This window comes from Leucopleurus acutus (assembly GCF_964270905.1).
Source record: "Leucopleurus acutus genome assembly, chromosome: 1".
Lineage (NCBI taxonomy): Eukaryota > Metazoa > Chordata > Mammalia > Artiodactyla > Delphinidae > Leucopleurus > Leucopleurus acutus.
In genome coordinates, this window is record NC_139142.1 from 3,989,280 (window position 1) to 4,060,173 (window position 70,894).

The window sequence follows — 70,894 nt, forward strand, 5'->3', positions numbered from 1 at the left end:
CTCACAAAGCGGGAGTGGGAAATCCCACCAGAGAATGTCCCTCCAAAAAGCAGGAGGAGGACAGAGTGAGTGATGGGGAAACTAAAGCCCCGAGGGAGAGTCAGAGACCAACAGTGGCCGGGCCTGGCTCCCTAGACTCCCGGACGGGGGTCCTCCTGTGCCATCCCCCCCACCCCCCAACCCCGAGCATCCTCACTCCCTCTGGCCTGGTCTTCCAGGATGGCGCTGGGGCTGGGCTCTTGGAGAACGGGTACACAGTCACTCCGGCGCCAAGCCTTCCTACTTCTCTCGATGGGTGTCTGTGGGCAATCCACTCAGCCTTCTGGGCTCTTCCTGAATCTCAGTACAATCAGAGGCTGCCTGGGGTAGGGAACGTTGACCTCCAGAGAGGTCTGGTCTTAATGGACATCGAGTAACCCATCTTTCTCTCAGCCTCAGTGTTCTCATCTGTAAAGTGGGCGCTGACTGGGAGACCACGACGGCCGGCCATCCAGCCCTGCGCCAAGGGCGGCCCTCTACCCTGAGACCACAGCAGCAGTAGCACCTGGAATCTGGTCTTTCGCACTTGGAGGGCAGGGGCTGAGTCAAATTCATCTCTTCCTCCAGAGGCTCCGCACAATACCTAGCGCACTCCAGAAAATCTTAAGAGTTCGGCAACCTTCCTGGGAGGGGCTATGTCATAATCTCTGACCTACGTTAAGTCAGGAGATCCGGAAGTTCCATCTGTCCTTATTTCCACTACTGTGGTTCTGCTTTGAGCCTCGCCCCCTGAAGCTGGTGATGTCATGGCGTGGTTTCACATTTTCTTCACAAACATGACAAGCCCGCTGGCTCACCCATTTTTCATTTGGCTTCAGAATTTGTTGTGGAAACTTCTAGGAAATCAGCAACGGGTGATTCTAATAATTGCTTGTTCTTGGAAATCTCCTAAAATAACTTGGCCAAATGAGAGTGGGGGGGGGAGGGGGGAGGGGGGCAGGGCAGTCCTCTAAGAGGACATTTCTCCTCCATTCCATCCCAGGTCTCGAGTTCCAGTTACTCATAAAAGAAGTTTTTGTGTGCATGGTTTCAAATTCGAAAGAATTTCCAGGAAATCTCACCAAAATGATGTTGGCATCGTTAGGATGTGTTTCCAAGAACGCTTGCTGGCAGCTCCCTTTTCCTGCAGACTCCAACTGCAGAAAATAAGTCCGTTTCTGGGATATATTATTGTAGCTATGTCTGAATGGCATAAATGATGATATCAGATTCTCAGAACCTCCCAGTCTAAAGATTTCAAAGTCAGCACATCCAGACTCACACTCAGCATTCTCTCCTCCCAATGTTGACACTTTTCATCACTTCAACTGTGTCAACCCATGACGTTCTTACGGTTTCTGAACAAGGCGATGTTTTCAGCCTTATTTCATTCGTTGCCATCTCTCTCCAGTTTAGTGGACAGTCTGGTGTCAACCCAACGTCTGAAGGGCCACAGTGACCTTCAAGGTGCTCGGGGCAGGGTCCCAGCCCAGAATGCAGCTGCATCTGGGAAGCTACCATCGTGTCCCTGTGTACTGGGGGGCCTCCTTTGCCGTCCATGCCATCTGCACCACCCATCGCGATGGCCTGGCCCCGTCTCAGTCCCAACCTCAGCAAACTTCCGTTGCTGGAAAGAGGCAACCAGATCTGACCAGCCCCGAGGCCGTGGCTTCGTGCCGGGCTGGCGAGTGGGTGTTCAGCACCTTCCCCTGGGAGAGGAGCTAAGCCGCAGAAACGAGCTTGGGTTACATTCCAGGGTCCAGCCAACTTGGCAGCCCCGTGGGTCAAGTCTGGTGTGCAGCCAGCCATGAGTCCGGCACAACTAAAAGGCATAAAACGGCATTTTGCTGCCGAGATACACACTCACGGGCAGGCTCCGTCAGCAGGGCCCCGCCCGCAATCCATGACTTCTGCTGCCAGGCTCTTCCTAACACGCTTCCTCCGGCCAGCAGCCCCTGCTCCACGTCTCTCCTTATGCATCTGGAACCCAGCTTCCTGCGGGCTCCAGTACCTCCAGTGTCGCTAGTGAAGAGAGCTGCAGGCCATGCGTGGAGAGCAGAGTCTCCTCTGCCACCTCCCGTCAAGTCAAACCTTGGCCACACCCAGTCGTGCCCAGGCAAGCCCATGGCCTGGAGGCTTTCTCAGCAGTTCTGCACGTCTGAGCTTCGTCAGAGGCTGCAGCTAGGGTCTCAGTTCTGAAATATCAAGGGGGCCCTCCTTCGGGAGGCTCAAGGTTCACTGGAGGCCAGAGCTGGAGTCTCAGTTCTGGAACAACAATGGGGCCCCTCATCACGGGCATCTGAGCTTCAGCAGAGGCTGGAGCTGGGCTCTCCGCTCCGGAACGTCACGGTGGCCCTCCCTCCGGCTGCCCGAGGTTCACTGGAGGCTGGAGCTGGGGTCTCCGCTCCGGAACATCAAGGGGACTTTCGTGTGGACGCGCAAGCTTCACCAGAGGCTGGGGGCCCACCGCGCGCAGGACTCTCTCTCCTGGACTCTCGGCTGCCCCTGGCTGGCCGCGGTCTCGTCCAGGCGAGCACAGCTGGAGGCTGTCTTCTTCTCACCTCGGCGCTGCCTGGACCCTCACTCAGCACCATCCGTGTCTCCGTCTTGCTCAGGGACTGGGCTCAGGTCTCCTCGGCTGAGATGTGCCCACGATCCCCCGAGGCGAGGAGCCACGCTCGGCCCCGTGCAGTCCTGGCTGGACTTGCCTGTAGTTCCCTTGAGGCACCTCCCTGTGGGGAGGGGAGGGGAGGAGGGAGGAAGGGGGGAGGGAGAAGGAGGAAGGTGGAAAGAGAAAGAGGAGGAGGTGGCCGTAGTGGTGGTGGTTGTCACAGCTTTGGCGTTGACAATGGCATTGACGGTGGCAGTGGCAGCGGTCAGCCTCTCTCTCCCACTGGTTGCGTGTCCAGCTCATCTGCTCCGGCAAAGCCAGGTGCGCGGACCCCAGGACTCCTCATGGACTCGAGTCCGAAGCACCCTTGCCCTTGCTCCCCTCTGTCCCCCTTCGGCCCCAGCCACACACTGCTGGCCGACGGCCTGAGCTTCCTTGAGCTGGGCGGTGCCCCGCCAGCGGGGCAGGGGCCGCATCTGGGCTCTACCTCTGCGGTCCCTCAGGGCCTGCTCAGTCGCCAACGTGTGGAACGAGTGTTGGCCCCGGGTCGCAGCCAGGCTGGAGCGGAGCAGCTCGGCCGTCCGCTCCCCGTTAGTTTAAGCAGGATGACTGCTCTACCAGGCCCCCACCAGGGCCCTGGGAATATGTGAGGAGCGGGGCGGGGGCGGGAAGAGTCGCGGCTCTGGGGGCGGCCCCTCCGGGGCTCCAGGGACCAGCACAGACTTCCTCCACCTCCTGTCTCTATTCCTTTCTGGAAAGAAGCCTGGCTTCCTAAAACCATTAGAAGAAGGGGGACCTGCCCGGGTTAGTTCATCCGAACGTGCAAGCACTTCAGGATCCCCCCAGGCCAGCTCTGCTTCTGGGCATCCCATCACCCTCGAGTATCCAGTGGGCGGGGGACAGGTGGCTTCCTGGGACCGGAGCTGGCTCCCCTGCCCCTCCCATCAGACGGGCCCGAGCCAGAGAGCATCCCGACGTTCACCCCTCCTCAGATTAGTAGCACATCCATCAGTTTTTGTTAAGGCAAGAAACACATTTATTGAGACACGACAGGGTGTGCCAAGCCCCCGGGAGGGCACTTTGCGACCGCGTCACATGCCCCTCACAACAGCCCTGTGAGGTAGGCGTCCGATCCCATTTCACAGATGCAGACAGCGAGGCTCGGCGCTCCCCCAAGTCTCAGGGTTCAGGGGGGGTGGGGAGGGGTCCAGCCCGCGTGTCTGACACTCAGATCAGTGAAGTCCATCAGTCAGAGGGCGGGGAGGCGGGGTGGACGCGCCCCTCCATGCAGGGGAGTGGCCCGGGTCCAGAGTCTTTGGGTCCGGCCTGTCCCACGGGAACGCGTGCAGGTATCCCCGTGGCTGTGGAGGCTGAGAGAGACACAGGTGCTGATGAAGGCCACCCGCTCCTGGGCTCACTGGAGGACACGAGTTCTCATGCACACAGGCACGTTGGAGGCAAGGAGCAGAGAGAGGGTTAGGAGACGGGTCGCTCGGGGGCCTGGACCACACAGGGAGAGGGCCCTGGCCCCCAGCAGCCATGGGGGCGAGGTGAGCACCCAGCCACTAGGCCCTGCCCTCTACTTGCTGCCCCTCAACTCTGGCACCCCACACCTGGTCTCCTCCTCCCGGAGAGAGTTCCAGAAGCACCACACCCCCTGCACCAGGAACCTCTGATGGTCCTCCACTCACTAACCCAAATCTAGAACGCTTGGCCTTGCTAAAACCCACCCCAGCTCTCCTGTCCAACCCACTGCCAATTAAACGTGGGCGTTTTCTAAACTATCAGCTTCCTCCTCTTTCTAAAACTTCTCCCTGATCCTGCCCACTTGGACCTCAATCCCGTCCCCTCTGAAGCCGCTACATCTCTGTACTGAAAAGCAAACCCTTCCTTCCCTCGCTGCCCTCCAAAGCTGGCCGGGTGCTCCCCTGACACCCTCCACCCCACCCTGCAGCCCCCCTTTGGCAGTTCCAGAAAGCCCAGGGCTTCCGCGACTGGGGCCCACAGGCTGCAGGGTGCTGTGGCCAGCCCCAGCTGGGAGGCCGGGTAACAAAGCATTTACTTTCACATGAACAATCTCATTGAATCCGACAGTAACCACGCCAGGTAGATGTGCCTATTTCCGGATTACAGGTGAGCAAACTCATCCAGGCCACACACACGTAAAGGTGCTCGGGTGGCTTCGAGCCCCAGGCCTTGATCTCAGAGCCAGTATATATGGAGTGCAGCAAGGCACTGAGCCAGCAACCCCAGAGCGGACACTGTCATCATGTACACATTCTACAGGGGTGAAAACCAAGGCTCGGGGTGGTCCAAGTAACCCTCCCAAGGCCACTCAGCTGGCAAATGGTGATGCCAGAACCAGAACTCAAATGGGTAAGCGTCCCGCCCCTCAGCTTGAGGGGGTGGAGAGGAGGGCGAGAGGAGGAGAAAGGAATCAAGGTCTGGGGTCCGATCCCCCCCTCATTCGCTGGCCGACCAGGGCTGCATCCCAGACTGGGCATGTGCCTTACAGGTTAATGCTGATCGTCACCAATGGTGAGGACAGACAAAGACTTTTCAGGTAAAAGACCTCCCCTCCCCGAGGCGAGGGCTCCCGAGGCCCAGAGAGGGCATGGGCGGGGCCAGGACACCTCCCACTTGGGAATCGCCAAGTGCCACGTCATCAACATCACTTGGACCACCCACTGTGCAGCACAGGGAACTACAGTCAATATGCTGTGACACACCATAATGGAAAAGAAGACGAAAAAGAATGTATATGTATAAGCGAGTCACTTTGCTGTACAGAAGAAAGTAACACAATATTGTAAATCGACTATACTTAATAAAAAAACAATCACTTGGACCACTACACACAGGAGTACATTTTAGCCCAAATAAAGTTTTATTCTAGACAGAAATATTTCCAACAACGTTCAGAAGACAGCTACTTCCGTCAGGAGGGTCTGTCCGGCGGCCACCCCCTGGGGTGAGCCCCCAGCGCAGACAAAGTCCCTCAGGCTTTGCCCCGAAGAGTCTTTGCCGAGAAAACACACCTTTTTCTCTTACAGAAACGCATGCAGATTCAACGCGTACATCAGCCAACGGTCAATTCAGCTTTGCACATCCACTAAACCCTGCCTTGTCAGTCAGCGGGGGCCTGTTAGGCACCTACGAGTGTAGACAGCAGGGCTGTTAGGTGGGGTCAGAGAAGCATAGGTCTCAGAGTCAGGGAGGGGGTCCAAGAGCTGCTTAGGCACGACCTCACTGAGCTTCGACTTTCTACCTGCCCTCCAGAGGCAGGACCCAGGCCTGCCCCCCTCAGGAGGACGAGGCCCTGAAAACACCAGGCACCTGAGAAAGTCCCTCCCCCTGGGTCACACAGGACCGAGGTCCATCGGGGAGCGGACGCCTACCCACAGACCCACAGTCTACCGGGAGGAGGACCCTACCAGCCTGTCCCTACAGTGGGGCCCGCCCCTCGGGAGCTTCGGACAAGTTCTCAAGGACATGGGGTGGCCGTGGTGCAGACACGGCCCACCGAGGCTGTGAGAGGCAGAGGCCAAACCAGGAGGGTGGTGAGGCTTCCACAGAGGGAGGGGCCGGGAGGGAGGGGCTCAACAAGGTCCCCAGCTCAAGCCCACCTGGGATGGAATCTGGGATGTTCTAGCAGAACTGATGTCCCACACGCGTGAGACGAGGGCCAGGAAAGGAATTCCGTGGTCACGTGGAGACCCCCGATCCAAAATGACCCCTGCAGGGGTGCCTCCTGGGGCTTCCTCCAGAGCAGGGCAGAGCTCTGGAGGGCGTGACCTCCACGGGAGCACTGCCAGGCATGTGATGGGGACAGAGACACACTGGGGCACATTTGGGCCGACAGAGGCTGGCCACGGTAACCGGGAGGGCTCGTCTGGCCAGGTGGAAAGAGTGCCCCACGGCTTTTCATGGAAGACTGTTCAGTCCCGGCTCTGGCGCTCTGCGGTCCCCGATTCTCAACGTGCTCATCTGTAAAATGGGCCCACACGCCAGTCAAGCAGGGGGCTCGTGGGCGTGGAACAGCCCCAAGTTTGGTTCCAGGCCCCTGGAGGGGGCTGAAGACTCATTTCTTTACCTTACAGTCAGGGAAAGAAGGAAGGGGGTGGAGGAAATTAGGAGCACGGGCCTCTCCCTTAAAAGGCAGAAGAAGGTGTTTTAGTCCCTAAAGGTGTTACCCAGGAACCTGCTCGGGCTCTCTCGAAACTGTCCCCCCGCCTTCCTCCCTGAGAAACCCCCCGGGGCACCCACAGATGTCTGCAGAAGCCCCTCCACGGACCAGGCAGCGACAGGTAGGGCAAATCCAGAGCAGTCACCCTGCACGCGACAAGCAGCAGCTCAGGATGCGGGGGGAGAGGAAGGCAGGCTCCGAGGGAGGGAAAGAGCCATCACTCGTGAACCAAACCAATATTTACCCTGGGCCCACATCGCTACATGCTTGCAAACTGCTGGGCCTCTGCCTTACACATCCCACTGACTGCTGGAAATCCAATCTTAGCATAAGATCAAGGCTGACTTTTTATTCACTTGGAACTAGGAAAGGCTTCCCTGTTCCCTTCCAGACAGCCCCCAACACGCGACCATTCTCAGTGACAGCCAGCATTTCATTAGCAGCCCTGGGCCCTCACAACAACCCTGTGAGGTAATAAGCTTTCTGGTGACCCACGGCTTAGAGAAAAGGAGACCGAGGGTCAGAGAGGAAGGAGGAGTGACTTGCCCAACACCACACAGTTAGTTAAGCGCCCCCCAGATTCTCATTTCTAACACAAAACACTGACTCGTTAATCGGACAGCGAAAGTTCCATCAAGTGACACCAGAGGCAAGAGTCCTGGTTTTCGAACAACACACATCATACAAAAGTCCGTGAGATACAACAACTGTTAACAGGTTAATTAGGAACAAAATACAATCTCTTAGTAAAGGTTATAAACAACCGTCGCTTGCATTGGGTTACAATTTTGTTATTTGACCATCTACCTATCCATCCTTTCAACAGAAATGGAAGGTGACCCCTACCACTGGCCTGGTACTGTGTTAGGCACCCAGGCTGCTGACATGTGAGCCCAAATGTTGTGAATGGGATGAGGGGACATTAGTGGGGAGAGGTATAGTGTCTTTGACAGCTGGTGCCTAATATTTTGGGGGGAGGACACTGCTGGGAGGGGTCTCTCGTGGAGGATAAGTGCCGCCCACAGGCCAGACACAGCGGTAGGCAAGACACAGATGGGGCCTTCCAACCGATTCCGATTCCGGAGACAGGTGTGAACGCGTACCCCAGGGGGTCCAGGGCATTGCCCAAAGGGGTCGTCAGTACCCAGCATGAAGGTTCCTGCCCGAATTACAACCACCTAACCTTCGAACGCCATACAAATTTAGCATTCGTTCCCACAGTACCGACTGCATGTTTGACAAAAAGATTTCCCACTAACCTGCCCAAATCAGGCTGCCCCTCCTGGCCGGTCAACCCACCCCCAACCCACCCCTGGGGGCACGCGCACACCCTTTCAGAATCACAGTTCAAGATCCTAGTCACATCAAGCCTCACAACAGCCCTGCGAGGTGGGTGTGCCATGGTCTCCCCAGGAGACAGACTCAAGCTGTCGCCATCCGTTTAAAACGCACGTTTGTCCAGCTCCAGGGTCCTGGCTTTGTCCACCACCCCCACTGTCCAAGGCGATAAAGCAAATACAGAATTCTCAGTAGAGCCCCTAGATCTACGCCTTGTCCCAAGCAGGTAGCAGTGAGCTAAGTTGGAGTTGGCGGGGGGGAGCGGTGGTGGATGCCGCTGGCCTGGGACCTGCGTGGATGCTGGGGGCTGCATCCAGGGTTCGCCAAGCGCCGTGTGCCTCGGATGCCCTGTTGTGCCAGAAGATTGTTCTGTGCAGACCCCGCGTGGGGCAGGATCCTTGCCATCCAAGCAAGCAATCACCTTCCCCAATTTTCTCTAAATAGAGCCCAGAATTAGCAAATCTCAAAGGGACGGGATGACTCTAAGTTCCCCTTTGTGCAAGATCGGGGTGTTCTAATGACTTGAAGGCCTGCTCACGGGCAGAATCAGCCTTTCGTTTCAGAACCCCCAGCTCTCATTCTGGCCTCTTGAGGCTACGGGATATGATTTCTGAGCGCCAAGAAACACAGTTTGCTAATTACTAATCAACTTAGTTTGGGGAGGAACAAAGTTGGAGAGGGCTACCAAACTGTCAACAGAACTCGGGTCTAGGGGTGGGAGCTAAATCAAGGGTCCCGCCTTGTTACTGACACACAAACATGGCCCCTGGCAGACATGCTCATCTTTTCCTTGGAAAGGGGATGGTTGGAATATGTCCTGTGAGCCAGCTCTAGTATAGCACCGGTGGATCTTTTCAAATGTTTGTGGACTGAGTGAACGAATGAAGGGATGAAAGAATGAAGGGATGAGTTACAACCACTGCCATCTGGTGGGAGGAAGCTGAAAGGCTGAGGGCAAAGCTCATGACAGGGACCATGCACCAGGCAGGGTGGCCTGGGGGGGAGGGGGGCCGCTCTCGGACCCCGGCCCTGGTTCCCTCACGGTGTGTGATGCACGGGAAAGCGCCACGGGGAAGGAAGCCGTGTGGGTGACGGTGGCAGATGACATCCAGCTGGGACGTGCTCAGAGCAGTGACCCCGGAGGGAGAAGCCACAAATAAGGGCGTTCACTTCATAACCACAGCCCATGGCACTACACAGCCTGCCCAAGAGGAAAAGGTTTGCTTTCAGGAAAGGGAAAGGCCGAAGCGCCAGGTCAGGAGACGTAGGCCAAATGCACGGATGGATGGATGGATCGAAGTCATGTTGGGAATCATCATGGCCTCCCGAGCTTCGATGCTGGGGCAAACGTGTGGGTGAGAAATTCCAATACAGGCAGACAGCACTCGGTGCTATAGTAGAGGGTCAGTGGGAAGATGCGGCCCCTGGCTGAGAGCAGAGCGTGTTCTGGGACGCAGGTGCAAGCCCTCCTGGGGTCACGTGCCCTCCCCGAATGGCCACGGTGACCTCTGAGCCCCGGCTAGCCTTGGGGTGGGCCGTGAGGGGAAGCCCGAGGAGAACATGGGGTCCATTCTGCTCCTTGGCTCACAGAATTGAACTGTCCCATTTCTGAAGGAGGATTCACTATCAGACCTGATCCGACATGTCCCCTTAATCAATTAAACCCCAAAGACCAACACGCAGGCCTAGGGGACATTTGCTCACAGGACCCCGGGAACGTAAACGGCAGCTGATCGCCTCAGCTGACTGCGCTGAGAGGTGGTAAATGGAGGTGCAGGGGCCTGTCCTCCTCGAGATGAAATGGGGGAGGGGGCGGGTGGGAAATCCACCACTGAACTCTACAAGATGGTAGCACAGCTCTCTGGACCCTGGAGGGTCAAAGAGATACTCCTGCCCCACAAGAGTTATAGAGGGTGAGGTTAGAGTTTATAAACCACTAATGCACAAGCCCACCAGGGGGATGTGGCCTTAGATACTGCTGGGCTGACAGAGGGAATATGCCCATTTCCCAGGAAGAAGCAAAATCCTAAAGTCAAATGAAGGGTCATCTAGGCCAACCCCACTCCCACTAATTGAATCTCCTTAAAGCCACCCTCATCGAGTATCTGCCTGGCCTGCCCCTTGAATGCCTCCAGTGAGGAAGGGCTCACTACGTCCTGAGGACACTCGTTCCATCCTTGACAGTCTCATCACAAAGCCATGACCCGGTGGACTTGGACAAACAGTTCACAGAAGATAAAATGCAATTTTTTAACAAACACATGTGAAAATGTTCAACCGTCATTAGTAATCAAAGCAATGCAAGTTAAAATGACAGAAAAACACTTTTTAACAGAGATAAACTAGCAATATCATAACAAAATTCTAATACATCGCTGGACATTATAAAATGCTGTAAGCCTTCTGCTATTAGTCAATATTCATACAAAAATTCCTGGCCTTTCATTCAAGAAACTCAACCCTAAGAAGTTCACTTGTTCATTCACCAATCCTTTTATTCACCCATCCTTCCCTCCTCTCCTCTAACAGCCAACCAACCACTCACTCACATCTTCATCCATCTTTCCATCCTCTCATCTAACATTTAGCATCTACAACATTTCAGGCGTTAGAGATACAAAGATCAATTCAACAAGCTTCTTGCCCTTAAGGGGCTCACAGCCTAGCAGGAGAAACTGACATACCATGAAACTGACATACCATGATCATTTCTAGGTGTGGGAAAATAATTGGTAAGAATGAAAAAAAAAAAGTGGGTGTGCTAAGCCATTAGCTGTGGCATAATTTGTAACATTAAAAAAAAAGATGAATTATGCATAGCAATAGTAACAATAGCAGGTTGATGTGGGGAATGATTGACATAGCCTCTCAATGAGACACAAGGCAGCCAGTGACGTGATGAAGTCTATGGAAGAAAGAAAAATGTTGACGATGGAATATTAAGTGGAAAAGGCAAACTGTAAAAAAAAAAGAAGTGTATGTGGTGAAGAATGGCAATTAGGTTTAAAGAATGAACGCTCATTTAAAAAATTAGATGTCCATTAAAAAAAGTGTGCTCATAAACAGGAATTGGAAGGGAAGAAATAAAGATGGGTGACATGTCGAATGATGGGTGATCTCCTGCTCTAGGTCATGTGCTATCCACACCGTTTACATTAGGATCACAGGGGAGCCCTTGGCCCATCTGCCCCAGAGGCCCAGCCTCCGTCCTCCACCCTCTGGAAGGCCAGCCCCGAGGCCAAGCTTCCTGAGGAGGGAGTTGGGAGTTGTACAGAAATCCAAGGAGACTTGTAGCTCCTGGTGTCACCAAGGGAAGGATTTGTGCAAGGGGTGCATGCAAAGGTCAAAGTCAACAGACAAAATTTGTCTTTTTTTCAAAGAGTGAGAAGAAGAAACACACACTTGAGATAAGCCCTGATCAGAGAGGAGAGCTGAGATCCCATCTTGGACCTCATGGATCAAGCGTGGACAGAACCAGATGGGGGCCCATGTGGAAATTCTACCCCCGGCTTCTACGGTCCTCAAGCCCTGTCCTGAAACTCAGCATCTCAGAACTGGAGACCCTTAGAATGCTGGATCCCAAGCTCTTAAGAGCTCTGACCCAATGACCCTCAGGCCCTCAACATTCCTAAACAGACAGAACTCACCCAATCCCAACCCACCCTCCCCACTGGGGCATTCTCCCACCAGCCCATTTCCATCCACCTGGGGAGAAGGCTCCCTGAGAGGTTTGCTCTCCTGTCCCTCCCTATTTCCTCTGTGCACATGGCCGTGGCCCCCAACTTCTCCCCAATACTTTCTAAGTCTTCTCGACCCTCAGCTGACTTTTAAAACCACGCAAGGGTTCTCCAAAAAGACCCTCCCAGGCTCTTCCTGCCCCAAGCCCCTGCCACCCCCACTCTGGTCCCCACGATGACACCTGGGCTGTTCGGGGGGCTCTCTGGAGACCCTCTCTGAACAGGTGTCTTCAGGGTTAATAAGCGCGCAGAGCCCTGAAGGCCCAGCGCCACCTCAGGCCCACGAGGCCCTGCTCACGTGGCCCAGACACGTGGCACCTCCCCCCCACCAGGCAAAACGCTAGCCCCAGCCGCACCCAACCCCCCTGCGCTCCCCGCTCTCCCAGCCACGGATCCTGGGTCCAGCCAAGCTGGCTCCTCCTGTTCAGGGCGCTCGTTAGGAATCCAGTTTTTTTTTTTTAATGTCCCAGATCGGAATCGAGAAGTCCAGAGGGCCTCTGGTGCTCATTTTTAGAGACAAACACAGGCACACAACACACACACAAGTGCACAAATCCTGTCCGGTACAGAGAAAGGAGACTGCACAGAGCCAGGGCGTCCCTGGGGTCGGAGGCGCCGTACAAACAGCCCCCAACCCCGGCGGGGGGGCGGGGGGCGGGGGAAGGCAGGTCAGGAGGGGAGAGGACAAGTTCAACAACACACAGTGCAAACGCGCTTTCCGCCGAAATACAGAGAGTACATCGGAAAACAGTCGAGAAGACAGCAAGGCCTTGAAACCGGCTCTGGGGATGCCAGGGCGAGGGGGCCGGGATCCTAGGACCACTTCTGCAAACCCCGGGCTGAGAGGCACCTGCCCCGGGACCCCCTGACTCGAGAAGGGAAGGCAGCCCACCCCGTAGAAGACCGGGCTGGTGGGCTCCCGGGCACATTTCAGAAAGTTGCGGGAACACGATTTCTGGTGATCTGGCCCCTACTGGCCCCCTTCCCAAGCCACCTGCACAGGCCCTGGATGTGAGTGGCGCCCCTCCCAGGACAGCGCAGCGGGCGGGGCCCACACAGCCCCCAGGGTCTCCTGCTCCCTGACCCTCTGCTGCCCCCTGGCGGGAAAAGCCTCCCTCGCAGGTGACCCACGTCCAGTTCCCACAACCTTCGGCAGGGCCCGGGGCCTGAGCCCTTCGGACGGGGCACTGCCAACACGCAGGACAGCATCTGCCCCACGATCCGTCCAAGCGGGGAGCTGATGCCATTCCGAGTTTACAGATGGGGAAACTGAGAATGAGAGCAATGAAGTGAAATGGCCCCCACAGCCAGGGTGTGACAGTGGCGCTCCAAGGCAAGGGTCCTCCTGAGCCAGCTCCTCCCGCCAAGAAAGTGCAGGTAACAAGCACACAACATGCCAAGAGCCACGCCTCCCTGGTACCCACTCCCTTCGGCTGGCGGGAACCCAGGGACCCCAAACTGGAAGAGTCCTCCCTCCCTCTCTGCCTATTTCTTCCTTCCTTTTTCCTTCTTTCCCTCCTTCCCTCCTTCCTTCCTTCCTTCCTCCCTCACTTCCTTCCAGTCATTCATCCATTTCTTCCAGTCACTCATTCGTTCATTCATTTAGATTTGACGCCTTTATTTACCGACTTCAACAGCACGACTTTCGACTGATCACAGCCCCTCGTTCATGAGGCTCTCCCTTCTCCTATTTATTCGTTTATACATTCTTTTGATTCCTTATTCCTCTCTTTTGTATTTCTCCCTTTCTCTCACTCTTCCTTCCGTTCCTTCATTCTTACAAACTCAGGTGCACAGAAGGATGAATCAGGCTCCCGCGAGCGACATCCTCCTGTCCCTGGTCCAGGCAGCACCACCTCTCATTCATTCATTCATTCATTCATTTATGCACGCATGCATTTGCCCTTCCTTTCTTTCTTATTTTGGGTATTCTTTTACTTACCAGTCTCCTGGGAAATAATTGTATTAGTCAAAACTGCATGTGCAAGATCACCATCGTTGGCCCATGTGTTGATTTGCCTTTGCTATCTTTCTTCCTTGCCTTTAGTCACGTTTTACACTTTGCTATTTATTCTTTTATTTATGGACCTCAATTGCATATATTTTATTACATAAAGATGATAAAAGGCTGGAAGATGCAGCCTTGTCTTTGGGTCGGGTATTTCCTCTATTTTTCATTTATTCTTGGAAAGGTGTGATGTATTTATCTATTTAAGGAGTACGTATGTAAACTAATTATAATCCCTGCTCAGACAACCTCTCTTTTAACTAACCATTTATCACCTTGGTTGTAGGTTTATCATCCTTCCTTTCTCCTTTTTTCACTTCTCTTTTTTTCCATCTCTCCATCCTCCCTTGCCCTAAAAAAGGGGATTGGATGAGCTCATCCATCATTGGGATTGCTGACGACCTCATCCCTAACCCTAACACATCCTCCTCTCAGACACACCCACGTCTTCGTTAGCTTTTTATTAGTCCCTCCCCCACCCCGCCTTTCTCTTTCACTTAGTTTCACTTTGCCTTCCCTCACCTCTTTCTTTGACTCCCTGATGTGTTTTGTTTTTATTTTTTTCTTGCATCTTTTCACTCTTAGGAACCTCAGGTGTCCGGAGTGAGATGAGTGACAATCCCATGGGTGACGCGCTCCTGGCCGTTCCAAGCATTTCCATTTCTAATTCAGTTGTTCATGGGTCCATTCATTCTTTCTGTCACTCTTTTATTTCAATATTTATTCTTTTATTTATGGACCTCAGGTGCACAGAATTGGATTAACCATCATCTGTGGTTCCCGGAGCCTTCTCAGCACTGGTCCATGTGGGGCTCGCTTTTGTTTATTAATTCCTCATACCGGTGATTTGGTTGAGGATTTATTTAACTATCTCAAGAGCCCAGTTTTGAATCAGTCATAATTCCTGGCTCGCGGTGCCGTCTCGTTTTTTTGTTCTAACATGGCCCTCTCTCTCGTAGAATTATGTACGTATTGATTTATTCCTTCAATATGTTTTTATTGCTAATATCCATCCTGTCATAATTGTCTACGCCCCTCCTTCACCGCTCTCTTTTTTGCATTCTTTTATTCCCGTGAGCCTCGGGTGCAGACGTGAATTAATCAAAATCACCCTTCTCATTCATTTGTTCACACAGCCATCCCTCTACTTATTCTTTCTTTATGATGAACCTCAGCTCTTACTAATTATTGTATTTAATGACTAATATTTGTTTATTATATGTAAGTACTCATCCAGGAAGTGCCTCTTCTTCCATAGGTCTATTTTCTTTTCTCTTCTTTCATCTTTCTTTCTCCAGTCCCTCCTATAACTTTCCAGACTTTTTCTCACATTCTCATGGAATGTGTGAATTTATTCCTTCAGGCATTTATTTATGTGATTGTTTTTATTATTTATCAACTTCGGGGCCGGAGATTTGAATTAATGTGCATGGTCTGTGCTAAGCCAGTCCCTTCTCACAGACTTCACTGTATGACTTACTAATTTATTACCTTCTTTACTCCTTTTTTAAATTGTTTTATTTTTTTCCTCCAATCTCAGTTGTTTTTTTCTACCAGTCTCTCAGCCTTTTTTTTTTACCGCCTTTCTTTCTCTTGGAGATCGGGCACCAGGGACTGGATGAATCCTAACACCCTGCAGGACCGGCCTCCTTGGTCACTGCAAATCTTTTTTCTCATTCACTCTTGCATTCATGCATTCATGCATCCATTCGGGTTTTCTTCCTTTTTGGTGATTGTTTTTACACTTCTGGCTGGCAGGGGCACCTAATTGGGTACATGATCATCTACAAGCAGTGGGCCTTCCCCTCCCTGGCCTCACTGAGGTCCTCCCTTATGCATTTCAGCTTTGAACTGCCTCCTGGGTGGGTAGGTGGCGGCCCATCTCAGAAGCCCAGATGTGAATTCATCACTGTGCTTGGTTCAGGCCCCCCTCTCATTCTTACTCCTAGAGCTTCTCTCTCCTATATATGTATTTATCTATCTGTCTGTTAATATATTACCTTTCTCCTTTTTTCCTTTTTCATTTCTAATTTAATCTCTGATTTATCATTTCTCTCCCACTTTCACTGTTTCTCTCTTTCACTCTCTCACTCTTTCTTTCTTGCATTCTTTCATTCTTCAGCGCTCAGGTGCCATGAACTGATGAATCCTAACGTTACCTGCAAACGGCATCCCGGGGCCCTGCCTCTCCGCGTGTCATTCCTTCCTTCCTTCCTTCCTTCATTCATACCATTCTTCCTTCCTGCTGCGTTTTTCTTCTTATTAGGTATATACTCCTCTACTAATGGAATGAGTGCCCAGATTTTGACCCACTGTGATCTACAGTCTGGGCTGGTCCTTTATTATCACTCCCAGCCTAACCCTCTTCCAAGAATATACCCATTTACCACCTCTTAACTCTTTCTTTCTCTCTTTTGTTGCAGCTTTCCAAATCTCCTCCTTTCTCATCTGTCTTCTTTCATCCTCCTGGATCTTTGGTGCCCAGACAGTGGGGGGGATTAATGACAACCTTCCAACAGGCCCCTGAGGAGTGCCTGTGGCCATGGCCCCTCCCCGCCTCACTCCATCATGCCTTTGTTTCTCTAGATACTCATTCACTTCTTTATGGTGACACTTATTATGTTTTGATAGTACTGTGGCTTTTAGAATTGGACCGGCCATAACCCTTGATTCATGACAGTCTATTACTCGGCTCCTAGCACCGCCTTCTTTTATATGTTTGTTTATTCACCCACTAATGTATTCCTGGACTGAACACTTGTTACTTTTTCCTCCGGATTTCCCGATTTTTATTTAGATGTTTTACTGTTCTCTCTCTTTTTTCGTCCTTTCATGGAACAGACCTCAGGTCCCAGGACTGGATGACTCAAAGCCCCTCCTGCCGCGCTCCCATCTGGGTCCATGTATGTCCACTACTTATTCATCCCATCCTTTCCTTTCTCCTTTTTTTTCTTTTTTTTGGCTTTCTTTCATTTCAGTGTTTATTTATTTATGTGTGCCCAGAGTTAGAAACATTTGGTTACAGCTAACTCTCATCTCTGGTCCCCCGGGTCCTTTTTCGGCTTTAACTATCTTTTGAACTCTTCCTCTGTTGTTTCTTTTTTTTCTATGGCTGGAGCATGTATCTGGACTAATCCTAATGCTTGGCTTCTAATAACCTGACATAGTCCTCCTTATATATTTTCTCACCCCCTAATTTTAAAAGTCATCTTCCTGCTTAGCTATTATTTTGCGTCTTTCCGTTTTTCTTCTTCCTTTCAATCATTTGTGCCCTTTCTCTTGCATCTTTCCACTTTGATGGGCCGCATAATCTCACCCTCGCCCCTGGTTTATGCATCTCGACTTCTTATTCATCCTTTCATCTAGGCTTTATTCTTTTATGGATAGACTTTAGGCGCTATATACTTGAATTGCACGTGTTCCCTTAGTCCACGATGACCTGACATCGGTTCCTGCGTGGCCCTATTTATATATTGATTCAATGCTTTATTGACTTATCTATCGAGCTCCTGTGCATCAAACTGGATCTCCTTCAGGGTACGCTTCTTTACCTATTTATTAGTTTCTTCACTCTTTCATGCCTTCATTCATTTATTCATCCATTCACTTATTTGGACCAGGTAACAGAGCCCAGCAAAATGACCTCCCAACCAGAACAACAGAACTTTCACAGTATATTTGACCTTCCAGCTTCTTCCCACCAAGTGAACCACCAAGGTGAGCACAGCCCACAGTCCTTGACACGTATGCATGGCGGATGCAGGCACAGGCAGAGTACATGTTAGTGCAGCCAGCACACCCGCCGCCCCCCCGGGGGTCACATCCTACACAGATGAGGGTCAGAGTCCCCAGGCCCCCTTGGTGGGGCAGGTGCTTCCCCGTGGACCCCTGTGAATGGCCATCCCCATGAGAAACCTGTTTCAAGACCCAAGAGTGCACAGAGACACACACGGTATACATGATCTCCCCGGTGGGAAACGACGGACATAGAGAGTTCATCTGAAAACAGACGGCTTTGTCTGTAGCCATATAAAAATATTTTGGCCTTTCAAGGCAAATACAAAAGGAACTACCCATTACCATTGCTGAGTGTCTCAGTCCCAAACAATAAAGAACTTGAAGAGGTTTAGCCGGAAACTTTGAAGACAGAAAATCTGTCCATTCCGTTTTCCAGACATTTCAAGGGGGGGAAGGTAAGTGAAGGTCATTGCAGCTCGAAGCCTGTTTGAGAGGCTGGTCTCTTGGCCCGCGTTTTCTCCTTGGCCCTTTGAAGGGCCCCCCAGCTAGGCCACTTCCATCCTAGTCTGCCCTGCGGCATAAGAGCCAAAGGGAGACTCAGCAATGAAAGGGCCATTCATTTAGAGGAGTGAAAGAGGAAACATTCTTCGGGGGTCCGGCACTTGAAGCCGCCTATAGAACTCTTTTGCCACAGAGACGACACGAGGAGGCTGGGGGGGTCCTGCCTCCGAACACAAGCCCCCCAGGTCCACGCTCAACTGGGCTCACCGGGCACCCCTCTCCCCGTGAGCGGACCACGGACCAGCGCTCACCAGCCCCTCCCACGAGGCTGCTCTGGGTGGCAGCCGGCCCCCACTGGTGACCAACCACAGAGGTGCTCCCCACGGCCCAGCAACTTACGATTTTGGAGCTGGAGGGTACTGGGGTGGCGTGTCCACGGTCCTGTCCCACGGAGGATTCGAGACGGCTTCAGCTGGAATGAGAAAGCACTGGGTCACTGAAAGAGAATCTCACCCAACGGAAGCAGGGACGCCCCAGCTTCTAGCAAGCGTGGAATTGGTGAAGCCAGGCATTTCGCTTTTCACTGTACTGGCTCACTCTCTCACCCGCCAAGCTCCCCACCACAGCTTCCGGGGGTATTTGAAGCCGATGGGGCAGGTGTGGCGGTGTGGACACGGCTCTCAACCCAAGAGCCCTTGGGTTGGTTGGTGCCACCCATGATGCTAAGTGCCCTTTTATGGAACCCAAAGGCTCAGGGCCATTTCATGAGTGAGAGCTGAGCTGGACACACCCGAAGGCTGGGTAGAAGGCTTCCTGGCAGGACATTCCACCATGAGGGAAGGGCACCGGGGGGCACAGCCAGGCCAGCGTTAGCATGTGCTCAGGCATGATGGGAGTGCGGTCAGCTGGGCGCCTGGCCCTGGATGAGACAAGGGAAGTGGGCTGTGGACCACACCAGGGCTGTGGAGTCTTGAATGGGCAGTGTGTCCTAAAACCATGGGATGGAAGATGAAGGATGATGCTGCCTGGACAGACAGCTTCACTTTAACAATTACATACAAATTTTCATCAGCACCATATAAAAGCCTGACCGGTTACATCAAGTCTTTGACTTCAAGTATTTGCCTTAAAGTTTTTTTAAAAAGCGTTAAATAATGATAGACACATGTCATTATATACCTGTCAAAACCCACAGACTGTAGGACACAAAGAGTGACCCCAAATGATATAAACCATGAACTTCAGTGAATAACTATGTTATCAACGTCGGCTCCTCAGTGATACCAATGTGCCACATTAATGCCAGATGCTAACATCAGGGGATGGGGGGCGGGGAATGGGACTTCTCTGTACTTGCCACTCACTTTTTCTGTAAATCTAAAACTACTCAGAAGAAGAAAAAAAAAAAGAGGCTGTTCATGTTTTAAAAATATTTTGAGGGACTTGATTTTGAACATACATTCCGTAGGCTCTAGTGAAGGTGGGCAGGTGTGGCCGACAGATGGTCTGTGGTGGCTGAGGTTTGAACAGCACTGAAAGGGGAGGGGCTAGAATGATAACAAAACCTAGAGAAAAAGGAGGATGAAAAAGGAGCGCCCCATGGTCCTCCAAGGAACCCCGAGGAAGGAACAGACCCTCTCCAACCCCCCTGCCCTGACTTAAGCCACTTGGGTGCCCGCCCCGGCTGCCATTGCCCCCCTATTCCCAGTGGTTCACTCACTGGGGTGCCCAAGACCTGGTTGGGCACAGAGGGCTCACCTCTTGCTTCCAATCCCTGTAAGAATTCCTTCCCTGGCCCTGAGCTTCCCAAACACCGTTCTCCCCTAATTGGTTGCTTTTATAACCAAGAAACAGAAAGTCTTTTTAAAAAAGCAGTGTCAATCAAGCAGTCATCAGCCCATGGGTGACCGAGGGTAGACTGGTTTTCTAAGGGCTTTCTGGGTGCCCGTGTTGCGCTGGACGCCCCCGGGAGAGTTTCCAGCCCTCCCCAGGAGCCTGTGAGCGCCTGGGGGGGCCAACGCAGCACGACCACAGCCACTGCCTCTTCCCGTGGGACAAAGAAACACGGGAAAGGGCTTTGGTGAGTCGTTCCAGTTTGGTTCTCTTTGGCGTCTTTTAATAGGACCCGGGAAATCAAAAGCAGCTCAGAGCATCTGGGTTTTTTTCTGCTTCTGCCCAGAGGCCCCAGGAACCCTCAGAGTTCCCGATTGTCCGTAATTAACTTTCGTGCAGACCCCAGGCTGCTCCTTGAAGACGCAGCCCCGGCAAAGTCGTGCCTTGGTTTCCGAGCTGCGTGTCCCAGCCCCGGGTCTGCCGTGATGCATAAGCACCGCGGTGCCAGGCTGCAATCGTAACAGATGGAGACACTGCAGAGATGAGTCAGTGTCTGGAACCAAAGGAGAACACAAGGCCTCCTTAGAGGGTCCAGAGGAACAATTGTCGCAAGCGACGGATCGAAGACCTCATCAATGCGTGTGCTGCGTCCGTAATCTACGCAGGAAGCGCTGCTGCGTACACCGAAAACGCCCTCTGCAGCTTGAGAGGATTAGACGATTCTAGCTCCGCCTCTCAAAATTCTTAAAGTTCCTCTTTTCTGGGGGCAAATGGGGCCTCATTGATCTGGCATGTCTTTGGTACAAATCATTTGTGGATGTTGAGAGCAGGGAAAGGTGGAAAAGGATGATTTTTAATAAAACGGTGATTCTCAGAAATAGAGCCTGTAGTTTATACAAACAGCCGTGAGCCTCGCCTCGGATCTCACGCTCCCTACCTGTTGAGTAACGAGCACCCTCTTACAACTTTCCCCAACAAATGCAGGCTCTTGGCGGAGTTAATTTCCTGTACCTTTGTGAAGGCCAGGGCCCTAGACATTATGGGCTCATTTACGAAACTGGGAGAGGTAATTGGGACAGCTTTTGAAACCATGTCCTCCTCGCTCTTGCTGGCCCCCATCAGCCCTCTAATTTCAGTTGGCCGGGCTATGGAGGATGTTTACATATGCCTCTTCCTGGAATTTCACTCTTTGCTTCAGGAGTGGCAATTAGAGAGAATTAAGTCCTATCTGGCGTATGTTTACCGTTAATGGATAGAGTGGCAGAGGAAGCCTTGGGAAAGGCAGTCTGCCATTCTAATTGAAGCGGGCAATTTTTCCATCCCTCATTTCAGCTTGCAGGTATTGTAGCAACCAAGGTCACAAAACAAAGGCTGCGGCCCACCGTGGTAGTCACCGGGCGCAGGCCTGACCGAGGGTTTTGTGAGCGCTTTATGACCACACTCTGAAGCACAAAGAGACAGCGAGAGATGTTTGCAAAACTGAGTCTGCGATGGGCAGCCGGGCGACTGATGGCTTTTCCAGAACTTGCCTCCCTGACGGCTTTTTCAGGAAGTTCTCAGCTGAGCAAAGCCGGAGCACCAAAAGGCCCAGGGCGAGCCACAGGGGATGGTGCGGCCAGGCCCGCCCTCCTGGGACTGCAGCCACGGGGCCAGGCTCATTACACGGCCCAGAAAGGTGTTCCAGGCCTGGCCGGCAGCCCACCTGTGTGGAAGAATGTTCCATAAATGCAATCCCTGCACCGCAGCACGCAGGCAGCCCCCTGGAGCTGCTTGGAGGGTGAGTCCTATTAGATCTGTGTTCACAAAAGGCTGACCATGGAGACAGGCTGAGGACTGCTCCCCCGCTGCCTGGCCATGGGCGGTGGGCTTCACATCCACAGCCCGCCACCCCGGCCCTCTCGGGTCTCTGGTTTCCTCGTCTCTAAAGTAGAGGGGGGTTGTGGGACTTCCTGGGCCTTCCAGTGGTTAAGACTCCGCCTTCCACTGCAGGGGGCCAGGGTTCAATCCCTGGTTGGGGAACTACAATCCCACATGACGCTCAGCGCGGCCAAAAAAAAATAAAAAATTAAAAAGTAATAATAATAAAGTAGGGCTTCCCTGGTGGCGCAGTGGTTGAGAGTCCGCCTGCCGATGCAGGGGACACGGGTTCGTGCCCCGGTCCGGGAAGATCCCACATGCCGCGGAGCGGCTGGGCCCGTGAGCCATGGCCGCTGAGCCTGCACGTCCAGAGCCTGTGCTCCACAAAGGGAGAGGCCACAGCAGTGAGAGGCCCGCGTACCGCAAAAAAAATAATAAAGTAGACGGTGGTTGGAAGGCAAAGGAGCAGAGATCTCCAGCCCTCTGATCCTAAAGACCTAGCAAACAAACCACCCACAGATGACCACCGAGCAACTGGAAGGAATCCCGAGCTCCAAAGACCCTCAGGTGACCTCGAGCCTGCACGGTCCCATTTCACAGATGGGCAAACAGGCCCAGAGGGCTGGAGACAGGGGCCAAGGTCACACCCACAGTGTGAGCTGAACATAGGCTGGAACCAGGTCCCAGAGGGCCAATTCAGGGCCGCTGCCTGACTCTCAGGTGCCCGAAGCACCCGATTTGAACTCTCTCCTCCGACTGACAAGGCCTGAGTAGCAGGGATGTGCCCTGCTCTCAGCCAGGAGGCCAGTGGGGGCCCAATCTGGACACCTGGGGCTCTCCCTCCCCTCTTCTGGGGAAAGGGCCCTTGCCTTTCTAGCGCTGACACCCCATGCTTCTCCTGCCTCATAGAATACAGAGAACTGATAGGCTACTGCCTCATTTTACAGATGGGGAAACTGAGGCCCAGCAGCCAGCAGTAACAAAGATACTGGCCAAGACTGAGACCCGGGACTCCTTCCCCTCGTGGCAGGGACTTTGCCCCTGGTTCCTCCAGAGGGGCCTGAGCCCTCGGGGCAGTTTGGGGCAGTGGTGGTGCAAACTGTTTTCCCTCCAGCTCAGAGGATCCCCTTGCTGAGGGCTGCCCCCAACCCCACAGGCCCTGCTGACTCCCCCTCCCTTAACCCTTCTAACTGCAAACACCAGCCCCGTGATCTCCGAGCCCCAAAACCCCCAATTTCTCAACCCGGTAGGAATGCCTCTATCCCCACCCACAGGACAGCACTGAAAAAGGGCTGGGAAGGCAGAAGGACCGGCACAGCCGTGGTCCCGGATGGCCAGCACAGATGTGCAGTCAGTCTCTGGCCCCCTGACTGGCCTCCTGCCCCAACTTTCCACCCCTGAGTTCCGTCTCCTTGGCTGTCTCTTGGGCATCAGGTCTGGTTTGATCAGCTTCTTGTTTACAGGCACAGCTACCCCGATGCCTCCTCCTGAGAAACTCACAAAAAGAAAGCCCTAGAACGGGGGAGCACGGGCATGTCCAGGGTCCCGCCGACGGGGTGGCTGGTTAGACGTGCATCGTGTCACCTCTCGCCTGCGCGCCTCGGAGCTCCCGGCACACATACAAGGGCACACACACAAGGGCGAGGGGCCCTCAGCAGCGCCCCAGCTCCCCCCACCAAGAGGGAACACACACACACTCTGTTTCAGGGGAAGGTAATTGAGGTTTCCTTCTTTTCATGGGAAGAAAAGGTACCTTCTATTGAGAGAATGTATTCACAGAACCTGGGAAAACTCATCTGCACTCAGCCTCCCAATTACCCCCAGGTGGCTGTTCTCCATGGGGGGCTCCCCACATTCCTTTCTGCTGGGCCTTTGTTTCCATCTGCACCGCCCTGGGAGCTCCCAGGCTAAGTCTCCTCCTTAAGCCCCTGCCAAAGACCCCTATTCACTCCGCAAAGAGACGCCAGGCAAAAGGTGGTGGGCAGCCTTCCTCCCCCGCTACCCCGGCCCCCCGACTCCCAGGAAGGAGGACTTAAGAACTCTCCATCTGGATTTTTTTCTGAAGCCCAAAGAAATTGGAGAGCAATTAAGAGAGTCATGACTACACCCTCCACCACCCTCCTCCCCCATAATTAATTCCTCTCTCACACACCCTTCCCCCAAGTCAGGGCCAACCCCGGCCTCGGCTACCCGGCACCTGCTCCGCTCTGGACAGCCAAAGCCCTCACAATGAAGACTGGGATAAGGGACCGAGTGTCTAAAATCTGGAAAGCACTAGGAATTCCAGGCCGTGCGGGAATCCCAAAGACGGGCCTCTCGGGCCCTTCTCTGTGCTCACCTGGGCACAGGAGCCAAACGAACTAGGGGCCTCTCCCGCTGGCGTTGCAGGGTGTGGGGATGCCCGGTAGGCGATACCGTCGGAGGCCGGCCTCCTCCCAGTGGATTCCCAAGGGCACCCTGGTCCGCTCCTCTCCTGGCTCCAAAACACCGACTCACTCCATACCCAGGACGGGGGGCTACCTCTGCAACACCCCCTCCTGCAGACCCCTCCCCCCGAAAGGGCCTGGCTTCTTGAAGACACACTCAGGCAGCTGGGACTTGGGGCTGCCCATTGGAACTGGGCACCATAGCAAAAAGCCTCCCCTCCTTCCCTACCCAGACTGGCCTCTCCCTTTCAAAATGGGGACCCCACGCTTGAGATGGCCTCATTTGGAAAGATACAACTCTTTTCCAGAATTTTCCATCTGCTCAAACCAGGGAGGGGAGATCAGGCTGGACTCAACTCCCTTAGCTCCTTGAGGACAGGGGACAGGGCTCAAAGACGCAGAAGGAAAAGGGAACCAGTTCTTGGGACTCATTTGCAGCTTGTTAAATGTCAGTCTTCTGAAAAGAAAGTGCTCCCAGTGCCCCAAAGCCTTCCTGGTTCAGCTGACAATGCCAGATTCGACATTGTCCACTGCCCTTTAACCCTTTGGGGCCTTAATTTGTCTCCCTCCACACCCCCTTCTGTGTAAAGCCACCTTCCTCTTTTCAAGGAAAAATTCATTAGCAAGCTCATTAAAGACGGGTGATTTTTTTTTTTCCTTTCTGGAAGTCAGATTGCTCATAAAAAAAACCACATTTAAGTTCCTTCATGTAAATGAATGAATAAGAAACACATGCATCCTGTTGCCCTTAAGTCTTGCCAGTTTTTGACATTATTTGGAGAAATGTACTTGGAAATACATTTGGGGTTTGAGTCACAAGTCAGGAGGCTCTAGGTCAGGGGCCCTGCAGGTGGGAAATTGGAGGGTGAGAGAGGGGGCATTTTCTTTCTTTCCAGGAGCGCAGAGGCTGGGCTACGCTTTCGGCCCCCTTCCTCATCCACCTGGGGGGAAGCAGGTAGGACCCGAGGGCCAGCTTTCGGGCAAGACCACCAATCTCTTCCCCGATACCTGTGCCCACGTGGAAGCATTCAGGTAGAGGTGGCCCCGGGGACCAGCTCAGCACAAAGACAAGTGGCCAGAGAACCCCTCGTGCCAAGAGGACAGGGTCCTCTGCCTGTCTGGCCAGCGAGGGCATCATTCCACCCCTTACTGCTCGGGGACGGGCCAATGCATCACAACAGAATTTTCCTGAAAATGATCATTTCTTTCAACACTTGATAACGGCCTTTCTGCAATTCTTGGGCTGATGGGCTGCGAAGCTGATAGATGATGTTATGTTTCAACTTGTTTAATGGAGAACTTGACCTATTTTTCTCTGTTTTCTGCGTAATAACACACAAAACCCAGAATATGTGTATACCTGAGACTGAGCATTCACAAGTGTCTCTAAAGTACAACACACCCCAAACACAGGCCACCCCAAATGCGGAGGATGAGAGGCGGGAGGCTGGCAAAGTCTGGGGCTGGCTGGGGGCCTGCCTCCACCTTGACTCTGCCCCTCGGCCCAGCCCACCTTGAGGGGGTCCCGAGACATCCCCGAGGGAGAGTCCAGGAGCTGTGGGCATTTAGCTCCATCCAGTGAGCTACACGGATCTTTCTGGTAAGCTCTGGATATGCCACCCCAGAGCCCACATCCTGCCCTTTGAAAAGCTCCCCTCCCGGGCCTCTCCTCCACGTCACTGTGTTTGCAGATGGCAAAGGCCAGCTGCGGAGTAAATGTCACGGGGCAGAGTCTGCCCGGTGCCCCTTCCCTGGAGTTAGACCTGGGCACACCCTCTCCACCTCTCTGCAGCCTGATGGGCTCTCCGGGGAATGAAAACAAGCAGACAAAGGCATCGCCCCCGGGTCTGGATACCTCTACCCCCCTTTACCTGCACTGCCAGGTGTTATTAAAAAATACCATCCCTACCCCATTTCCAATTCAGGGGAGAAGGGCAGGGCTACATAAGAGCTGTCTCCAAAATCTGGTTGACGAAAGAGCCTTATGGAAGCTTTGCTGGAAACCGGAGACCCTCAGGGAGTGCAGGGGGTCCAGCCGCTCTGCCCACTGGGCAGCAGGTCACACACAGGCGGGCGCACCCCGAGGCAGGGCCCCCGGCTCTGACGTGAGCCCCGTCCATCACCTTCCCTGTCACAGAGACAGACGCCGTGTATGAGCATCAAGGTGGTTTTGGGGGGCTGTTGGCATCGGGACCAGGACGGTGCTGGGCCCACTGGAGCCTCCATGAGCATCTGGGGAGTTGAGTCAACTTCGCCCCCATCATCCAGGCCTTTCCCATCTCCCCCCTGCACCACCCCGGCCGTCTAAGCGCCCCAGTAGCTACCCCGAATGTCTCAGTTGTGGGGCACAGAGGCAGCCACAGTCCACTGGGGCTGCTGGCTCTGAAAACACCCCCAGGCCCCTCCATGAGCCCTGCCATGGGCTCAGTCGCCCAGACCGTAGAAAGCAAGATGCCCTCTGCAGAGCCCCCTCTCTCCCTGTCCGCCTTGCTTAGCTGCCACACAAGCCATGGCACCACATGGGACCTCCTGGGGCACCCGACTAGACCCTCCAGTCCTAAGGCAAAGCTGGTCCTGGGCACCTGGGCCTCCCGGGGCTCCATGAACGCATCTTGAATAAGTGAACCCCAGATAAACAAAGGAGGAGTCCCTGAGTGAATCGTGGGGCTGTAATCCCCTGCTTTCTTCTGCTCTACCATTACTGATTTTATTTAAACAAACAAAACGTTCCCATCTCATTGCAATCTCAGGGGTGAGAAGACGAGGCCAAGAGAAGAACTCACTCAAAAAACCACTATTTGATTAAAAGACATCATCAAGGCCTCATGTGTGAGAAACCAGCTTTCTCACAGCGACTGACGTTCCCGTGGCTTGTGGGGAGAAATGTTTCTCCAGCTCCACAGCAGACAAGCATTCCTGTTTCCACATCTCCAAAGCAGCCCACTAGCCGGCATTAGGAGGGCAAATGCACTATTATTCATTTCATTAACACGCTCAGTAAAGCTTTGTGAGGACCTACTATGTGCCTGGCCCGAGCTGGTTCTCAGGGGCCCAGACCTGAGGGGGACGCTCCCCACTTACCATGCTGGCCCACAAGGGTCTCAGCTCTAGGCAGCTTCCAGAACCCTAGCCCCATGTTTGGTGTAGAAGAGGACTTGCCCTTGGAAGTGACCCCTCCCAGGTTAAATGTGTACATCCTTGAACTGAGAGACGTGAGCTGAACCTAATGAAACCGTCGTGTCCCAGAACAGCAAGAAACTCACCCCAAACCAGGAGGGAGTCGCGGGGCGCCAGGTGGGCACGAGATACCAGGTGACCGTCCTGAAGGAGCGCTGGTCCAGGGCAACTCTCCTGCCTCTTCCATCCAGTTCTTCAGCCGACTGTCGCCTCCAGGGTGTCGAGGACGGGCTGACCTTGGGGAGGGGCAGAAAGTTAGAACGCCAGCAAGGCGAGACCCCAGAAAAGCCACACACACCCCTAGAAAACACACGGAGCCCAGTCTCACCTGCAGCCTGGTTTTCGGTGGAGGGAGGTGGCTCGTAGGGATGGCAATGACAGGAGAAAGTGCAAGAAGAGAAGCGCAAGAACAGAAGCGACAGGCCAGGTGGCAGCCCCCAGACCGGCCACGAGGCCGGGGGCAAGGCAGAGCCTGGGACTCGTGGGTACAGGACGGCCGTACAGGCAGGCCCGGTAGGACGCGATGACAAGCAGTCTGGGGGGATTGGGGTGGGGGGAAGGGAGCAGGCCCATGGGAGGAGGCCTCCGAGGATGGTAGGGGAGGGGTGCCACGAGCACTGGAGACCAACCGGAAACTTGGGCGACCCTGAGGGGGAGGGCCTCCTTGCCCTGGGGGAGAGGCAGGCGAAAGGCAAGCAGGTGGGAGGTGGGCGGGGCAGCAGGCAGGGCCAGGTAACCACAGGTGTGGGCTCAGCGAGGAAAACCAACCTGTTAGGCAGAGGGCTGGATGGGTGAGACCCAGAGGGTCCCAAGCCCAGCGACTGGGGCACAGAGAAGGGGAAATGGGTCAGGTGGGGCAAGCGGAGCCCCAGGTGGGCAGTCAACCTAGCAAGGGGGGGTGGCCAGGGGAGGAGCCGCCAGGGAGAGCAGAGCAGGTGGGCAGCTAGGCAGAGGCGGAGCCTGCAGTGCTCCCTGGAGGGTCCCGGCCAGGGGCCCTTGACGTTGGACACGCCCCAGCCCACAAGCGGGGGGCAAAGGAGCTGGACTTAACCCCAGGGGGAGGAAGGCATCATGGAGGGAGGGGTCCAGCTCACGGACCCCAACTCAAGAGGGAGACCTGTGTGGCCAGAGCTCAAGGGGACATACACCACAGCTGCCCGTACGCCGCCACCTCAGTCCTGAACTTCAGGTACGGGGGTCCAGCTCAGCCACGAGCACTCAGCTAGGGGATGGGGTGGGAGGCCGAGAGGGCCGGAGGGGCTGGCTGGGACCTGCGGCGAGCCCTGGAGAAGGGCAGGTTCCAGGCCCGCCCCCGCCCCCCACCCCACCTGCCTTGCCTGCAGAGCCCCGTGCCCGGGAGCCACGAGGCCACCCTGGGCAGAAGCAACCCCCTGGCCCGCCACCCGCCGGGGACGCAGAGGCCATCAAGGGATGCGCTAGGGTGGCAGGTGCCCAGCCCGGGGCCGGACCGTGGGCCTGCTCAGTAAGGATCAACTGTTGGATGACGGGATGGACGCATGAGTGAACGAAGGGGTGAGACTGGTGAGGCCCCCACTCAAATGGGGCTGGCGGTGGGGCAATGCCCACTCCTCTCAGTACAAGGACATCCACCCTCCACCCTTTCGACCTAAAGCTTCTTGCATCCTCAGCAACTCCCGCCTAGCAGCTCACGTATGGCAGTCAAGTTCCTTCATTGACTCACCTGTCCAAACATACATCCCACATACTCTTACTGAACCCCACTTTGTGCCAGGCTGGTGCTGGGACACCCAAAGGAGGAGTGGCTGGCCTAGGACACCCCCCAGAGGACCAGGTGAGGAAATGGTGACGAAGTAGAGAAGAAAAGGTAGATGGAGAATAGAAAGGGGCAATAAAAGCAGAAAAAACAGAAAATCAGAAGAATTGGGGTCGAGGGGATCTCCTGAGCCTCTGGAATTGACTTAGTGGTGGAGGCTGAGACCAGCGGGCCCTGGGAGTCACGGGGCAGGACCTCTGGGCTGGAAGCGTGGGGCGCAGGGGTCCCGTGTGCATAGGCAGCTGGGGGCAGCATCCGTCCAGGCACAGAAGGGGGACCACGGAGACAAGGATGCAGGTTAAAACGGGCAGACACTCGAAAGCAAGCAGCACAGACCCCTCTGCTGGCGGCCCCAGAGGTTGGATTCCGCTGCCTTCCACCCCCTCCCCAGGTTCGCAAGTGCTGGAATATTAATGACTCGGGGACGTGCATTTTAATTAGTATGTATGTGAGGGTGAAAAGGGTCCTATGGGTTATTCGTTTTCTCCTATTTAAAATAAATCCTCGTTTAGAAACACCAGGAACTGCTCTATTATTTTACTCTCCAAAAAGTGCATGGAGGAGTGTAGGTGGGATCCCCATTCTCAGAGGTGCTCGCCCTCATCCAGTCCCCAAGTCCAGGCAACATCCGGGTCACCGCCACCAAAAGGAGTGGAGTTGCCCCAACCGGCCACCTGGGCCTCCTTCAACATTTTCATTTAGGGGGCTGGACGAGGGTTGGTTTTGTTAACTTGGAAAGAGCATCAAATTCTGGTCCATGAATGCCAGGGAACCTTTAGCCAACAAGTGAGTGAAGGAAGTTTTCAACTAAAAGTTTTCTTGCACCCAACACCTCACTTTCCCCTTAGTTGTCCCCCCCCCCATTTGGCTGAAGGTCTGGGTAGAGCCTGAGGTTTAATTGGAGTGATCTCATCTTGACTGATCTGTCTTGGGGTGAGAGACATCCAAAACTCAGGATTCATAAGGGCAAGTTTCCAGCTCAGGCACACTTGCTCTAAAAACATTACTGGGAGACTTCCCTGGTGGTCCAGTGGTTAAGATTCCGCACTTCCAATGCAGGGGGCGCGGGTTGGATCCCCGGTCGGGGAGCTAGGATGTCACATGCCGCAGGGTGCGGCCAAAAAAAAAGGTAATAATTAAAAATAAAGACATTCATGGGCTCCTGGGAGTCCAAGAATCAGGACAGAAAGGGAGAATTTGTGTGTGTGGGGGGTGGCATGCAGGACATATGGGAGGGGCACATTTAGGGGGTAAAAGGAGTGACTACAGGTTCTGGTGCTCGATCTGAGTGGTCCTGACAAATCGCTGGTCCTTCATCCTATGTGGGGGCCAAATGTGAGCCCCAACCATGCCCTTCCCTTGGTGGGGGGACTGGGGTACCAATACCCATCCATTTCCTGACCTGGAAGGAGCGTTCCACGGGCACTGACCCTGCGATAATTCTACAGGGCCTACGCCTACACCCTGGCTTTTCTAGCATTTGAGGACGTTAAAGGCTCGACACCAGTGAGTCCTAAAACAAGGCTGGTGTGAGGCAGAGTTGGAAACGTGCACCCCCATCTCTCTGCTTTTGGAAAAACGGATCCCAGAGGCCTGAAACGCCCTGGCCCATTGCTGGTCTGCATGTAGGGTCGAACTAAGGAACTTTCCGCAAAGCAGCCCTATCTGCGGCCCAAAGCTGCCTGCAACTTTCCACCCCGCTCGATGGATCGCGAGCTGGGACAGAGGCAGAGACTTAAATGCGAAGCAAAACGAATCCTGGGCTCCAGCACCGAAATTAGAAGCGTGGCTTCAGACCCACGAAGCCCGTGCCCTGCGGCCGCGGCCCTGAGGCACTTATTATGATAATCAGTGTGTTTTTCCTTCCCAGACAAAGAAGCCTCCTTATGAGGCGAATACTGGAATCCAGCAGCTACCTCATTAACGTCTGCAGCCTCTTCCTTGACAAGGCCCAAGATTAGCCCTGTGTTCATTAACGGAAAAGGGCCGAAAGTGGAATAAAACTGAAAAACACAGCTGGGGGGAGGGGAAGGGCTCTTTCTGTTGGCCATTCATTCATTGAAAGACTCCGTGTAGCTCCGGGATTTAATCACCAGCCGAGGGGGCGTTTAACCAGGATGGAAGAGGTAAAGAGGTTAAACCTGATAGAAGGAGTTAAAAACCCAAAATGGGGCAATTTGATTTGAAAGCTTCCTGGGATTTGTCACTGGGATAATGAATTTTAAACCTTTTTCCTGTTTACTTTCTTTTTGCCTAACCCAAGAAGAAACTCCTTCCCCTGGATGTGGTTTTTTGTTTGTTTGTTTTGGTGGGTTTTCATATTTTCTAAGTCTCCCTTTCCTACTTCTTTGTCTTTGGTGCCCTTTTCTAGTCTGCTTCTTTCTCTCCCACTGCCCCCTCCCCCCACTTCTTTCTTCTCTCTTTGGTCCTCCCTGTGGGAACTTAACCTACAAGAAAATCTGATGATGACCCCAATTGTATTTTCTCATGAACACTTGATTGAATTTATTTCAAGTCCCTCAAAGAGTGGGACTTAAAATCTTACCTGCAAGACTGCCCACCTGACCTGCCAGGTAACGACACCCTATACTGCAACTGAGAAAAAGGTGGCTTGGAAAAACTGACCTACCCCAAGGCCTCAGCTCTAGGTGGTTTAGACGCTAACCCAGGGTGAGATGCTAAGAGGCAGGTTCCGGAAGGTGAGAGGTCTGGATACCCCAGTTCTTAGCAGAAACTAAGGAGGAGGAAAGCCAGGAACAGGTGACTCTGTGAGGTCTTACAGGGGCGCGTCTGTCCATAGAAGTGACTGGAGCTGGAAAATGTGAAACACTGGGTACGTGTCTGTGTGTCACGTGCCCATGAGCGTGTCCAGGGTTAACCTCCAGAAAAGTCATTACCTTAGTGACAGCCGATCAGCGGAGTAGAAGAGGTCAGGAAGCAGTGGGTTGGAGAGGAAACTGGAGGTGAGGAAGGAAGACAGCAAGTGTAGACAGGCCTTTCGAGAAGCTTGGCTGCGAAAGGAAAGAGAGAGTGGCTAGAAAGCAGGGCAGGAGGGGCCCGGAGGCTCAGAGCTGCCGACTGAGCAAAGTTAGGAATTCGGAGGGAATCGCTGCTGGCCGGAAGGCCAGGTCTGAGACAGGAGAGGCCAGGGCAGGGGACGCCTCTCCCTTGACCGTGTCAGATGCCTCAGACGCCCCAATCTGAAGGCCGCTTGACGGCCTCTTCCCCTAGGGGGCTCAGGCCAGCCCCGGGTCTGGACAGGGAGTTGTGAGGTTCAAATGAATTGATGGTTGCAAAAAGGTCTTTGCCAACTGCAAAGGGAGACATAAATGCTCCCTGTAATTACTCACTAGGCTCAATTTTACAGCCCACTCAAATCTCACTGGGGCCTGGGTTTTCACTGACCATAAATTATGCGTCCTTTGCATTAAGGATGTAAAACCCAGTGGTGAAAGCTCCTGCCAGCCTCTGGAAGACAAAAGGTCCCTCCTAATAGCCTGGATTAACTCACAGCAGATCTCCGCCCACTTCATTTGTCACCTTCCAAGTCATCCTTCCACCTTCATTTGCCACATAATCCAATCAGCCCCTTTCAGAAGCCCAGGAGCTATTGTCTACACCAAGCCGGGTTTCTCTAAAGCAGCCCAAGTTGTTTTTGTCTCGTCCGGACAAAACTGGTTGGCTTAAAAGGGGACGAGAGAAAGTGCCGGTCGAACGAGGACCCCAATTAGCTTCCAAGAGGCCGTTTTCATCATCTTTGTATCACATACCAGGCCTGGCGTGCGGGGCATATTGTAGGCGGTCCAGAAAATGTTTGTTGAATTAATTCTGTTTTTATTTCTTCTGGAATTTATTTATTGAGCGCAAGCACAGCACCTAGTGGGTGCTAGCTGTTATTAACTGAGGGGAGACAGGGCTGGGCGCGCGATAATCAGGGACAGCTTCCTGGTGTTAAGTATCTCGCAATTTACAAAGCACTTTCATAGTGGTTACATCATTTGGCCTTCAAAAGCGCCCTGTGGGGTAGATAAACGCGGGTGTTTTTTTGTGTTGCTTTTTTTTTTTTTTTCCCCTAATCCCCATTTAGGCCATGAAAAGAACTGAGACTTGGAGAAGTTAAGCAACGTTATTTAAGGTCACACCATTATTGAGAGGTGAGGCCAGCACATGGTACCAGCGTTGAGGCCACCCAAGACCCCCAAGACCACCCTGGGCAGCTGGGATTTCAAACAGGCTGCCCCATTGTCAAACATTTGATTGGAAATCAAAGGGCTCTTAGTAGAACTCTGGGGCAGGGGGTAAGGGGCAGCCACAAATGGCACCCAGGGTCCAACTCTGACCCCTTCTCTTGCCAGCAACGACGCTCCTCCAGCCTCAGCGACCTCACTGTAAATGTGACTCAGTCCCGTCCCCTAGGGAGGGGCCCTCTGTTCAAATACTTCTCGCTCTCCAGTTTTTAGAATTACTCAAGTCGATGCCAAATTCATCCTCACCTGTAAACGAGGCGGCCTCACTCACGTGGACATCGGACATAGAAATAACAGAGGCACAGAACATCGAAAGTGCTCTGGAAATGACCACGTGCGCCATGCATGTCCTTACTCAAGTCAGCCCAGCCCCCATCTGGGTGCAGCCCCTACCTGGTGCAGGGAGAGCCCCGTGGACTAGGGCTGTCCGGAGCGCTGTGGGAGAATAAATAAGAGGCGTAAGACAGGTGAGAGGGGTAGGGACGGACTGGCCAACCAAACTGTTTCAACAAACATTTGTTGACCGCCTCCTCTATGCCTGGCCCTACCCAAGGCTGCTTGGATTCATTCAATACTCACAACACCCTGGGAGGTTGCTCTTCTCAACCCCGTTCCCCAGAAAGGACAGGGTGATCTCAGAGGTGGTGGGGATGCCCTCGGCAGTTCAGTAGCATGGCGTTGGGACACATGCTCATTCCAGAAGCCCACCCTGGGCCTTGGAATCGCCAGTGAGATGCTGGTCAAGCCCTTGGCCCAGGTCCCCCTCCTGAGAAGTTCCCACAGGGACTCTTCCATTCAGAACATCACGGGGGTAACAACGGGGTGGACTGAGAAAGACTGACACCTCCCTGGGGTTGGAAACCCTCCAGGTCGCTGACATGTTAACACAAGCAGAGACACACAGAAAAGCAGTGATAGCATCAAGGCAGAAGCATAGCAAAGGTCCGGCGTTAATGACCAATGCCCCCTCACTAGGGCATTGGTTTAAGCCGCTAGCCAAGAGGGACAGCTGGTCAGTTCTGGTCCTCTTCATCCTTCGTCGTCCTGGTCCTGGGGGTCACTGCCAGTGGCTGCTTTGTATGCTGGTGGCATCCAGGAATCCGTGCTCCTAGCATCCTCTGCAATAGATCAAAGGTTAGAGGACCCACTTACAAGCCCAAGTCTCAGTATTAATTAAACTTTAAATGAATTAATTACAACTAAAACTAATTCGTTAACATTTTAAATTGCCTTTTAACTGCTAATGGGTCTGGGAGTGGTGCAAGGAGGGTGGCAGGGGTGAGGGATTCTGCCCACCATGTTGTGTGTAAACTGCCACAAGGAGGGGTTGGAGTACCATGAGGTGGAGGTGAGCAGCGAGCACCTTGGCATCAGCTTGGCATCCAGAGGTGGTCCTTGAAGACAGGGAGGCAAGAGGATGATGTCATCCTTGAACAGAGACCCTATGGCAGGGAGGGGGTGGGATTAGAAACCATCTTGATGACCTCTAATGGCCAGCACAGGAACAGCAGAGGGAGGGAGGGGGCAGTCAGAGGGAGAGGCAGGGGGTAGTGAGAAAGAGGAGGAAGGAGGGGGGGAAGAGGGAGAGGTGGAAGGGGTGAGGCGGGAGGAGGGAATGGGAGAGAGGGAGGGGACGGGAAAGGAGGGAGGACGAAAATGGGAGGGGAGGTGGGGGAAGAGGAGAAAAGGGAGGGGGAGGAGGAAGAGAAGAGCAAAGGGGAGGAGGGAGAGAAATGGGAGGGGGTAAGGAAAATTTGATTGACAGGGCACAAGTGTTCGCTGTGTGCGCATGCGCGACCTGAAGCCCGGTTTAGCGGGCCGAGAACCATTTTCAGACACAGACCGCTAGGGGGCGCGCGGCCAGCACCCAGAGCCCAAGAGCACAGACACCTGCGGCGTGCGCGCGGGAGACAACTTCTGCGCCGCCACCCGCGCCTGGCCCGCAGCTGCCAGGGGCATATATGGCATAAGATGGGGGGCCCAACAGGTCTCAGGCTAGGAAGGGGGGACAGGGGCCACCCCAGCTCATCGCGCAGGGCCGCTGTGTCCCCTAAACGCCACGCCTGCCATCACCAGCCAGAATCCACCTGTGGACATCAGGCAGCACGCCCCCTACACGTCCTGGGGTCCCTCTGCGCCCCCCAACTGTCATCTTGCACCAGAGAGATATGAGGATTTCAAGGAGACAGTCGCCATAAGGGTCTTTTCAGAACAAGATTCCACTTTTAATAGGTAAAGTCACAGAAATCTTGGCTCCAACCTCCAGAAAATGCAATTAAACATAAATTAATTAAAATTATAAAGCCCCAGTTCTCAATACACTATTTTCACTCACTTATGGTCTCTGGACGCATGCTACAAAATATGGTACCACTAGAAAATAATATAAAGGCGACCAAAACCGCCTAAAATTATCCAGACCACCATCGGGCCCCCCACCCCAAATCTCACCTCCCTTCCACGTCACAGTAAGAATTTCAAGACCCCCGCACGATGGCGCCTGATGAACCATCTTAGAGCCTCTACATCCTACTCAAATGAGCCACATCTTCCCAAGACCCTCAAAACCAAAACCGACCGAAAACAAACTAATCTGCGTCCACGCTCTTCCACGACACCCTAGGTCATGCAACCAGTGCCGATCCCGGCATCTCTGCCCAGCGCGAAACCTGCAACTGCTCCCCAGTGAACCCGGGGGTCTTAAAACATTTCCCCCTTAGGTAAATGAATTCAGAATTCTCCAGTAAATCCCGCGCCCGACCCCCTCCAGCAGGAGAACAAAGGCCACCTCCCCTCCCCACCCCGCCCCCCAAAATTCCGCAGTGCCACCAGCGCCCTCTGGCGGCCAGCAAGAAAACCTTTCAGAAACCTGCCACGTAGCAACCCTCTCACGCTCCCCTCCCCAAGCCCGCCGGCCCACAGTGGGGAGGGGGCGACATGGGCGGGGGGGAGCTTGACAGGGACAAAGGAAATGGCAAAAGGCGACTTTATCAAAAGTCAAAAGCCCACAACATGTCAGAGTCTTCCAGCGACCACCACGCAACACTGAAAAGACCCCCGACCCCCAATTCTCAGCTCCCAGTGCCCAGACCCCCCAACACGCCCCCTTTTCTGTATTTCTCTCTTCCCTCTTAATTAGCCTCTCCCAGACCCAAGGACACAGCCTTATCTCCACCCCAGCCCACCCCCTGCTTCTATTCTGCCTTCGCCCCCTATTACTTGACCCTCCCCCCAGCCGCCCTTCTCTACCAAACTCATCCTAGGGGGGTTTCTGGTAGGTTTGCACTTGAGCGCCACATCTCCACTATTTAAATAAACAGATGATACCAGGTAGCAATTTTACTGTCTAAATTTTGACTGGAGTAGGCTTTGCACTAACCTGTGCACTTGGATTCAGAATCCCTAGCGGGTAAGTACCTCTACTCCTCACGCCTACGGCCACCAAGAACCGGGCCAAAAACTAGCGGGAAAATATTGCCCAGGAGACTCTTGTTTTCGGGTGCTCTCCCCCCTAAATCTACAGCATGCAGAATACATTCGCCGCCATATCTCCCACCACTCGTGATTCTAAAGGTGGCTTCAAACACAGATAATCTGGGTTTTGGACCCCAGGGACTGAGGCACACTGGCCTCTGACAGGGCTTTGATTAGATTCCTCCCACGCGTCCTCATTGAAGCTCCTACCACCCGGCCTTCCCTCAAGGGCTGCACTGGAAAGTGGCCCTGTGATTTTCCCCCCCCGGGAAAATGTGCCTCGAGATTTTCCTTCCTGACAGAATTTCATTGCCGATGCTCGGGGACAAGGCGAAGTGGCCGCCTTCAGGAGAAGGTCCCGGCATCTCTCTTGCGGCATGTCCAGGAGGACGGAGCCCAGCCCAGAAGGGGGTGTCGTCTTCCTTTTGCACATCCTTTCGGGCAAAGGATGGCCAACCACTCACCAAGTAGGGAGGTTCTCGCGCGGGCGCCCCGGCTCTCCCGAGGAGCTGCGGCCAAGGCCAGCGGGCCAGGGCGCGCTCCATCCCAGCTCTCCGCCGTCTGCGCTAGGGGCTGGCTGGGTGGGGTTTATATCGAGGCGCAGAAGGGGTGGTCTCTGACGTCAGCGCATTCTGCTGCAATGCGCTCATTTCTCCAAAAGCGATTGGCCGGAAAAATGAGCCCCCCAGATTCTATGACAAATTGCTCTAGCCGCACCCAGATTGCAGCAAAGAAGGGAGGAAAAAATTCTGCCGCAGTGCCCCTCGCCGCCATGACCAACACCCTGAGCTCGCTGGTGCTTTTTCCTACATGAGCCCCGCGCGCCAGGCGGGCAGATTTCTGTGCACAATTTGCTGGGAGAACTGGACAAGGGGTGGTTATCCTCAGGCGGGCCGAGGGTAAAGCTGGGGCACCGCAGGCAGCAGATCACACACCTGGCTATTCCGGAACCTCCATCAGAGGATGCGGCTTAGGAGAAGAAAACGATGCTGTCTGCTTCTTGTCCTGGGAAATAAAATGCCCCGGGCAAGATGAGCGGTACCCAAATGTAAGTCAGCGTCTGTCACCCCCCTCTTAGCCCACTCGTCCATTTCCGACTGGGAGACTCGATATCGCATCTCCGAGTCAGAAAAACTGGCTTTTGAGTCCCCAGCTCTGCCGCTTACAACCTGCGTGCCCTGAACCCTGCAATGCCCCCTCCTCTGCCAGGGGGTCCGTTTCCTCCACGTTAACAAGGGGGTACCCCCTAACCAGGGTTGTAATAATCTAGACACGAGCCGTGTTCCTATAGGGAAAGTACTTTTGGAGGACGACTGTGTCCCACAAGGAGATGCACAGAGTACCCCCCAAATGTGAGATGACGTCCGCACACATACACTTTGAAAAGCCCCCCACACACATTGCCCCCGGGGGAAACAGGCAGCGACACATGTTGCGGCAGAACATAGCTGCACGGCCTCGTGCTCCGGGACCTGGCACATGAGATTTAATCCTTAACAGGTGGCGCCTTCGGCAGCTCTGCCGGGCACTGAGTGGCAAAGCGGGCAGAACCGTCAATCAAATGTCCTCTCGCAAAGGTCAAAATGCTGTTGAAAGGGACTAAGGATCTATCTTAGGGCGACAGGTGGGTGGCAGCCGGGAGGGCAAGGATGAAGCGCCTGGTGACAGAAGAGGGGTGAGGATGAGTGATGAGTCCCAAAGGGGAAAGGCGGAGGGGCCCCACGGGGGTATCAAGTTAGAACAGCTCCCCCGCACTTCTGAGGGGCTTCAAAGCAGCGGCTTCAGAGCGAGCCCCCCATGCCCGGCGATCCTGTAGGTAACTATAGCCCAGTCGGGAGATTCCAGGGCTGAAAAGAAGGGACAGGTCTATTTGTAAGCCCACGGCTAGCGACAGGGAGGTGAAAATGGGCCACCAGGTTGCACGAGACACCGAGCCTTGGTGGGAGGGCTCATTTATAGATGCGCAGGCGGGCTATGGGGGAGATGAAGATAAAGTGGCCTTTGGAGGCCATGGCGGGGAGCTACCTTAAAGTGTCAGATAACGTAAATGGGGGAGAGAACCCCATTTACAGCCTGCGGAGCACGCACGGCGCCCCAGAGACGAGAGCCGCAGCAGCGGGACTCGCGAAACAGAAAGGCCCGCACGAACCGCGGACGTCAAGAAAGCTTCAAAAAATCATGGCTCCGAGCATCCTAGTCAACAGGAGAGCGTTTATTAGCCACGGTATTAATAGCTAGGAAACAGCCGGAGCCAGCGGGGACCAATCAGCGGCCAGGAGCCCCTGTCGTCAAGCCGGCGCGGCCAATCAGACACCCGCAGGCCCGGTTGCTAGCCTCTCGGGGGCAGAGGCGAGGGGTGCGCATTGTCATGGGGGCGCCAGCTCACCCTCCGCGCGTGGGAGGCCTGCGTGAGAGCCGAGGCGGCCACCGGAGAGGCTCGGTAGTCACGCACTTGGGGTCCCCGGAGGCTGTCCTAGCGACAGGGCCTCCTGGCGTCATCTCTGCCGCCCCAAAAGGACATGAGTGATGCTCTGGGAGGAGCCCCCGGCTGTTTGGGGTGCCTCTGAGAGGCCCTGGAAGGAGAAACTCCAGATGGCCAATGCGCATCTCTGCCCTCAAGGCCTGGCCCCCGGGAGGAGAGGTGGGCCTCCCAGCGCAAAGGCCGCCTCTCTGCTTTTTTTTTTCCGGACTCCCTGACTCGTCAGGCTGCTGCTCAGAATTTACCAGTAAATCCCACTCCTCTTTTTCAAGGTCTCACTGACAGGCCAAGGTAAAAGACCCTGGAAATTCTATATTTCTGACAAAAGCACCGCGGGTTTTATTCCCAGCTCTCCTCCCTCCTAACTGGGAGGCTGCTGTCCAGGCCCTTCACTACGGGCCCCTATTTCCTCATCTGGAAAAAGGAAAGAGTTGGACAAGATGGTCCCCACGGAGCCCTCCAGTCCTGCTTTGCTTGAGTTGAATGTATACATCAGGCGAGTCAAATGTCTTCCAGAACATTCTGCATGACAGTAATTAGTATCAGGTGTATCCTGCCGTCCATGTGGTTACTTCATCATGCTGCTTTTCTTTCCATTGTATTTTATTTTAAACAGAACTCCATGGCAACATGTTTATCCTTCTGGCTTCCTAAAAGAAAGAAAGAAAGAAAAAGATAGGGGGGGAAAAAGGCAAAGAGAGAAAGACAGACTGCTGTAAACTAATCTCTACTGAGCATGGTTCAACCACACACAAAATCCATATGTTGAAATGTTTTCGTTGGCTTTTCTGGAGCTCAGAACCTAACTTTTTAAATATTTGTTGGTCCAAAGCAAAAAAAGAAATAACTTGAAAGAGCTAAATCTATGGTAATATTTGGACCCAACTGTTTCTCCATCTGAACAACGTCGTGCACGCTTTACTTGCTCCAAAAGGACATTTGAGGGGCTCAGATTCATATCTATAGGGCAAAGCAGACAAGGAAATCCAGGTTTGAGAAACGGCTCACTTTCTTTCTGTACATGCTGAAACCCAACCCTCCTGAAGAACCCTGGAGGAGAGCCAGTGTCCCAGGCGCAGGGCTTAGCCTGCTGCCTCTTTTTTTTTTTTTTTTTCCACGTAGATCTAATTCAAAGCATACATTTTTCTTCTTTTTTTTAATTCATACTTGGGAACCCTCAAAAGCCGTGTGAGCAGTCGCCTATCCACATGTACGTACTTGTGGGCAAGTATACGAACGTCCTAGGCTTCAGCTAGGAAATGAAGACAAGCTCCTCCTACAGCCATCTTCCAGGCGTGGGTAAATGTGTCTCTTCTCAAAAACAATACTCAGGCTCTTACTGAACAGCGACCCCTGAGTGCCTGCGCCGCTAAGCAGGCCTTCCCAGCCTTCCAGGTAAAACGCTCGTGTAGCCCAGAGGTCTCTCCTCCAGGCCCTCTTCCACACATCCCGAGGGTGGCTACAGTGATGGCTAACGCTCCTGCCTTTCTGATCCCTAGTTCCAGTACCAGCCCCTGTCAATTCAAACCACCCAAGATCACACGTCCCTGAACCACCCCCAGCACCCTTAGACCTCATCCCAAGTCACAGAAGCAGAAGGGCACACACAGGGTCTTCCTATGAAGCTGCTTTGGAGTGAGGGAGCCTGGAGTTGTCGGGCACCGCCTCTGTGCCTTCTATAGGGCATCAAGCCCCCAAGGATTTGGGGGAAATGATCAAATACAGTCCTGTCTTCTGGGATCCTGGAATTGACAATACCTCTTCGAGAATGCACGCTAATCTGCGGCCCCCATGCTAGCCAATTTTCAGGAACTTGATTTTGCCTTCAAAACCAAGTCTAAACTTTCGAGTTTGGCATTTAAGGACTTGTAGGAGGGGCTCCCTTTTTTCTTTCTGGTCACTTATCCAAACACAGTTCCTACCCACATTTCCTGCCGGTTGGATGCTTGCTGGTCCCTGCCGTGCGTCGTGATCCTGGGGTTGGTAAGTGGGAGCACCACGGCCGCCTGGGCACTTGTGGATTTTCTACCCAGGAAAACTAAGTTCCGGGTTCAGCCCCAACCTTTGCATAGAAGAGTTTGCCAAACTGTAGATACTAAAAGACAAATAAAATTCAGCGCCTTTCATAAAAGGCCACGGATAAAGCTGACTTCCCGGTAGACTGCTGGCCTTCCAGGCAGAGCATTATGTGTTGGACTCTGGGGTGTGTGGTATGTGGGAGAGGGGGTGGGCATTGCTCTTTAGGGATCTTTCTCATGACTAGAGCCAATGAAAAAGAGCTGAAAGGTAATACCCCCAATTGCCCCCAAATACCACCCACCCCAAACCATTAGTTGTCCTGGGTGAATAAATTCTGAATGATTTGTGGATTTCTCTACTGACACGTATTGCTTTTATTATGTGTATTTTTTCTTATGCAACAACCCAAGAAGACTGACCATTTCAGCCTCTTTCTGATGGACTGCGAATAGGAAGTATTTTTCTAATAAGTAAATAAAAATCAAGAGACCCGGGACCCCCCCCCCCCGAGTAGTTGGAGGATTGGAGCGTGGGGTGGGCGTGGGGGTGTCCAGGGGCAGCCCTACAGCCACACCCGACTTCTGGAAGGGCTCCCTTGAACCTGCTGCAGAGGTGAAGAAATTCCAAGCTGTTAGCAGCAAAAGAAAATGAACTTCAATGGTTGCCTTCATGCAGGAGGGGCCCCAGGAAACCCACTTACTAGGGGAACGGGCAGGCCGAGAGCAGGGTCTTGGCGAAGCAGCCCACCACCGTGGGGTGGATTTTAGGAGTCACACCCTGACCCCAGGAGAAGGTGGCCACTTTGCTCCGCCCCGCCCACATGCAGCCCCCGTGGCTTTGGGCGTGGGCCAGCCCGGATTCAAGCAAGGGGTTTTCCTGGCCCAACTCCATGGAAATATTTCCTTTGGTGGAGCAAAGAACTGCTTCATTCAACTGCCTGAGGCTAGGGAGGGGGCTGGCTTCACTGTGTTGACAGAACTGTAGAGGCCTGGGGAGGGCCCCCCCCCCAGGAGAAAATGTATTCCAGGTAGAACAGGACTGGAAAGTTTGCTTTTTTTTTTTTTTAACTAAAAGATTGCTAACAGTTGAAAAACTACCACCCCACCCATGAGGCTCCAAGAGAAGACATCTGCGCTGGATTTCAGCAAAGACGGTCGCAGAGACCTTCTCCTGAACGGCCAGGGCAAGGGGACCGTTTGCAGGCTCGCTTGCGGTTTAAACACTCAAGGTCTGGATCCTTCCAAAGCCCACGGTTGGCTTCCCTGGGCCAAGCCTGGTGGTACCTGAGTCTCGGCGCTCACCCAGAAGCCGCTAGCCCACTGGTGGAATCAAGAGTGCCTCGGGGACTCTGCAGTTGGAGCCCGTGTGCCCTCAGAGGTTGACTTCCAGGGCGCACACCGTCCTCCTTGGCTGACCCTGGGTTTGCCGACGTCCATGTCACAGTCGGTGCGCAAGAGAGGTCACCCAGAAACAGAGGAACCCCCCGCCCCTGCACCAAAAAGCCAGAAGGAACCACACTCACGAGACTCCTGCCTGAGAGCACAGCTCGGAAGCTCATCTGCCAGTGAGAGGCTTGGGAGGAACGTGGGGCAGGAGCGGGGAGGGACAGGCGAGGTTCTTCACCATGAAAGGGGGTGATAATATCCTGCAACCTGGGGCTCTCCTAGGGTTGAAAGGAGACAAGAAACAAACCGAGGGCAGAGCATGGCATGCAGGTAGGGGCCACTTTATGCAGTGCCACCCGAAGTGAGGGGCTAAGACCCCATAATCACGATGCCGACTGCTAGCGTTGTTTCCCAGCTCTTGGGTAGACCAGCAGTCTCGCCGGTGGGTGAGGGTTTGGGGCCCTGAGCTCAGACCTCAGGTGCAAGTCCACTCGCTACCCACGTGCCTTGAGTTAGGTGTTTACCCTCCCTGAACCTCAGTGCACAATCTGTAGAATGAGGGTAAATGCCTCCTTCGGGAGGGAAGATTAAGTGGGCAGAAAAAAATGTGTGCTGTAGTCACCATGTGTCCCCAGTCTGTTTGACACCAGGGCTGGGGATGGGGAGAGACCTTCTTGTTTTCTATGCTGCTCTCTATGAAGCATACATTTATTTTGTAATTTACAAAGTTAAATCCAACGTACGTGCTAGAAGTGAGCCAAGGTCTGTGCCACGTGTGCTCTGTTGCCCTGACACGGACATGGAGATGCCCTTCCTATGTGGGTGGGACACCCCTGAATGCTGTTGTCTCCATGAGTCCTGAGAGCTGGGCTGCTGTAAGCTGAAGTTTGGGGGATGGGCTCTGCACAATCAGCTGGGGAGTAAAGAGAAACATGCCTCCCCACTCTCAGCCTTTTTGCTGAGCACCGTGGGTTCTCTGTGGACAAGGCTGGCCACCCTAGTGCAGCCACCTGGACCAGTACCCTCCATCCCCACCACCAACAAGAGCCAGCTCTCTTCCTCAGCAGGACCCCCGTCCCAAAGACCGGGATGTGAGATGCACCCTGCAGGCTCAGTAGGGAAATAGATCTTCCAGATAAAAATATTCCCAGAACACTTGGCCTGCCTCCCCCGACTTCCCTGCTGTTCTCCTGTCCGTGGTAGGACACAAGCCCTCTGCGGCCAGCACCAAACGTTTTGCGAGGAGGCAGCGAGGAGAGGTGGATGAAAACACAGACTCTGACATCAGACAGGCTCGTTCAAATTCCGATACCACCAACTTACTAGCAGCTTGACTTTGAGTGAGTCTCTTATGCCTCTGTGTGTCTCGGTTTTTGCATCTATAAAATGGGGATAATAACCGTACCTGCCCCCCGAGAGTTCTTGAGAAGTCGAAATGAGACCATACATGTGAAGCCCTCAGAACCGTGCCCAAGTACCCAGTAGAGGCTCAGTAAACCAAGCAAGGTGGCATCCTCCCCCTGCCCATGCAGACAGCCCTGCTGCCCACGCAGACAGCCCTGCTGCCCACAGAGAGAGTTGATTTAACAAGGCCACCTTTTCCGCAGGGACATAGGGCATGAAACCTTTGCCACAGTCTCCTGGTTCAGGGGGAGCAGCCCTGGGCCTGGCAGATGAGAGCTGTGAGTCTCTCCATCCTGGGACTCCCGGGATAGGGACAGTGGCAAAGATTCCAAGGGTGGCCAGGTGCCCTGCATGCCAGCCCCTGCTGCATGCCCTTCCTAGAGCCAGAACGCAGGCGCATCTTGCAGCCTCAGCCCCTGAAAAGCTCCCCCCACCACTCCTTGAAGGGCAACTTCACCACCAGGGTTGCTGGGGGTGACTGCGGGTCACCGAGGGTCATCTCTGAACACCGCAGGTCACCGCGGGTCTCCGCACTTCGCCCCCATCTACCCACTTGCTTGGGTTTACGCTCTGCAAACGCTTCGCCCTCCGAGACACGGGCTCAAATGTTCAACATACCCTTTAGGTGTTTGCGGAAAGGATGAGCTTAAAGGCGCCTGCCTTTAGGTAAACAGAGCTGCCCTTGCACATTTGATGATAAAGAAAAGCAAACAACGGCCACCTTTCAAAGCCTGCTCCAACCTAAAGACAGCGTTGCCTTTGTGAACTGGTGGGGGTGGAGGGCTTCAGGAAGACTCTGGGAGGCCCAGGCCCTTTGAGGAGGGTCCTGCCCACTCACCCCACTGAGCTCCGGTTTCCACTGCAAAAATATGGAAATCAGGACTCACACCACGGGTCTGCCCTGGACACAGATTGAGACAGACTGACAGACTATTAAAAACGAGAAGCCTCCTGCTTTATTTGGAGGGACCCTGAGGGTCAACGTCCAGGGCTGGGGTGGTGGCGTCTCTCTCTGAACCAGTCACCGGGTAGGGGCACACATGCAGGGGAGCCGGGCCGGGCACACTCAGAACTGGCTGCCCCCCAAATACACCGCTGAGGGTCTGCGTCTTTAGCCTGAGCTTTGTCAACTTTGAAAGATGAATTCCAGATAACTTTGTTAATGCGTTCATTCATTCAGTTCAAGAAACACCTACTGGGTGCCTAGGACCAGCACTGTTTCAAGGGCCGGGGATAAAGCGGCAAGTGATGGGCAAGCTCCCTGCCTCTGGGAGTTCCGGGAGCTGGGCTGCGCCCCTACTGTGTGCCGGGCTCAGCTCTGGCTGTCTCTGCTCCCATCTCAGGTGGACAGTGTGCTCAGTCCAGGCCCTGAGAGCAAGTGAGTGAGCCCCACCCTCCCTAGAAGGAAGAGCCAACGAGTGGCAGACTGTCATTTACCTAAAAGAGACAGAGCCACTGGGGCTGGGCTGCCCCTGGAAAGCTGGGACCTCTCTCCCAGCTCCGAGTATCAGGAATCCTGGGCCCATGTCCTTTCCCGACAGTCTGGCCTTATGTACATTTCCCAGAAATTCTCACTGTTTACTCTGAGGGGCCTCCCCACACAGCAGAAGTCGTTCAAATGCTGCTTTCGGCCGTAAGTCACTTTCTGGCTGGCTCGGGGCACAGACATCTCAGAACGTTGAACGTATGGCCACGTGGCCACCCCAGAGATCCAAGCAAAACTGTCTGGCTGCCCGGCCTGAACTGTCCCTGGAAGGTTTCAGTGTATACCCCCGGCCCCCTGCTTTGGGGGTTCGCACGGGGCCCTCACACACTCCCTGAACAGCCAGTGCAGACCCAGGCCCGGATTTAGGGCTGATTTCCACAGACCAAATCAAGGCCCTAATTTGGAGAAGCCTGAGTGCATCTCGACTTGGGGCAGAGGGCGGGGAGCAGGGAGCGGCTGCGGGCGTGTGTAAGCCGCCATCTCCCACCAGGCTGGAGAGGAAGCTGGGATGAGGTGGGGGCCCGAAGGTGGAGAGAGGAAGATGGGGAGGGTGGGCAGGGGGTCCAGGTGACTGGGTGCTCACCGGCAAGCCCCCTCAAAGTCCCCTCCCTGGGCGAGGTTTCCGCAGGGGAAGAGCATTTCCACTTGGAACCAGAAGGCGCCACCCTGCCCCAGCCCAGGACCTTGCCTAAAGGATGTGCTGACCAGTCCCACCCAGGAGCGACCATGGCAGAAGAAATGTGGACCAACGAGGGGGCCAGGAGGAAGGCTCTAAGTCCTAAGAGAAGCCCCTGTGTTCCCAGCATCCTAATCACTGCAGTCTCACATTAAAACATCCTAGCTGAGTTCCCGTAGTCCAGCTCACCGGAGAGAGCAGGGGCTCAAAGCAAACATCCCCAGTGAATGAGGCAGAAGACGGAACAGGTGCCTGGGAGCCTGGCGGAGATGCTGCCGCCATGTGCGTTGCACGCCCCACCCGGTGAGCAATGTGGGATGGGAGAAAGAGGGGCCCCAGGTCTGGGGTCGTATACCCCATCAGAGGCTGTCCCGGCACGGGGGAAGGGAGACCCCAACCCACAGCTGGGGGGACCCTGGAGATCAGAGGCAGCCGCTGTTCACGCTGGGCCTCCCCAGGGTCCTTGCACGTTCTGTGAATTAAGAGGAGGATTGGGGGTCCAGGAGGGCAGCCCAAAAGGCGGGGCCTGTTGTGCCCCTCCCGCTCAAAAATGCTTTGGAGCAGAAGACAGGAAGCAACTCACACTGCAGCCTTTCGGAGGCGCTTCCAGGGTGGCCCCAAGCGCGAGGCAGGTCTCGGATGGGGGTTGGGAAGTTGGTACCATTTCCCATATGTTAAAGGCAGCGCCGTGCCTACATTTCAAACCCAACGGAAGAAAGGCAGAGGGAGGCAGAAGGAAGATGTGAGGGACTTTAACATCGGCTCCGGGGCTCAGGGTGGCCTCACCCCGAAGGGTGGGGCGGGGCTCTCTGAACCGTGGACGTGGGCTCAGGCCAACAGGCAGCCGCCCGGGTGTCCGTTCGTGTTGAGCAGAGCACAGACGCGGAGCTGCGTTCCCCTAGGTCAGGATTCACACTTGAGCCCATGTTCCTCCTAAATAAAGTGAAAAAGCCCGTATTGTCCTTCCACTCCGTGCCAAGATTCACTTGCTCCCGGCAAAACCGTGTGCTGAGGCCACATGCAGCTTTTTGACCCTCTGACACCCCTCACCCCAGACCTGCAGCCAGGAGTGATGGCCTGTGGGATTCTGGGTCCCGGGCCAGCATCATCCCGCAGAGGGGCTACAAAGCGAAAAGGGAAACGCTTGATTTGGACCACGTCAAGATGTCTCTGCAGGACTTTGTTTGAGATCTACATTCTTTTACTAAACTGTTAGAAGATGCACCATAAAATTCCGCCCACCCCCTACACACGAACACACGCAGGTCCCCTCATCAGCTTGATACCGCGTCTGCCATCTAAACAGGCACGACTTCTCTGAAAAGCCTTCTGGCAGAAGAGACCAAACATTTAAATGCACAGGATTCTGAGCCCAGCCATTTCCTCTAGAAACGATTCCCACCGAAAGGATTGCGCAAGGCGGAGATGCAGAGCGACGGGGGTATCCGGCCTGGGGCTGTCAGTCGGCAAAGCAAAAACTGTGCGCGGTGGGTTCTCAAGGCTTTTAGTACCTATTTAATAGCGTGTTTAACCTTCACCCACGTACTTGATCAAGCCTGTTTGTGGATAAGGAAACCGAGGCACCGAGAGACGGCTAGTGAAGAGCCGAGCTGGGATTCGGGCCACAAGGCGCTCCTCCCCGTCGCGCTGTAGTCACATTTTCTCCACAACCCCCACCCCTTGCCCACCGGGAGGGCACTGAACGCGGGTCTTGACAGGGAACCCCCAGGGGCTCAGGACTTTGCAGGCTGGGAGTTACCCCTCTCTCCTCCAGCCGTGATAAGGGACACGGGCACCCCCATATTTGGCCAGGGGAGGTGGCATCGCTGCGCCTGGAGGGCGCTCTGGTGTACGACGGAACTCCACGCAGAAATCAGTTTGAGTTGACCCTCCGCAGGGGAACTGGGTCTTTGGGCCTCTCCGTTTCCCTAACTTGGGAGAAAGGCCTGTAGCGGCTCCCACCCCGACTCTTCAGCAAATACCACAAGGGGCAAGACATGGCCCCAGGGGTCACTGACCGAGCTGCCGTGAACTGCGCCGCAGGGAGTGCGGTGAAGGAGGGCCCCAGCTCCACAATCCTGGGGCTCCCAGTGCTGCCGTCCGAGTGAGCCGTGGTGCTGTACACAGAGGCCCCCTGGCAAGGGCAGCCGGTGCCCACGCATCCCCCACCACCAAGGGCCCCGGAGGCCACAGCGTGCCGGGGAAGCTGGCTGAGATGATGCGTGGCAGCACAGGGGGAACTAGCAAGGCGCACGCACCAGGATCCTGGCCTCTGACAGGACCTTGAGTGGTTCAAAATCACTGGCTTGGAGGCTACCGCATTCAAACTACCGTATTTTCAAGGCCATCAAGCAGCCCAGGCACGCACCGGTGCTTCCCAAAGCCCCCTTTGCGTTAGCACAATGGGCAGATGTTGCTAGCAAGTGTCCAAGGGGCTTCGGAGGTCTGGGGTGAACCTTACAGGTGCCAGGCCTCCTCTGAGGCTCCCCGACCCTAAAGCCCTTTCCTCAGTCCTTGGGGCTGAGCAGGAGGTGGGGGTTGGGCAGCCTCACTCCTCCCCCACGGAGGACACAGTCTTTTGCAAACTAGCCTGACCGGGCTGGGGGCCTGAAACCTCCCACGCTGGAGAGTTCTTCCCCTTCCTAAAGGAACAGAGCAACCCCAGCTGGGAGCAGCCCCAGGGTCAAAGACCCCCTCCCCTGGGGGAATTCGTTTTCAATCACTTCCTGGGCTAAAAGCAGCACCACCCTCACTCCAGGCTCGGGGAGGGAACCCACAGATCCCGCAGGCTGTACAGTTTTCATGCTACAACCTGGGGAGGGGCTGGCACCCCATCCAACACCGCTGTAGAAGGGCTCTTTCTGGGTCCCCAGGGAACCAGTTCAGGCCTCTCCTTACAAGTTATCGTGATCTAAGGGATCGTGCTATGGTGCTGTGTTCTTGTATTCACCTCCAAATCCTGCCCACTCTTCACTTTCATAAAAGCCTGGGCTGAGGTTCACCCGAGTTCCCCAGCTATGATTTGGCAGGGCTAAGATGAGGACCAGTCTGCAGACAGCCAGGGCTTTCTCCTCGCTGCTGCAGGAGAGTCTTCTGGAAAAGCAGGACCCAGCACTCCGCTCGGTGTTGGGGAACAAGAACTGATCCTCCTCAGAGTAACGCGGCTTGAGTCCCTGCACCTTCAGCGCTAGGAAGCGGTCTAGGTCTGCCCCCGGGGATGGAGCTCGCCCAGACGTGCGTGTGAAGGCAGTGATAGTGAGTCGGGCTGCAGCGCGGGACACTGCTCAGACTTACGCCTGCAGGAGTATGATACCCAGCTTGGCATCATAGCCCAGTGCTGATGGGGGCCCCCAGGACTCGATCACCTCTGCTCAAACCGCCTAAAGGGCTGAAGTCTGCCTGGGAGCCGGAGACAAGGCTGCACCTCCGTCTGACTCCACCATCCCCCCCACCACAGGCGCGTGATTCCCCGGGAACCAAGAGCCTTGGGGCGGGGTGGAGGGTCGACTAAGAGTCAAGTATCAATTCGTCCGGAAAAGCAGAGTTTCAGATGGGGGAGGTGCAGGACCAGGGCCTGGAGCAATTTGGCCGCAGCCTTACCCGCGAAGACTTGAGCCTGCGCACAAAGTTGCCCGAAGACCGCAGATAACCCGCAGCACCGAGAACGGCGGAGACCCATGACGTCACCCACCGTGGCGAATTGTGGTAAATCCCAGGGAGCTATGCTGCAGAGAAATGCATCTGGGCGAAGAGGAGCCAGGAAGCCAGGGGGTCAGGGCAGACCAGTGTGCCGGTTACAGCGCTGCAGGGTTACGGTGCGGACCGCTGGCAACTGGCGGACTTCAGCCCGGCAAGTGCCGCCTCCGCTCAGACCCACGAACCCTTAGCAATCCCCAGTTTGAGTCTGGGGCTTGAATATTGCCCTGGCCCCCAAGCCGCCCAGCAGCCTACCCTCGGCACAGCAGAGCTGTCCTCTCTTTTCTCGAAGAGTGGAGGTTTGCCGGAGTCAAACCTCCTCCAAAACTCGATAGCTTAGATCCCGGGCCTGAAAGAGGAAGATGCCGCCGACCTCATTCTTGGAGCAAACCGGGCCGTCCCCCTGCCCCCCACCTCGTAGCTCAGCCTCCGCAGGGGAGAGCCATTTGCAAAACAGCAGGCCAGGTGGGGGGCCGCCCCACCTCTGGAGCTCGGCAGGTGAGTTAGTCTTTTCTCTCTAGCCCATCTTTCTCTTCTTAAAGGAGAAAGGTGTCCCTGGGTGGGCTGCAAGGAACAGCATCTAAGGCTGAAATTTAAGGAGCTCACCTCAGCGGGAGATGAGCTGCCTGAACAGCCCAGGCAAGGCCATTCTGGTGACACTGTTTTCCCCAGACGTGGAGAGAACCACGTTGTGGTTCTCGAGGGCGTTGGTCCTGGCGCGCTCACACAGTTCACAGCATTTTCAGGAACCACACTGCGACACTTAGTTCATTTGTTTACCGCAACTGTGCGAGGAAGTGGGCTGCCTGTCCTCCAGCTTTGGAGAATCCCAAACTGGCTTCTCTCACTCACTGGGCGGGGGGGCCAGAACCATACCAACCGTCAGGGGAAAGATTTAGGGTTACACACGGGCTGTCAGAAGGAGAACTGGATCTTTGGAGCCCCCTGAATAGTTTCCCGAAGTAGGAGGAAGGGGCAGTTTTCACTGCAGAATTTCAGCACATCCTCAAGAGGGTACACAGACTTGCCCGAGAACCACGGGGTAGGCGTGATTACATGCAGGTACGTGGGAATGAGAAGCTGCGGGTCTGAGCATCGCGGAGATCCAAGAAGTCGCAACAGGGTAGATGGTGGTGAATCACAGAGAAGCAAAGGGACCTGGGGGATCAGGGCAGATCCCATGTGGCACTTACAGAGCTGCAGGATGACAGGTGGGCCACAGGTAACTGGTGGACTGAAACGACTGACAGGCCACCAGGAATTGGTGGGCCTTGGGCAACTGGCGGTCCGCGAGCATCTGGTGAACCGTGGGCGTCCAGCAGACCACGGGCCTCTGGCGGACTGCTGCGGACCACGGGCAACTGGCGAACCGCGGACAACCGGCAGGCCGCGGGGAATTGACAGTCCGTGGGCGTTTGGTGGGCCATGGGCATCTGGCGGACCACGGGCACCTGGCAGGTCTCGGGCATCTGGCGGGCGGCAGGCAACTTGGCGAACCGCGGGCATCTGGCCGGCCTCAGGCAACTGGCAGACCGCAGGCAACAGGCGAACCAGGGGCAACTGGCGGGCCACAGGGAATTGACCGTCTGTGGTCATTTGGTGGGCCATGGGGAATTGGCAGACCATGGGCAACTGGCAGGTCTCGGGCAACTGGCGAACCGCGGGCAACTGGCGGACCGCGGGCAGCTGGCTGGCCTCAGGCAACTGGCGGGTCTCAGGCATCTGGCCAGCCTCGGGCAACTGGCGGACCGCAGGCAACAGGCGAACCAGGGGCAACTGGCGGGTCCCAGGGAATTGACCGTCTGTGGTCATTTGGTGGGCCATGGGGAATTGGCAGACCATGGGCAACTGGCAGGTCTCGGGCAACTGGCGGACCGCGGGCAACTGGCGGACCGCGGGCAACTGGCGGACCGCGGGCAACTGGCGGACCGCGGGCAACTGGCAGGCCTCAGGGAACTGGCAAGCCACGGGCATCTGACAGGCCTCAGGCATCTGGCAATCCTTGGGGCGTTGGCGAACCTTGGGGAATTGGTGGGCCACGGGCCACTGATGGACTGCAGGCAACTGGTGGGCCATGGGTGACTGGCAGACCCTGGCTCGACGGCAGGCTGTGCTCTTTTTGCCCAAAGGGGTAGCTAATGATTTTAGAGTGACGCTGCAGGTGCCAAACCTCCCCAGAGACCCCAGACTCAATTCCTTAGACCCCAGGACTCAAAGAGAAGAAGGATGCAGCCAGTCTCCCAGGCAGACCCACCTCAGGCTAAGTGAGCCATTTGCAAAACAGTAAGGGGCGTGGGAGCCTATTTTGGAATTCTGTGGGCTTTTGAGTTTCCTCTTAAAGAAACAGAGCATCCCCAACAGGCTTTAAGGAACTGCCCCAGGGATGAAATTTACCAAGTTGTCCCAGAGAGCCTTGCAGTCACCACTATCTGACCCCTTTTCCCCAGGCGGGAAGTGCAGAGTGTACCCAGATCCTTTGGTCCCCCAGACCTGGGGAGTAGTCACAGGCCACTTCAAGCCTCGGAGATCTGAGCAAATGCTACAAAACCTGGCAAATCGTGATGAAGCATGGGCACAAATCATGGTCTGGCAGGGGCGGTGCAGTGCGGCCAGAGGACCGTGGTGAACCTCAGCATCTGTGCAGGATGATGGTGCTGTGTGCCGCCTGACCACAGGCCACTGGTGAACCACAGCCCAAAGGAAGCTGCCTCTCACAGTCTGGCAAATTTTGCAATCCATAGTTAGGGTCTGCGGCACAAAAATCCTCTTCACTTCCTAGCCACTGGCAGCCCAATCCTGTACGTGGGCTCAGTGCTCTCGGAGATCTTCGGGGAACCCAGCAGGTGCCACACCACATCGGGAATCCCAAAGCTCAATTCTCTAGGCCCCAGGGCTGGCAAGAGGAACGTGGCGCTCTCTTTGACCAAGGGGTGGGTCCATTCTCATTCTTTGGGGGGCTTTGTGCGTCCCGGTGCTCAGGCCTCCGGTAGACAGAGCCATTACGAAGCAGCAGGAGGGCACGACATAAAGAGGGAATATGGTAATTCTTTGGGCCATTTGGTCTTTCCCTACCCAACGGGTCTTCTCTTAAAGGGGCAGAGGATCTCCAGGCAGGCTTAGCGGGGCAGTTAAAGTTTGAAATTTACCGAGTTCAGCCTTGGAGCGGTGGAGGGCAGTGGGGTGTGTGGGGTGTATGCACGTATTCATTCTACTATCTCCCTGATGGGGACACACAGTTCAATCCAAAGACTTGAAGAGACATTAAGTCATTCTGAAACTGAGCAGGACCCCGTGGGGCCCTCCCAGGTACCTAAGCCTTTCTATGTCCCCTGTTTCTTGTTTGTAGGAAAAGGCTATAGTCTCCTAGACTTTCCCTGAGTTTCAAAGTACAGATTCAAGTATTTCCTAATTAGGGAAGTAAGGGAATGCAGGAACAAAGGGAGAGCAGTCAAGAAACAAGTGTAGCAATAAAAGTTCTAGTTCCTCCTCGAGGGATGTATATATACATAACAATCTTGGAGTTGTTCTGCAGGAACTAAGGCCTCCACCCAGGTGGAGGATGGTAACTATTTGCTGAGACCCCAGACTGGTCAGAACCAGAAGGTTGATAAAGATTCCTGGAACTCCACATTACCTCACCACCAGCCAATCGGAAGACGGTCATGCAACCTGCGGCTATCACCCCAAATTAAAAAAATAATAATAAAAACAAAGTTTTAAAAAAACAACAAAAAAAGAATACTCCCCTGAAAACCCTTGAAGAGTTCGAGCCTTTTGATCGTGAGCTGCCTGTTCTCTGGCTTGGCCCTGCCATAAACCTTTGTCTCTCCAAATTCCAACATTTCAATTTGCTTGGCCTCACTGTGCGTCGGGCACACAGACTTGCATTCATCAATAGTTCTGGCTAAACCGTCCTTTCCTCATATCTGGGGAGAGGCTAGTGTAGTTTTCCTCCCTACAGCCCACTCTCTGTATCAGATTTTGGGAGACCTAAAGGGATGTCCGGTTCCTGCACACTCTTAACAAGGTATACCGCACTATTGGACCTTAGCATTTGTTTAACACAACAGACCTAGGAAATCGGTCTTCTAGTCTCCAGTTTTGTGGAATCCCAGGCTGGTCTGTCTCAGGCTTGGGGAGGGCTGGGCCATACAGACCCGGGGAAAAACTATCGGAGGTCACAGCCAGGCTCTCAACTGGGAATGGATTCAGGACAAAGGGCTGCCGCAATTTCTATGCCTTCCCCCCGACCCGCCACCCCTCCAGACTTCGTGTCCCACGGGTGTTTCTGCTAGGAGTTGACGCTCACAGGGCCCTCAGTAGATCCTGAGCATGAGTGGGTACAAGAAGAGCCAGTGATGGGGAGCCAGGCGACCACGGCACCACGAAAGATGGCAGGGCAGCGTGGCCGGGGGCCACGGCACAGAGGCCATAGCAAGCCTCAGCACCGCTGCGGAGTGTCACCTCTCACAATCTCCGCGACGACTGAAGTCGCAGATTAGACGCCTGGTGCCTTCAGTGCATCTTAGCCCCGGTGCCAGCGGGAAGCCCCACCACACCTTTGGGCATCAGGACCCCCTCTGTTTGCTCCAGAGGGTAAGCATGTGGGCAAGAGGCACCCGAGTGGCCTGGGGCGGGCTTGGAGTGGCCCCTGCGGGTACCTAAGGCCCAATTCCCCAACCTCGGGGCTTCACTGGCCTCCAGTCTTTCCCCTGCCCCCTCTGCCCCACCTTCCCAATGCCCATCCTCTGGCATTTTCAAACTAGCATGACCTGGTTGGGGGCCAGAAAATGTGGATTTTGCTTGTTGGAAGCTCCAGGGGGAGTTCTTCCCCTTCTTAAAGGAACAGCTGGAGCAGCCCTAAAGACCACCCCCCCGGGGGTGTTTGCTCCCATTCTCGCCCCTTGCGCCAGGCTGGGGGAGGGGACCTGCAGGGCTCCAGGCTCAGAGCTGAGCAGGTTCCCGGCTGCCTCCTGGGACCAGGGGAGGGGCCTCACTCCATCCGAACCTGCTGCTCTGCTGGGACCCCAGGCGTCTGGTTGCTGCCTCCTCTTCAATTTACTGCGATCTCAGGAGTCTTAAGTTGGCATTTATTTTATCGAATCCTCACGACTGTCCCTGGGGGTGTGTTTTCTGTTCTTCTGCATTACAGATGCCTAAACCACAGAAGTGAAGGCACTTGACTTCTCGTACGGGCTGTGCTAACATGGTTGGATTCCGATCTTGTGACTGTCTCAAGGCCTGTGTGCTGCCTGGAAGGTGAAGTTGGCGTCACAGAACCCCCGGCACAGGACCTTGGAGCGAAGACTAGGGTGGGCAGCATCCAGGAGCAATGCCGAGGCGGTGGGCTTTGGGACCCGAGCCCTGGTTGGAGAAGCAAGCCTGGATGGGAGTATGACAGGTCTGGAGAGGTTGAATATTCTAATAAGAATTGCACCCCTAAAGTTCTTTATGACTGAGAACTCCACTCAAAGACTTGAGTGAGCCAGTAGGATGCAAGGCCTCCCTGGAGAACCTGTAGGAGAATCTGTCATGTGGAAGATGCCAGTAGCCAGGATCTGATGAGTGACAAGCTTAGGGTACGAAACAGCTCCCCACAGACAACTGAGGCAAAGGGTCCTGGTGGCAGAAGGGTTGTTCTCTTGCCTGCACAGTCAGAACGCTCCAGAAAGCCGCTCTGAAGTTCCCTGGAGCCTCATCTCATTTAATTCTCCCCACAGCCCAATCAGGGAACTGTCATAATATTTTAACCTTTAAGACAATTACAGGAATAATTCTTGTTTCTTATTTAAAAAAAAAAGATAACAAACAACACAAACACAAACAACACAAACACAAGTCAGTGTGTGACTCTGAAAAGCGCGATTTCCCAGCCCCCTTCCTAAACGCCCTCCCCAGCCAGCCAGAGCTGGGGGGACCCCGGTCCAGGTGGGTTTCTGGTATCCCAGGTGTGATGGGGCCGGGAGGGTGGAAGTGGATGGAAGAACGTCTTCTCCACAGAGTCCACGGCATCACTGGAGGGTCAGAGGACACACTGGGTTTTAGGGTGCCCCTCCCACTCTCAAAAAGGAGCCAAGGAAGATGCCGGCAGATCAGGGGGCCCCCTCTGTGTCTTGTGAAGGCAGTTAACCCTCTCAGATCAGCTCTGCTGAGAAGGTAGATTTCAGAGAGTTTGGGGGGAAGGGTGAGCCCCGAAATGTTGGGGAGCGGAGGGACATCGCTGGCTTAGGGAGATGCGAGTTCGGAATCGCTTCCTCCCAGCAATCTTCTCCCTCTAGAAATGCAAACAGAGGCATGAATACTTGATGGGCCTTCCTGTGTCTGGAACTAAAGGGGATGGTCCCCTGGGGGCCCACCCAGTTTCTGTCTCACAATGTCCAGGGAGCAGGCTTGCAGGTTCCCTTTTAACCAAGGAGGAACTGAGGGGCGGCTGAGTCGAGTGGAAACCACCCAGCTGAGCAAAGATACAGAGCCTGGAGGGGGTCCACTCTTCCCTTCCCGTCGGCCAGGTGTCTGCGGCTGGACTAGCCCTAGAAAAATAGGGACTCCATTTCTCCTTCCTCCCTGGGCTCACTTCTCACCTCTCCATCTCCCTCACGGTCTCCTCCGCCCCGACCCCAGACCTACCACCTCCCGGCTGTCTTCCCCACCCAGGGAGGGCAGGGCCCCAGAGAGCCCCAGACCCCCCTTGCTGTGCCCCGCCCCCATTCCCAGGGCTCTGCTCTGGTGGGGAGAGTCGGGAGGAAGCCAGCGGGATGGCTGCCCCTCACCGTCCGCTCTGATTACAGACCCCGGGCGGGAAGCCATGTGCCCAGGAGCCCTCAAGAGACAGGGCACCAGCTCGGCCTCACAACTTCCCGTGTGTCTTTGGGGGAAGGTTGGCAGCCACGGGCTGACTGCTCTAATTCCTCTGGCCAGCCATGAGGGAGGACGCTTGTTGGACGTGGAGTGTGTGGTATTTCTACGGTGGCCCGAAGCTGGGACTTCTGGGGGTGGCTGGAGGGTGAGGATGGGGTGTACGGGCTGCACTGAATGCCAGGCTCCCCCTTTGGACAGCGAACCCCAGTGGCCCAGGGGACCTGCCAACACCCCCGGAAGGCCTGGAGGGTCTTTAAGTTGTACAGGAGGGGGAAGGGAGGCTGGGCTTTTTGGGGTGTAAGTTGGTGCGGGGAGCTAAGTGGAGACTGGCAAAGGGTCACGCGTGGGACCCACTCTCCAAGGGCCCCGGACCACAGAGCACCAGAACTCTCACACCAGGAACCTCTTCTGACCTTCTTCAGCCGCAGAGATCTAGACACATCTGCTGTCCAAATGGAACGCCAAGGTCAGGGTCTGCGTCCAGGGGTCAGGGTTGTCCTGGGCAGCAGGAAAGACACTAGAACACAATCCCTGACCTACCTACAGCACCGGCCCAATATCCTCTGAAAATAAAAGATGAAGGTAGTAGAGGGAACCCTCCTTGAGGGCTTTCTAGGTGCCGGGTAGGAGGAGCCCTGGGGCAGCTGTCAGAAGGAAAAGCCCCCAGCAACAGGGTGCCAGTGGAGGGGGCACCCCAGGCACTGCTAAGTGGACACCTTCAGCCTGGAACCTGTGCAGGGGGACAGGGCTGGGTCTGGCAGGTGGGCACCACGTGGGGCTCACAGGGGTCGTGTCCTCTCCCCACCCCATTCATTTCTTGCCTGGGTCAGGGGCTTCCCCGGTCCTAGGCCAACACAGCCAGAAGGATGGGGGCCACGCCATGCTGACAGTGTCCCATTCCCTGGACAGGATCATCTCCCACTTAGGCCTCTGTGTGTCGCAGGGTCCAGCGCGGAGGCCAGGAAGGAATCACTGGACTGGAGGCATCCAAAGCATGGCCAGGAGTCAACTCATGCATCACGAGGCTTACTGCATCCAACTAGCTCACAGCACAGGTTAGTCGAAGTAGCGAAAGTAGAAAAGGGGGCAATGAATCACTGCACGGAGAAATCCGGGAAGGAGGCGTCTCAGCACGAGCAGCGGCATCTGGTCCAGCAAACGGTCTCCCAACAAGGATGAGTGGGAAGTCGCCTTCTGCTCCGACAGAGCCTCTGGAGCGGCCATCTGGAACAGCTCTCGGCCGCGTGGAACTATCAGTTACTCCTTCTGTTCCAGTGAAGTCTTTCCGCGGACGTTGCCAAATGAATTCCTTATCTAATGTAACGCTCTTATCACCCTAAGACACCCACAGTCCTAGACCGGACGTTTCAAAACAACTAACACGGAGTTCACGTTGGCCACGGTGACTCCATTTTCAATTCCGTCACGTAGCTGAAATCCTATGCGTTTCACACAAGATGAGTTGGAATCATGACACAAAGGAAATCACATCATAACAGGCTCACGGCAGCGGTGCAGTTTTAATTTACAGTTTACTAACATCATTTATCCTGTGCCCGTGAGAAACTTAGACGGTAGGGAAGTTTGTGAGTAAAAAGTGAAAATAGCTGCAAAGCGGAATGTTCCAGGCATAACGGCCGACGGTAACAGATGCTTATTGGTCCACGCCTGGCAATAAAGGAAGCGAGTTCTGGGACCGGCAAATTCCTTTGGTTTTTCATATGTCAGAGCTCTCGGGGACAACCTTCCAGAGCCAGCCACAGGGAAAGTTTCCCTTTCCCACTGAGATACCCTCTGCCAGTGGGATCCTCCGGGGGCAGATGTTCTGTAAACATGTCAGAGCATTTTCATGCAAAATTGAACCTAAAAGTGACCTGGATGGAAGATGTGTGGTGGTTCTGGGAACTTCTGTGCCACACACACACACCGGCCTCATCCTGACCCTCGATCACTCACCCTGAGGCCCCCCCACTGAGATATTGCCCCAGAAGCAGGGCCCCTCCCCTGGTGAACCCACACTTAGCCAGCTATGTGCACCCTAGGCAAAGCAGGGCACAGAGTTCTGTCCAGAGTTCCCAGCCCTGCCATAGAATTACTGAAGGCAAACAAGGCTCTTCCAAGTCTAACTCTCCAGAAGGTTCCTTCCCACTCAAAGCCTGGAGACCACTTTACCTCCTTCCCAGTTAATCTCATCCAAGAGGACAAGATTCTGTAGCCAAATATTTTTATCCATATTGAGGTACATGTGACATACAAGAAACTGAATATATTTAAATTGTGCAAATTAAAGTTTTGACTTGTATACAACCATGAAGCTATCAGAAAAATCAAGGTCATGAACATACCCATCACTGCCCGAAGTTTGCGCATCCGCCTTGTACAGTAAACCCCCTAATACGAATGAGTTCTGTTCTGAGAGCGTGTTCGTAAGTCCAAGTTTTTCATAGGTCCAGCAAAGTTAGCCTAGGTACCCAACTAACACAATCAGCTGTATAGTACTGTATTGTAACAGGTTTAAAATACTTTTCACAGGAATAATACATTAAAAAATAAACAAACACAAAGAATAAAGAAAATATTTTTAATCTTACAGTCCAGTACCTTGAAAAGTACAGTAGTACAGCACAACAGCTGGCGTACAGGGGCTGGCATCGAGTGAACAGGCAAGAAGAGTTACTGACTGGTGGAGGGAGAGGAGGTGGGAGATGGTAGAGCTGAAGGATCTTCAGCAATAGGAGAAGGAGGGCGAGCTGCGATTCCACTCACGCCTGACAGTGATGGCACAGGTTCTGGTTCCTTGCTGGATTCAATTCTATCTACCCTCTTGAAAAAATGATCCAGTGATGTCTGGGTAGTAGCACGTGCGCACCTTTGAAAGTTCGCAACTTGAACGTTCGTTCGTACCTTTGAAAGTTCGCAACTTGAAGGTTCGTATGCAGGGGACTTACTGTAATTCCTCCCTGCCACAAACCTCTTCCCCAGGCAAGCCCTGACCTGCTTTCTGTTCTGCAGATTAGTTTGCATTTTATAGAGTTCTGTAAAGATGGAATCATAGTATGTGCTCTTTGGAGCCCGGCTTCTCTCATTCACCATAATTATTTTGAGATTCATCCATGCTGTTGTCTCTATGAATAGTTTATTCTTTTGTTTTTTTCTTGCTTAGTTGCATTCCATTGGAGGGATATAACACAATTGTTTTTCCCCACAATTTGTTCATCTATTTACCTGTTGATGGACATAGGAATTGTTTCCAGTTTGGGGCTATTACAAATAAAAGCTGCTATGAACATTCATGTGCAAATTTTTGAGTGAACATATGCTTCCATTTCTTGTGGATAATGCATGGGTGGGAGTGGAGTGGCTATGGTACCTGTCTTTCACTTTTTAAAACAGCCAAGCTGTTTTTTGAAGTGTTTACACCATTTTACATTCACTTGGATGTACTGAAGTTCCAGTTTCTCACTAAAACTTGTTATGATCAGGCTATGATTTTGCCTTTTTAATAGTTCTGTAGTAGTATCTCATTGTGGTTTTAGCTGGCATTCTCCTAATAATAATGATGAACAGATTTTGGTCAAAAATCAGGTTTCCATATACACGTGCTCTGTTTCTACATTCCCTATTCTGTTCCACGGATCTATTTTGTCTCTCTCTTTACCAATACCACATTGTTTTAATTACTATAGCTTTATAATGAGCCTTGGAACTAGGTAATGTTAACCTACCAACTTTACTCCTGTTTTTCAGGGTTGCTTTGGCTATTCTAGGTCTTTTACATTACCATATGAATTTTAGAATCAGCTTAGAATGACTTTATCAATTACTATTTTCAAATACCCAACTGGGATTTTGATTGAGAGTTTGTTGATCTATTGATTAATTTGGGGAGAAATAACATCTTAACAACATTGAGTCTTCCAACCCATGAACAAGGTATGTCTCTCCAATTATTTACATCTTTAATTTCTCTCAACAATTTTGTAGTTTTCATTGTGCAGGTCTTTCACATCTTTTGTCAGATCCGTCCATTAGCGTTTAATATATTTGGATGTTATTGTAAGTGGCATTTTCATTTCGATTTCTGATTGTTGCTAGAAAAACAATTGATTTTTTTATATTGCTCTTGTAATCTGCAATCTTGCTAAACTTACTTACTAATTCTATTAGCTTTGTACGGATTCCATGAGATTTCCACATAGATGACCATGTCATCTGCACATAGAGTTTTACTTCTTCCTTTCCAATCTGAATGCCTTTTCTTTTTTCTTTCTTCCCTCCCCCTCCCTCCCTTCCTCCTTTCTCTCTTTCTCTCCCTCCCTCCCTCCCTCTTTCTTTCTTTCTCTTTCTCTCTCTCTTTCGATCTTTCTTTCTAATAGAGAGGCTACTGGAAAGATTAGAACCCACAATACAATGTTGCGTATAAATGGTGAAAACAGGCAACCTTGTTACTGTCCTCCGGAGGGAACTATTCAATCTTTCACCATTAAGTACGATATTAGCTGTAGGATTTGTGTAGGTGCTCTCTGTCATGTTGAGGAAGTTCTCTCCTGTTCCTAGTTTGCTGGGAGTTTTTATCACAAATGGATGTTAAATTTGATTAAGTGCTTTTTCTGTGCCTATTAAAAGCTTCTTATGGTTTTTCTGTTTTTAGTGCGTTAATATGGCGAATTACACTGATCGATTTTCAAATGTTAAACAAATCCTGCATTCCTGGAATAAACTCCATTTGGTGGTGAATACTTTCCTTTTTATATATTTATTGTTTGATTCAATTTGATAAAATTTTGCTAAGGATTTTTGCATCTGTGTTAAAAAGGGATATTGGTGTTTAGTTTTCTTTTCTCATAATATCTTTATCTGGTTTTCGTGTCAGGTTAATGCTGACCTCATAGAATAAGGTAGGATGTATTACTTCCTTTTGAATTCTCTAAAGAGTTTGCGTAGCCCTGATATTATTTTTCCCTTAAATGTTTGGTGGAATTCTCTGGTGAGGTGATCTGGGCCTTGAGTTTTGTCTGTGGGAAAAGTTTTTAACTACAAATTCAATGTCTTTTATATATATATATATATATATATATATATATATATATATATATATATGTATGTATGTATGTATGTATACACACACAAACACGGCTAATTCAGTTATGTATTTCTTCTTGAATGAGCTCTCATAGTTTGTTTCTTGCAAAGAACTTTTCTATAGCATATAAATTGCAGAATTTATAGGCACAGAGTTGTTCATGAAATTACCTTATTATCCTATTAATACCAGTAGCTGTGTAGTGATGTCACCTCTTTCATTCCTGATATTGGTAATTTGTATTTTCTCCTGGTCAGCCCGGCAAGAGGTTTATCAATTTTATTAATCTTCCAAAGAATCAGCTTTTGGTTTCATTGATTTTCTCTATCAATTTTCTGCTGTACGGTTCACTGGTTTCTGTTTTGATGTTAATTATTTCCTCTTTTCTCCTTGCTGTGAGTTTAATTTGCCGGGGTTTTGGGGGGGGCTAGTTTATTAATTTATAAATGGAGGCATTGATCTGAGACCTTTTCAATACAGGCATTTGATGCTATTAATTTCTGCTTGAGAGACGGCCCACAAATTCTGATAAGTTGTATTTTAATTTTCATTCAATTCAAAATGCTTTCTACTTTCCCTTTTTATTTCTCTTTGACTCCTGAGTTGTTTTAAAATGTGTTATTTAGTTACCAAGTGCTTGGGAATTTCTCAGAGATCTTTCTGTTATTGATTTCTAATTTAATTCCACTGTGGTCAGAGAATATACTCTGTAGGACTTGTATCCTTTTAAACATACTGATGCTTGTTTTATGGCCCAGAATACAATCTATCTTCTTTTTTTTTCTTTTTTTTTTTTTTTTTTTGCGGTACACGGGCCTCTCACCGTTGTGACCTCTCCCGTTGCGGAGCACAGGCTCCGGACGCACAGGCTCAGCGGCCGTGGCTCACGGGCCCAGCTGCTCCGCAGCATGTGGGACTGGGGCACGAACCCGCGTCCCCTGCATCGGCAGGCGGACTCTCAACCACTGCGCCACCAGGGAAGCCCCGACCTATCTTTATAAATGTTCCATGTCCCCTTGAACAGAACGTGTATCTGCGGTAGTTGGGTGGAGTGTGCTATAAATGTCAGTTATGTCAAGCTGGCTGTTAGAGCAAGTCAAGTCCACTCTATCATACTGATTTTCTGCCTACTACCTTTCTGCCTGTTAATTGTTCTATCAATTACTGAGAAAAGGATGTTGAAATAGCCAACTCCCATTGCAGATTTGCCTATCTCCCCTTGCAGTTCTTAGTCTTTGTTTCACGTATTTTGAAGCTCTGTTATTCGAGGTATACATGTTTGGGATGGTTCCCTCCTCTTGATTCATGACTCCATGTTCGCTAGGAAATGAACGTCTCTTTTAGCACGGGTGATATTCTTTGCTCTGCATCTACTTGTCTGATATTAAAACCGCCTGAAGTTTCTTCTGTTTAATGACAGCATGTCATATCTTTTTCCATCCTTTTCCGCTTAATAACCTGTCTGCGTCTCTATACTCGAGATGAGTTTGTTGTGAGCGACACTGGGTCTTGCTTGTCTATTAACAGGGATCCTGGGGCCACTCACATTTAATATGATTACGGATTTTACTTACGTTTAAGCCTATCCTCTATTTGCTTTCGATTTGACCTTTGTTCTCTTTTTCCTGTTTCAGCATTCTTGGGACTACTTGTTATTTATATTATTCCCATTTATCTTCTTTGTGGGCTTCTTAGCCATAACTCTTGGCTTTATTCTTTTAGTCATTATTTAGGGTTTACAGTTATCAAGTTAACTTATCACGGTCTGCCTTCACGTAAATGTCACTTCACAGATCGTGTAAGAACCTTCCATCCTAGGCTTCCATTTCTCTAATCCCAACCTCCATGACCTTGCTGTCATAAATTTTACTTCTACCTATATTTTAAACCTGACAATACTTTGTTAATATTTTTGTTTTAACTGTCAACTATCTTTTAAGACATTTAAGGAATAAAATCCAATCTTGACTATTTAGCCACGTAGTAATCATTTGGGGTATTTTCTCATTTGTGTAGATCTATATTTCGAAGCCCATTTTCTTTATGCCCAAATGACTTCTCTGACATTTCTGTAGGTGCAGATCTGCTAGTGACGAATTCTTTCAGCTTTTGTATATCTTGAAAAAAGCTTTATTTCACCTTTGTTCTGTTTTTTTTTTTTAAATAAATTTATTTATTTATTTTTGGCGGCACTGGGTCTTCGTTGCTACGCGCAGGCTTTCTCTAGTTGCGGTGAGCGGAGGCTACCCTTCATTGTAGTGCATGTGCTTCTCATCGCAGTGGCTTGTCTTTGTTGCAGAGCACGGGCTCTAGGCACACAGGCTCAGTAGTTGTGGCGCACAGGCCTAGTTGCTCCGTGGCATGTGGGATCTTCCCGGACCAGGGCTCGAACCCAAGTACCCTGAATTGACAGGTGGATTCTTAACCACTGTGCCACCAGGGAAGTCCCTCACCTTTGTTCTTGCAAGATATTTTCACCAAGTATATCAGTGAAGGTATTCTAGGTTGACAGTTTTTCCTTTCTTTCAGTACTTTAAAGATTGCTGCTCTATTGGCCTCTTATTTGCATTGCTTCTAATAAGAACGCTGCATTCATCCTCTTTTTGTTCCTCTGGACTAACATGTCTTTTTTCTTCTGACTGTGTTTAAGAGGTTTTTCTCTGTATTACTGGTTTTGAGCAATTTGATCGTGATGTGCTTTGATACGGTTTCTTTCCTTGTTCTTGTGCGTGGGGTCATTGAGTTCCTTGGATCTGAGCGTTTATCGTTTTCATCAAATTTGGAAAATTTTGCCGGTTACTTTTTCAAATATTTGTTCTGCCCCCCACCCCTTTCTTTTAGGGTCTTCAACTACCTGTATGTTAGACTGCTTGAAATTGTCCTATGATTCATTGATACTATTTGAATGTTTGGGATTATTTTCTCTGGCTGTTTCATTTCGGATAGTTTCTATTATTAAATCTGCAAGTCCTTTATCTTTTATCCTGCAATGTTTAATCTGCTAATAATCCCACCCAGTGTGATTTTCATCTCCCACATTGTAGTTTTCATCTCTAGCAGTTCAATTTGGTTCTTTTCTTTGTATCTTCCATGTCTCTACTTAACCTTTTGAACATATGGGATATAGTTATAATAGCGGTTTCAGTGTTCTTTTTTGCTAATTCTAACGTCTGTGTAAGTTCTGGGACGGTTTTGGTTAATTGATGAGCCTCTTCATTGTGGGCTGTGTATTCTTACCTCTTTGAATGCCTGATAAACGTTGATTGGATGCCAGACGTTATGAATTTTACCCTGTTTGTGTGCTGTGTATCTTTACATTCCTATAAATAGTCTGAGTGTTTAGTCAAGTTACTTGGAAACAGTCTCATCCTTTTGAATCTTGTTTTTATAATTTACTAGGCAGGTCTGAAGCAGCATTTAGTCCAAGGCTAATTATTTCCCACTGCTGAGGCCATACCTTCTTGAGAATTCTACTTGATACCCTGTGAATATGAATTTTTCCAGGCCGGTTGGTGGAAATAGTATTCCCAGCCCCACGTCAGCGCTGGGACTGTTCCCACTAATCTTTTTGAATGGCTTAGGGGTTTTTAAATTCCTGGATTTGAGCAAGTCGGTTTTCCTGACCTCAGGTAGTTTCCTCCACGTGGGCACTGCTCAGTCCTCTGCTGGGTCCTTGGGGAGAACCCCTGCGGGCCTCCAGGGCTTTCTCTCCCTAAGCGTTTCACTCTGCCCTGAGCATTCGAGCTGCCTTGGTCTCCGCAGCCCCTCAGTTCCTTCTCCTGGACTCAGGGACCCTTCAGGTGCTGCCTCCCTTTCCCTCCTTGCCCCACAGCCTAGAAATCTCCCAAGGGAGTAAGCTGGGGCAACCGGAGGACTCACCTCATTTGGTTCCCAACTTTCAGTGTTGTCCAGTGTCTGGAAAACCCTCGTTACATACATTTCGTCTGGTGTTTTTGGTGGTTTCACATGGGAGTGTAAATCTCTTCCCCATCACTCTCTGTCTTGACCCAAAGTGGAGGTTCCGCAGAATATGGTTGAGATGCGTCCTCACCTCTCCAGGATCACAGCTTTGATTATCGAGATTCCGTTCAGCCTGACAAGAAGGATGGAACTTGTCAGTGGGGAACGCCCATTGTTTAGCTGTGAAAACAGCCCCCTACTTTCTCCAGAAAAACAAGAAACAATGTAGGCATGGACTGACACACAAGCCTCAGCTCCACAGAACTGCCAGGGGGTCAGCAGATAGTAATGGGATTTGAGACCAGATGGATGGAAGTCTAGAAGTTCTAACGGTACGGGGAAGACAGGGGTTATCAACACGGCGGAGGGAGGGGGCAACCCCCAGAAGAGGTTTTTTCCCCAACATGGGAGGCAGCCACCGCGGGTGAGAACTGATGGGCAGGACGACAGAGAAGCTGTTTCTGCCTTGCAGCGAGACCATTCATACCAACAGCTATTATCTCTAGCCAGGAAGGGGAACCAGGGCTGGGAGAGGGGCAGCGGGTGGGCCAGGGTCCCCGGGAAAATTCCTTCCTGAAGGTCTGTCTTGTTCCTGGGTAGCCCTGAGGCCTGGAACCTCACCCCCGCCCCATTCTACCCCGCAGGAGCCAGTCAGGACAGAAGAGCCTGCCCAGGGCTGCAGCGGGACAGGCTGGGGCCTCACACGGCCTGGAGCTGCACCGCCTCAGCCGGACAGCTGCCAGGGTGTCAGTTAATCCCCTCGAGAGGCCGGTAAGGGTGGGTTCTTGGCCCCATTGTACAGATTAGGAGCCAGAGTTCCCAAGTTACTCAGCTGACAGACAGGACAAACCAAAGGGTCAGCCTGAAGCTTCCCATGCTCCAGCCATGAACGTCTCCTTCACTGCCCCTGAGAGTTCAGAACCTCTGCTCCCCAAATTCCCCTGCTGAGTGGCATCCAGGGGTGTCCTGGACCCCAGACCCTCACTCCTGGACCTCTGCAGTGTGTCTGTACCGGGCAGGGTGCTGAAGGACCTTCCGTCTCCCTCCAGACCTTATAAGTACAAGGAAGCCGCGGTTGCCTCCTGGCATCGGAGATGGTGAATGAAAGATTGAGGGGATGCTGGCCTGGATCTGGGGCAAGGGTCTGCTCGATCCTAAATAGGTCCTGTTGGGCCCCAGCAGGAGACTCTGTGTCCTGAAGCTGGAGACGCGCGGGTCTAAAATTGGAAGGCTTGGAGGTGGCCTTGCCTTTTTCCGGCCTTGACTCATCCGCACCCCGCCTTCAGCTGGGAAGGATCTGACAGGTGGTCCCGGCCCTTGGGCCCATGTGCCTGGATTCCTGTGCTCTCAGCAGAGGCCCTAAAATAGACCAGGACATGATAGCCCACGTCCACAGCGTCCTACCTCTCTGAGCAGCCGTGGGGTCTCCTCGCGGACTCTCAGGGGCCACCTCCTACATTTTCCCAAACCTGTGGCAGGTGAAGGCGAACGCAGCCCTGTGTCTCTGCTCCACTACTGGTTACCTGTGGGTTTGGGGAAAGTCACCCGGGTCCTCGGAGCTGCGTGTTTTTCGTGCGTTCACAATTTCTCTGCCCTTCAATCCGTATGGGTCTTGGGGGCTTGTCCTCCTCGCAAGTGCTTTCATTGCCAACTTTCTCATTCCCAAAGCCCCACAGTCATCACTCAGTTTCTTCCATCCACCCAGAAAGCTGCTCTGTACAAATTCAGCCCACGCTCTGAAGGCTGAATTTCCTTCTCTCTAAAGCCGCCGTCCTCTGTTGGATTTTGAGTGTCCCCAGCAGACAGGCAGGGGCAGAGCAGAGGCCGCCTGCTTCTCCTGGCGGACTCACGAATTGTCATCTTAGACTGGGGGCTCGGGGGGCCCAGCCAGGCCTTCCTCTGGTGGGAGGCAAGGCCCGGCCTTGATTGATTGCACATCGCACATGCGCATCCTGCCCGATTCTTGCAAGAATCGCACAAGAGCTCGCTGTTTCCCAGCAGAAGAAACTGAGGCTCGGAGCTAGGAGCTAGCGCTCTCAAGTTCACACGGCCAGCGATGATCAGATGTGACCTTTGTACCCAGTTCTGTCTCCAACCAGATTGCCCGCTCTTCCCCTCCAGGGCCATAGCTGCTGCTAATAATGGTTCCTTATTCCCAGCCTGGAGCCACCAGCTGCCGAGATGTTGAACAAGAGCTTCCTGGCGCCGTGTCCCATGTCCCGGGCTATTTTGGGCGTCAGGAATTCATGCACATTCAGCATGTGGCCAGGACCACTGCAGGGCCTCTCTGAAATTACCAGCACCTCAGCCCACCCCAAGACCCCCTTTCATTCCCTGGCAGGTGGGGACAGGAAGCTGAGGGTCTTCACCTAAAAACCCCTGTGCCTGGAGAAAGTCAGGTGGCTCGAAGCCCAGGACCTGTGGACACTCTCTGACCTTCTGTCCACAGCCCGTAACCTCTGGACGTCTCCGGAAGGTTTCTCTAAATTGGTGGCTTCCTTTAGACCACAGGAGCCGGCCAAGCAGATGATCCTCCGTCTGGGAAGCCTGATGGCTTTCACTCTGCCCTGATGTGACTCTCTGGGCTCACGATCAACCCGCGGTTCCTAAGTTGGACCTCGTTGTGCTTGATTTCAGGCTGGGGCAGTGGGGTTTGCGGGGTGGCGGCCTTGGCCTGTGGCGCCGCGAGTGACTCCATGCTGTGTCCGCTCAGGCCTCCCTAACGCTTTTAACAACCCAGCAAGGAAGGTCTCCTCTCCCCATCCCACAGCAGAGGGAGGGTTCCAGGACCCCCGGGAGATCGGCTGTGCCCACGACTTTTCATTCAGACCTGCGTCTCTCTAAAACCCATAGCTTCTCTCTTTGGGGGTCCAGAAATGTCCACCTTTCAAATACTACACCAAAGCCACATCCTAGCAGACGGTCCAGGGCAGCAGCAAAGCAGCGTGCCACGTCTCAAGCTATTTTCAGGCCCTGCTTGGGTTACAGGCATCTGAACACTTCCAACAGGTGGCGGGACCACCCAAACGTCCCCCTGCTCGAGAGCAGCAGGCGCCGTGGGGAGCGGAGGGGCTGGATGGAAACGCATGTGCGCCTGGAGTCTGGTTTCAGAGCCGCCTTCCCTGGTTGGACCCACACTATTGTTTTATTAATAACTGGCGGCACCGGGCCCGAAAGAATCGCTAGTCGTTGCAGACTTTTCCCAGCTCTTCATCAGAAGCAGAAGGGGGCACGATGACAGAGGGGGTGCCTTTGAGGGCAGTTTTCTAGGCCCAGTGGTCTCTGGAAGGCTTCTTTTCACGTGGAAAGTCTTTAAAAGCTGCATGATTCTCCTGGAGGGCGGTGGGTTTTGAAATCAAAGCATTTCAGAGATTTGAGGTCAAGGTTTTTGGGGTTTTTTTGCGGTACGCGGGCCTCCCACTGTTGTGGCCTCTCCTGTTGCGGAGCACAGGCTCCGGACGCGCAGGCTCAGCGGCCATGGCTCACGGGCCCAGCCGCTCCGCGGCATGTGGGATCTTCCCGGACCGGGGAACGAACCGGCGTCCCCTGCATCGGCAGGTGGACTCTCGACCACTGCGCCACCGGGGAAGCCCTGAGGTCAAGGTCTGAAGGGAAGGCCACTCGGCTCCTTGCTCCAACTGGGGGTGTGGGGGTGAGGCTCTCCCCTGGGGCAGCCTGTCCATGAACCTGACGCCTCCCTTCGGACGTCCCTGGTGGCCACAGCATTCTGGACCTGAGCTCACCTTCCCTGCAGGACCATCTACTTTCCAAGCTGCCACATCCTAGCTGTGCGTCCCACACCTAATGAAAGGAATCTGAGGTCAGCAGCTCTGGGGATCCCTCAGACTTGAAACCGCTGCCCCCTGGATGCCGGGGGACGGTGGAGAGCAGGACTGTGGAACATCTTGACCAGTCAGGAGGGATCCCCAGCTCCAGGGCAAGTGGCACCATCCTGAGAACCGGGGCTTCCGGTGAGGGAGGCCCACGTGCGCGGACACTGCCCACCCGTCGTGCCCCTTGCTGGGTGGGATGAGGGCTGTGCCTCCCTTCAAGTGGCTGCCCGAGCTGCACAGAACCCGAGCAGGCGGCCTCCCCCAAACCCCTTCTCTTGCCGGCCACAGCTGTCACAGCGCCAGGCCGGAGGGCGGCTTTCATGTGCACATACACGGCCACCAGGGCGCCACTCGCTTCAGCCACGGGTTTTAAAGAGAACCGGGATCTGTTTTATCTTCCAGTAAAGGGGACTTGCCAACTGCTCCTTCCTGGGCCAGAGAGCCCAGAGGCGGCTTGTGGCAGTCCTGGAGGGGAAGCCCCCCAGGACAGCTGTATGCTGAGGAGCTGCTGGGAGGTCCTGTCCCTTCTGAGGCAGGACAGGGCAGGACAGGGTGGCGGCCCAGCGTGATTGGCCAAGGCCTTCAGGCCATATGGAGGCCCCACCTCCAGACGTGCCTGGCTTGGGTTTCCCTGCCTTTGGCGCTGGGAGGCCACACAAAGATGGTATTCATGGTGAGGCCCTAAGTTCTCCCCGGAATGAGGCAGGGTTTAAATAAATACATAAGAAAGTTGGATCCTGGGGCCGGACTGGGCTTGCCCTGGGGGGGTGGGTGCTCTTAATGCTAAAAGAAAGAAGGCGCCTCTCCCCCCGACACACACATGTTCATGGCGAATTAGTAAAAATACTTCTTCTGTGTCAATCAGTGGGGGACTCCCATGCACACCCATGCGGGGACAGTCAGGAAACACTTGTGTTTGTTGATGGCTCTAGTGACCAAGACATTCACTGCCCATGTGTTATATGAGGAATTTAATCTTCCTGCAGGCCCTGAGGTAGGTAGGTCCGGAGGTTCTTTCTTCCCACCCTTTCAAAGGGCGATCAAGGGGGCTGGAGGAGGTGTCGGGGGT

At 53.4% G+C, this 70,894-nt stretch overlaps 2 long non-coding RNA genes across 2 annotated transcripts; both read right to left on the reverse strand.

The window, feature by feature from the left end:
* Window positions 1–3,685: 3,685 nt before the first annotated feature.
* LOC309958827 lies at window positions 3,686–27,657 on the reverse strand. Its single transcript, XR_014326060.1, has 3 exons — window positions 27,517–27,657; window positions 18,537–18,609; window positions 3,686–3,999 (listed from the first exon to the last, which is right to left on the reverse strand). It is a non-coding gene; the product is annotated as an uncharacterized lncRNA (long non-coding RNA).
* A 6,081-nt stretch (window positions 27,658–33,738) lies between these two features.
* On the reverse strand, window positions 33,739–37,505 carry LOC309958822. Its single transcript, XR_014326057.1, has 3 exons — window positions 37,411–37,505; window positions 34,809–34,914; window positions 33,739–34,590 (listed from the first exon to the last, which is right to left on the reverse strand). It is a non-coding gene; the product is annotated as an uncharacterized lncRNA (long non-coding RNA).
* Window positions 37,506–70,894: the final 33,389 nt, after the last annotated feature.